General features: G+C 45.6%; 2 protein-coding genes and 1 long non-coding RNA gene across 5 annotated transcripts; 1 reads left to right on the top strand and 2 right to left on the bottom strand.

The window, feature by feature from the left end:
• Positions 1-35,378: 35,378 nt before the first annotated feature.
• On the bottom strand, positions 35,379-38,356 carry LOC109944021 (BCL-6 corepressor-like protein 1). 2 transcript variants are annotated; one of them, XR_002267267.2, is made up of 2 exons: positions 37,366-38,356; positions 35,379-35,534 (listed from the first exon to the last, which is right to left on the bottom strand). XR_002267267.2 is itself a non-coding variant. In XM_020548403.2 (2 exons), the coding sequence occupies exons 1-2, from the start codon at positions 38,297-38,299 to the stop codon at positions 35,526-35,528; spliced, it is 729 nt and encodes a 242-aa protein (XP_020403992.1). In that variant the 5' UTR covers positions 38,300-38,352; the 3' UTR covers positions 35,379-35,525. The 2 variants fall into 2 exon arrangements, 1 of the variants encoding a protein (XP_020403992.1); XM_020548403.2 differs by having other exon boundaries at positions 37,580-38,352.
• A 6,364-nt stretch (positions 38,357-44,720) lies between these two features.
• Positions 44,721-46,411, bottom strand: LOC109944547 (copper-transporting ATPase PAA2, chloroplastic). Its single transcript, XM_020549319.1, has 3 exons — positions 45,991-46,411; positions 45,806-45,884; positions 44,721-45,052 (listed from the first exon to the last, which is right to left on the bottom strand). The coding sequence occupies exons 1-2, from the start codon at positions 46,289-46,291 to the stop codon at positions 45,859-45,861; spliced, it is 327 nt and encodes a 108-aa protein (XP_020404908.1). The 5' UTR covers positions 46,292-46,411; the 3' UTR covers positions 44,721-45,052; positions 45,806-45,858.
• A 1,359-nt stretch (positions 46,412-47,770) lies between these two features.
• LOC100278259 (uncharacterized) lies at positions 47,771-51,146 on the top strand. Of its 2 annotated transcripts, none has more exons than NR_159983.1 (3): positions 47,771-48,132; positions 49,399-49,454; positions 50,422-50,600. It is a non-coding gene; the product is annotated as an uncharacterized lncRNA (long non-coding RNA). The 2 variants fall into 2 exon arrangements; NR_159984.1 differs by lacking the exon at positions 49,399-49,454 and adding an exon at positions 50,902-51,146 and having other exon boundaries at positions 47,890-48,132; positions 50,422-50,833.
• The last annotated feature ends 20,943 nt before the right edge of the window (positions 51,147-72,089 follow it).

The raw sequence follows: 72,089 nt of genomic DNA, 5'->3' as shown, positions 1-72,089 counted from the left end.
TGCTTGATAACTATTGTTATACAAAAATTCTGCATAAGGCAAACTCTTATCCCAGCTTCTACCATGCTTTAAAGCGCAAGCTCTTAGCATATCTTCCAACACTTGGTTTGTTCTTTCCGTTTGCCCATCCGTTTGCGGATGATAAGCTGAACTAAAGTTTAGCTTGGTATCCATGGACTCATGTAGTCTTTTCCAAAAGTGCGAGGTAAACTGGGTTCCTCGATCTGATACGATCTTCTTTGGTAATCCATGTAGACAAACAATCCTCGACATGTATAACTCTGCTAACTGGGCTCCCGAATAAGTTGTCTTCATAGGTATAAAGTGTGCCACTTTAGTCAACCTGTCTACTATGACCCATATTGAATCATAGCCATTCCGAGTACGGGGTAGTCCAACTATGAAATCCCTACCGATTTCTTCCTATTTCCATTCCGGTACCTTGAGAGGTTGTAGTAATCCTGCTGGTCTTTGGTGTTCGGCTTTAACTCGCTGACACACGTCACACAATGCAACATGAGTAGCAAAATCTCTTTTCAAACCGTACCACCAATACTTTTCCTTTAGATCCTGGTACATCTTTGTACTTGCAGGGTGAATAGAGTAAGCCAAATAATGAGCTTCTCTCAAAATAAGTTGGCGTAGGTGTTCGATTTTCGGTAAACAGATTCTCTTTTTAAACCATACTGTGCCTTGATCATATTCTGTGAAATCTGGGGCTTTACCCAAACCAATTTGTGTCTTAATTTCTTTGATTTTCTCATCAAACTCTTGTCCTTTACGAATCTCTTCTTCCAAAGTAGACTCAACTTCCATAACCATTGCTTCCATATTATTGAGCATACCAAGGTTGAGTTGTTCCATTTCCCAGCACAGTTCCAGTGACATCAAATGAGTAGTGATGTTGTTTACTTGACCCTTACGGCTCAAAGCATCACCCACTACATTTGCTTTTCCTGGATGATATTGTATTTCCAAATCGTAGTCTTTGATCAACTCAAGCCATCTTATCTGTCTTAGATTGAGTTCTTTCTGAGTGAATATATATTTCAAGCTTTTGTGATCCGTGAAGATTTTGCACTTGTTTCCAATCATATAGTGCCTCCAAATCTTCAAAGCATGCACTACGGCAGCTAGTTCCAAGTCATGCGTAGGATAATTCTTCTCATGTTTCCTCAACTGTCTTGAGGCATAAGCTATTACTTTTCCTTCTTGCATTAGCACACATCCAAGTCCAAGGTGTGATGCATCGCAATACACATCAAACCCTTTGTGAATGTCTGCATTACCAATATTGGTGCAGTAGTTAACCTTTTCTTGAGTTCCTCAAAACAATTCTGGCATGCTTCATCCCACTTGAACTCTTTACCTTTCTCCAATAGTGAGGTAAGAGGTTTCACTAACTTGGAAAAACCTTCAATAAATCTTCTATAGTATCCTGCCAATCCAAGAAAACTTCTGATCTTGGATGCATCCTTTGGTTGCTTCCAATTTAGTATTTCGCTTATCTTTCCTGGGTCCACTTTAATTCCACCAGCAGTAACAATATGTCCTAAGAAAGCAACTTCCTTCAACCAAAAATCACACTTCGAGAACTTTGCATATAATTGGTTGTCACAAAGCTTTTGTAGGACTAGCCTTAGATGATCTTCATGTGTTTCTTCATTCGGAGAGTATATCAGTATGTCGTCAATGAATACGACCACAAACTGATCTAGATATTCCATGAATACTTTATTCATCAAGTTCGTAAAATATGCTGGTGCATTAGTCAGTCCAAACGACATGACCAAAAACTCGTATAATCCATATCTCGTAGTGAAGGATGTCTTGGGTACAACTTCTTCTCGAATCTTTAACTGATGATATCCTCGAGAATATCTTAGCTTCCTTCATCTGATCAAATAAATCTTCAATCCGAGGTAATGGGTATTTATTCTTGATGGTTACTTCATTCAAACTTCTATAATCAACACACATTCTCCTCGAACCATCTTTCTTGCTCACAAATAGAAATGGAGCTCCCCAAGGGGATGAACTTGGGCGAATGAAACCTTTTTCTATTAATTCTTCTATTTGTTTCTTCAGTTCTACTAAATCTTTGACATCCATTCTATAAGGTCTTTTCGAGATAGGTGCAGTTCCGAGTAATAATTCAATAGAAAACTCTATATCACAGTCAGGTGGCATACCTGGTAATTCCTCCGGAAATACGTCTGGGTATTCACACACTACCTTGATATTTTCCAGGGGCTTTTCGTCCAAGTGATTTACCACTGTCTTTCCTTTTGCATTTGTTGGCTTGTTTGTGCTAACTTGGATTCTTTCGCCTTGAGGACTTGTCAACATAATTATTCCATTGGCACATTGTATCACTCCATCACAACTTTTCAACCAGTCGCATCTAAGAATCACATCAATACCGTTGGATCCTAGGACCACTAGGTTGACTGGTGTTGGGGACTTGTTCTCAAATGCTAAGAGTTAATAACAAGGCAACATAGAAAGTGTTAAATGTTAAAGTCCTTCGTCCTTCGAAGCATTATCTCCCTTCGGATATAATGAATTTCGGACGAAGGTTATGAAGGACAAAACTTCATAAACGCAATAAATGATGAAGAAGGATTCATAAACAAGATATGAAAAATAATACAAATTATCAACTTATTTTTATTTACATTACTGTATCAACAATAACAAATTATAAATGTACCTTCGGCTCGAAGGAAAGCAGGGGTACAAGCGTGACGCAAAAACAACTGCCAAGTCAGCCTGAACAGTACGGGAGCACTGTTCATCTATTTATAGGTACGGGACACAGCCCATGTAAAATTACACCCATGCCCTTTACATTTGCTAATAACTCTATAGCAATCCATCGGGGTCTAAATAGCCTTTTTCCTTTTAAGTCGGTTTCTTTTTCTGCTATCACGATGAAGCTCCCCTACGCATAGCTTCGGCTCTGCGCCATCCTTCATATTCTTTGTGCATCTTCACGCTGTGGTTTTGTTTTAAGTCCGAAGGTACCTGTTTACATATTATACTCTAGAGACATTGTTAAATCATGTTTTTGAGGACCTTCGGAAGCCGAAGGCCCCCAACAACTGGAAAATCTATTCCTTGAATCTTGAGATTAACATGGAGGCATGAATGTGTGGCCTTAATGTCACCTCCTGGTAAACTAATGTATAACGTCTTCTTAAGAGGGTGCTTTGGTATGTTATGTTTTTCCACGAATGGCTCAGTTATAAATGAATGCGATGCTCCAGAGTCAAATAAAACTGGTGCAGGTATGGAGTTGATAAGAAACATACCATACACCACGTCGGCATCCTCAGGAAGTGATTCAGCTGTGACGTGATTGACTCTTCCTCTACTCTTGTTCTGCGGAGTCCTATTCTGTGCAAATCCACGAGCAGGGGTGTTCTGGTCATTCCTCTGTTTGTTGCTCTTTTGAGGTGTCTGCTGGTTGCGCCTAGGGCAGTTGTTAGCATAATGGCCATGCTCACTGCACTTGAAACAACCATTGGGTTGGACTGGTGCGTTGTCGTTTCTGGCCTGCGTGTTCACGGCGCCACCTTGATGATTCTGCGAACTACCACCAGACCTTTGGTTGGTCTGAGAGTTGTTCCTCTGCTGGTTCTAACTTTGATTGTTTCTCTGGCCTTGTTGTCCAGAGCGTTGCACTTGATAATTATTTCCACCCTAATTTCCAGAGCGGAACTGAGAACCTTGCGAGTTGTTCGGGCGGTTGTTCCTGCTAGACTGACCTTGGAACTTCCTTTTGTGGTCAGACAGTTCCCTTCTTTTTCTTTCAAGGCCAATTGCCTTGTTCAACAGAGTTTGGAAATTGGGGAAGGTATGACTATGCAGTTGATAATTCAGTGGTCCAATCAATCCTTCCAAGAAACGCTCTTGGCGCTTCTCATCCGTATCCACTTCCTCCGGGGTGTAGCGTGAAAGCTGAGTGAAGCGATCACAGTACTCACTGATAGTCATATTCCCTTGAGTAAGGGAAAAAACTCCTTCTTCTTCAATTTCATAATTCCTGAGGGAATATGATGAGCGTGGAAGTTCACTTGGAACTCCTGCCAGGTTATAGTATCCGCATTGGGGTGTGCCGCTGTGAAGGCATCCCACCAATCGGACGTGAAACCCTCGAGTCTTCTCGAGGCATACAATACCTTCTCCCGGAGCATTGCACTGGGTGATATCCAACTTCTTCCCAATGACCTTGAGCCAGTCATCGGCATCCAAAGGATCAACCGTGTGAGAGAAAGTTGGCAGATGATGGCTCATAAAGTCTCGATGCTTATCTCTAGCCGGGGGTGCATACTGCTATTGCTGCTGGTGTTGCTGATTCTGCTGGTTTTACTGAATTTGCTACACAGATGTAGTGAGACCCTGCAGAAGCTGCATCTGAGCGGCAATAAACTGTTCCATGTTAGGGTTCGGTGGAGGTGGTGGTATCTGTTGACCACGCTGGTTCCTGTTGTTGTTGGGTCCTGAACGAGCGTCCACCGTCGGATTGGTTAGAAAGTGAACTACTTAGAGGAGTGAGGAGTAATAAAGATTCTAGAGGGGAATAGCTTAAGTTTATTTTTTTATATGCTCTTATGGCCATCATTCCATAAGACCATTGCACTCAAACAAAAATCCAACTCAAACATAGCAACCAACACCATCACATGGTTGTTATTATTATAAAGATAACTTTAAACAAGAGTATTCATCATCTGACGCGAGAACTATCTTATTACAATTAATAACTTAAACTTCAAAGTAGCCTAGTGATGGATCCGGGTTCCCCATAGCGAATCCTCTTGCGGGGAGGGGACAACGCCATGGCGGGGACCTAGGCTTCAGGCGGATCCCGTCCTTGAAGTCGGGCTTCCAGGGCTGCAATCCTAGCGTGGGCATTCTCCAATTCCAAATGCACCCTAGAGAGATCCAGGGTGGCACTGTCTAGGTCGGTGTTGAGACCGGCCATTACACCAGCTAGGGTGTTGAGGCGATCCTCACCAGCTCCACCTGGAACGATGCTGGTCTGGCTTCCTCCACTCAGACGCAGAGGAAAATGCCTGAACATCATGTCATGCAGCTGCTGCCAGTAGGTGTGGCTCACAGACCACAAAGTTCGTCTGGCAGCATCGCTGACTGAAGCAGCATAGGTGGATAGCAGTGTCAGGGACTCATGAGCTGGTAGAGTCCTGAATCCCCTATCCCCTGCATCCATCACCCTGACGTGAATGCGAGTGATGTAGTAGCAAGCCCGGGGAGGCTCGCACACTCGCCTTGTCTCGTACAAGGGTCGGACGTAGGTTCCTAACGCGTGCAGCATGTCTTGCAACAGGTTGGGGAAGTGCCCCATCTCGAACATTGATGTGTAATGTTCGGTGACAGGCCCAAACCCCATGAAGTAGTCCTGCTGGGCATAGTTGGCCTCTTCGTTGACTTGTTCGTCTTCGTCCTCGTCGTCGTCGTCATCCTCATCATCATCGTCCCCAGAGTCATCTGGGTCGTCGCCTCCGGGTGTAGGAGCTTGAACGGCTGGTGTAGGCGGTGCCGATGTTGATGACCTAGCTGCAAAGGCCAGTGACTGTGCCAACGGGGTGGGCATCGGCAGAAGTTCCTCCGAGCTGTCTTCCAGGATAACTCCATGCTCCACTCGAATGCGAGGGAGATCCACCGGAACTTCCTCAACTACCACTGGGTAGACAAGGATTTCCCGTGGCAGAGGGGCGTAACTGGTGTTAACTCGGGTGGTTTGGAGAGTACGAACCATCTACAAGAGAAATGTCAACTCAGTTGAATTTTAAAGAGGTAAGGCTGATAAAATAATTTTATAAGGATGAAATTAGCAAGTTTTGAATAAACTAGGCTTTCCATTTCTAACTAGTCTAACGACCTAGGGTCAGCATGGCTTTGATACGACTTCTGTCACACCCGGTTCCGGTGGCAGAGCCGGGTGCATCGCATATGTGTGCCAAGATCCATTTCCACACATATGTTGACGTCACAAGTGTAATATATTAAAAGACAATGCAATAAAGGCGTAAAGAGAGTAGAGTACTTTATTACATCATCTGAATCATTGTATCTTTAACAAGTATCAACATCAAAGTAAGGTGGAATTAAATAACATGGGTAATCTCCCATAGGAAGATGATTGGCGCATCGTTAGACTTAAAACTCATCATCGTCATCAGCGAAGTCTCCTGCATCACCCTCTGATCAAAATATTATCAAGGGTGAGCTCACTTATGGTCGGGGCTCAGCAAGTGGGGGGGAAATTAATGCAAGTTAACAAGGTGAGGCTAAGGTTGAGCAGTAAGCATTTTAGTTGATCAATATTTTATTAACAACACCTGTCTTACTAATAAGTGTGTATCCCAAGTATTCCCATTAAACAAAGGTATAAGAGTATATCAAAAACACTTAAGTGAAACCACTTAAGCAAACCATTGGCAGATCATCGGATCTCGATTTATTGTCTATCTTTAAGTTCAATTATCATGTGAGGGTCCAGGCTGCTCTTAACCATGAGCATGGCTGACATATCAGTTTTTACACTCTACGGAGGTGGCACATCTTTACCCATGAGTCGCGATTCCCTTCTAGCCTAGGTTGATCAGACACGTATTCACTTCCGAGGTGAACGGCTAGGGTCTCACTACAAGGCTTTTCCCTAGAGTCCTCACTATGCAAATGCTGGAAATGGTCAAACTGCATAGAGCACATCTAACGTAACCAACTTATAGTCCAGACTGCAGGGTAAAGCTTTGGGAACTATGCCCGTATCCAATCTGTCTGAGCCAGAAATATAAGTGCTTGCCAGATGCCCCCGTTCCGGTCGACCACGACCAACACCCAACATAAGACTTCCCTAGTTTTTAAGCCAAGGGCGTCCCATACCACCCTCATGGTAGCACTATTTTCCTGGGTGGTCACTCCATGTCCCAATTAATATGCAATAATCTTGTTTAACCATCGGGTTAACATCATAATACCAATTTCATTTACGGAACATTAATATCATAAATAGGAGTGACAATTATTAAGTTGAGCGGTAGCATCAATTTGCAAAGCATAGTATTTTCCCAGGCTAATCAAAGAATACAGTTGGTAAATCTAGGAAATCCTTAATTAGGTAAATCCCATCAAATTATGCAGTATATCCAAAAAGTAAACATTATTATATGCATTAATTGGGTACAAATAGAATATGCAGAGGGAGAATCCACTTGCCTTGCTCGAACATGTCCTGCGGGTCGTCCTTGAACGTGTTAGGCTCGTCTAACTCACAGTCCACTTCTAGCATCGATTTGCGTATCGCACATACAAAAGAATACATACGCCAAATAAATAAACATACACCAGTACAGGGATAATCATTCACCATTACATTCAAATTTATACATCACACTTATCACACTCATAAATACATCCTAAAGCATAAATATTTATTAATTCATTATGACTATTAATGCGAGTCATTATTGATGAAATTATGAGTAGGTGCTATAATAATAGTTTTAACTAGTATTAATACGTATTAACATCCTTTATAAAAATAAATGCAAATTATTACTAATAAATAGACCAATAGATTTTATTCCTTTTATTTCTAACTAGAATTTATGTGTATAGCTAAAAATGGTTTATTCATGATTCTTCTAACATTAATATTCTAAGAATCAATATAACTCACTAATTGGACTTTTATAACATAAACAGTGTTATTTTGACATAAACAAGTATTTTATTAATTCTAAAAAGTTAAGTGCTATCCTTATGCACATCTTTAATTTGGCTAGTAAAAACCTATTTTTATTACGACCAGTGGTATTCTTTTTGTCGACGTTTCGACCCCAGGGGGTCCCTGGACCAACGAGTAAAATTGTCGCTACATGTCCCAGCCCAGATGGGTCGGCGCGAGATGGAACACAAGGGGGGAGAAGAACCGCGGCTCGTGTTATCCTGCGCCCAGGGCGGATGCGCTTGCAGTAGGGGGTTACAAGCGTTCGCGAGGGAGAGAGAGAGAGAGAGAGAGAGAGAGAGAGAGAGAGAGAGAGCCTGTTCGTCGGCCCGTCCTCCCGCGCGACCACCCTCTCGTATGAGGGCCCTGGACCTTCCTTTTATAGATGCAAGGAGGGGGTCCAGGTGTACAATGGGGGTGTAGCTATATGCTAACGTGTCCGGCAGAGAGAAGCCAGAGCCCTATGTACATGCCAACGTGGCTGTCGGAGAGGTGCTAGAGCCCTGTGCATGCGATGTCGTGGCCATCGGAGGAGCGCTTGAGCCCTGTAGAAGCACAGCTGTCGGGGCTGCCGGGACCTTGCTGACGTCTCCTTGCTTCCGTAGGGGGCTGAGAACCGCCGTCGTCATGGACGCACGCGGGGTGCCATCATTGCTTGTTTACCGGGGCGAGCCAGATGGGACGTCGGTCTTGTTCCCCGTAGCCTGAGCTAGCTAGGGGTAGGGCAATGATGTACCCCCTGTGGTGTGGTCGGTCCGAGCCCAAGGTCGGGCGAGGCGGAGACTCCTCCTGAGGCCGAGGCCGGGGTTGGGTGAGGACGCGATTCCTTCTGAGGTCGGGGCCGAGGCTGAGCCCTGGGGTCAGGCGAGGTGGAGGCCTTCTTCCGAGGTCGAGGTTGAGGCCAAGCCCTGGGGTCGGGCGAGGCGGAGACCACCTTCCAAGGCCGAGGTGGGGGCCGAGCCCTGAAGTCAGGTGAGGCGGAGACCTCCTTCTGAGACCGAGGCCCAAGGTCGGGCGAGGCGGAGCTTCCTGTTGCGCCTGAGGCTGGACTTAGCTGTTGTCAGCCTTACCCTGGCGGGTGGCACAGCAGTCGGAGCGGGGCAGGCGGCGCTGTTTTCCTGTCAGGTCGGTCAGTGGAAGGGCGAAGTGACTGCGGTCACTTCGGCCCTGCCGACTGAGGAACGTGCGTCAGGATAAGGTGTCAGGCGATCCTTGCATTGAATGCTCCTGCGATACGGTCTGTTGGCGAGGCGATCTGGCCAAGGTTGCTTCAATGCGAAGCCTGCCCGAGCTGGGCCTCGGGCGAGTCGAGGGTGCGCCCATTGCTTGGGGAGGCCCTCGGGCGAGGCGTGAATTCGTCTGGGACTACTGTTCCTGCCCGAGGCTGGGCTCGGGCGAGGCGAGGTCGCGTCCCTTGAGTAGACGGAGCCTTGACTTGAATTGCGCCCATCAGTCTCTGCAGCTTGTGCTGATGGTGATTACCAGCCGAGTTTAGGAGTGTTGGGGGTACCCCTAATTATGGTACCCAACAGTAGCCCCCGAGCCTCAAAGAGAGTGTTGGTACTCGCTTGGAGGCTTTGTCGCACTTTTTTGCAAGGGGACCGGCCTTTCTCGGTTACATTTTGTTCCGGTGGGTGCGCGCGAGCGCACCTGCCGGATGTAGCCCTCGAGGCCTCGGAGGAGTGGTTTGACTCCTCTGAGGTCTTAATGCCTTTCGCGATGCCTTGGCCGGTCTGGTTGTTCCCTCATGCGATCTGATGGTAGCCCGGGTGCATGGTCGGGTTCCGAGTTTTCAGGCTGGTTTGTTGACGCTATCAACGGTTTGGTCGTGGCCGGGTTTGCGAGATCAGCCCCTGAGCCTCTGCACGGAGCGAGAGGACGATCAAGGACTGACTCGACTTTTATCATACGCCCCTTCGTCGCCTTTCCACAAGGAGGAGGGGGGAAATCGCCATGTTGCCCTCGGAGGGCGCCGAACATGGTGCCTCCAGTGAGTTGCTAACGGGAGATCCGAGTGGACGCCCGTGCCCCGTTCGATAAGGGTCGGCTAGTGGCCTAGAGGCGCGCTCCAAAAGTACCTGCAGGTGATTTGCCGGACCCGGTCCCGTTTTATAGGGTCCGAGGGCTCGATGCCTCCCTCTGGTGGGATTCTGTTACAAAACCGCTCCTGCTGGTCTCGGAAATGTCCTAGGGTACCTCGGGAGCATAGCCCGAGCCTCGGCCATGTATCGGACGTACCTAGAGTCATCCCTCGCTCTGCATGCTCTGGGGCGACTGTCGAACCCTTTGAGGGGCCAGCCTTCGAACCCCTGATCAGTAGTGGGCGCGGAGCCCGAGTGCTCTGAGGTGGCTGTCGAACCCTTGCGAGGGGCCAGCCTTCGAACCTCTGATCAGTAGTGGGCACGGAGCCCGAGTGCACTGAGGCAGATGTCGAACCCTTCCAAGGGGCCAGCCTTCGAACCTCTGATCAGTAATGAGCCTGAAGCCCGAGTGCTCTGGGGCGGCTGTCGAACCCTTCCGAGGGGCCAGCCTTCGAACCCCTGATCAGTAGGAGGGCTCGGAGCCCGCTTCCTTCGCGGAGAAGGATCCCTTTTGGAGTATCCCCTTTCCCGGTCCCTGTAGCAAGAGAGAGAAAGGGGAAGAGGAAAAGGATATGAATTTGAATGGTGTGGTGCACCTTTTTTGACGCTGTCATCATGGCGGAGGTGAAACGTCGCCCGCTTTGCCTGCCAAAGGCGTCGCTTGCCATGCCGCGAAGTTAATGCGACGGGACGGGTGGTTCGTGGGGCGGTCGTTGCGCGAGCCGTTCGAGGGATGGAACACGGGCGCGTCGTCTTCACGTCGTGGGAGAGGGCTCCCCTGCTGCTCCAGAAGGGGACGTGAGCCTGCAAACGATTTGACTGCTGCTTCCGCTCGCCTGCTGCTGCCATTACTGCTGGCCCACTTTTGGCCATATCGACCGTCGCACCTTCTCTCGCGGCTGACTGACTTGTGACTGATGTGCTCGGCTGGCACTGTTGGGCCACGCGCAGGGTTGCCTCGAGTCACAGCACTGGTTCCACAGTCGAGAAGGCGCGGGATTGGCGCAAGTAGCGGTGCAATTTCTCGCACGTAGTAACCCGCGCGCCGGTTACATGACGTGTGGGCCTGGGCCTCCATGCTGGATACGTCGAAGTCGAAGGGGTGCGTCCCCGTGGTGCAGTTGCACGCCACCTGCATGGCGGTCCGCCCTTTCAACCGCTGGTTTCGGCGAGGATGGAGGAGTGCTTGTAACCGCGAGGCGGTTACACGCTCCGCGCGCGGCGGTTTGGCTTCTTCTATTCCGGGCCAGCTTGCATGACGTGTGGGACCCAGCCCCTGTGTCGTAGGGGGAGGGCCCTGGAGCACGTCGGTGAAGACTTAGGCCGCGACGCCTAAGGACGCGAGTGGGGAGAGCCTCCTTTAAAAAGGGATCGATCCCCCGGGCGGTAGCCATGCCTTCGGACTCCCCTCATGCATTGCGTCCCTCCTCCTTCCGAGCCCCCGGATGGGGAGCACCCGCGTTGCTTTCGTCTTGCTACTGTTGGAGGAGCGCAACTTCGCGGAGGTTGGAACCCTTCAGTCATCGCTTGGCTTCAAGGATTTTCATCAGGTAGCCCGGCTGCATTCCCTCATCAATGGTCACGCAGGATGGTGACCACCGGTTCGATGGTGGGGAGAAGCAAGCCGGGCTGCGGCCTCAGCCCCGCCCTCAGCTTCAAGGATCTTCACCATCCTTGCTGGGGCGGGGGGCGAGGCGAGTTGGAGTTCTACCTCCCGCATGGGCCAGCGGGCCAGGATTGTCTTGTCCTCGCTCCGGCACAATGCCTCCGCACGGAGGTCGGTGCCTGCCCGTCCGCGAGGACTTGAGTGGGGATCTGCCGGTGCAGGCTGGGGGGCCACTCGCGGACAGACCTCCGTCTCTTTGGCTTTGACGGCTTGTCCTCGCCCCTCGTGTGGGGACGTGGGCGAGGGCCTTCCCACAGCAGCATTTGCCCTGAGGTCATCGCTGCTGCTGTTTAGCCACCTGAGACGGAGGTCGTTGTCGCTGCTGCTGCAGAGGTCGCCGGCGAGCCACCCGGAGTTTGTCGTCCCGCAGGCCCTCCGATGTGGAGGTTGTTCATACCCACGGGAGTGGAACCGGAGTTCTGTTTGTAATGGCACCTTGAGTGCCGGTGTATGTTCATTACGGTTGTCGGGGCCTGAACATCTGTGTATTTGGGCGTGAAGCCGTGTTTTCCCTCATTTCGAGCATTGGGACTCGCCTATCGACTAGCTGAACCGCTTAACCGAGTGTGAGTTGCTTTGCGCGGAAGGTGACGAGTGAGGTATCTGTATCCCGGAGGCGTAGGAGTCCCTCGGCTCGGTCGGCCTTGCCACTCAAGGCTTCTCTTGCTCAGTTACGGAACCCTCGGCTGCTCTGTGATGAGCTGGAGCCGGGGGCAGCGGTGTCAGCATGGACAGAGGCGGAGTCGGCATGAAAAGGGGCTTCGTTGACCCAGGAGCAGGTGGCTTCCCAGGCCGAGGAGGTGCAGCGGCGGCGGCCAGAGCCTAGCCGGGTCATCCGTGAGCGAGACCATCTTCAGAGTCACGCTGCCGAGGCCGTGAGCCGGGCTGATGTCCTCGGGGGACAGCTGTCTGAGGCTATAGAGCGGCCAGCCGAGCCGTCTGCTCGAGCCGGGATCCTGGAGGAGACCCTGGCTGCGATGGCCTAGGCACGGTGCCGACATCTTCCTTCGAGGTGGAGATCCTTCCGCCCGTGTCGCCGTCCGAGGCCGGGCCAGATCTCGCCGAAGGTGGAAACAACGCCGAGGGTGCTGTTGTTCCCTCTGTTGATGTCTGAACCTACAAGAACAGTTTGTCTGTAGTATGCGTATGTTTTTTGCGGCCACCGAGGCCCAAACATATTATTGTCGTGTTATAAAGTTGCGTTTCTTTTCCTCTTGTTTCGAGTATCAGGACTTGTTCATCGGTAATAGAATCACTTATCCGAGCGGGAGCTACTTATCGCGGAAGGTGATGAGTGAGGTATCCATATCCCAGAGGCGTAGGAGTCCCTCGGCTCGGTCGGCCTTGCCGCTTACGTGTACTCTTACTCGTTCGTAGGATTCTGTTATCGATATAGTCGAGAAGGCACGAAAAATCGTTCTACCAGAAAAGTTTTTGAGCGTTAAGACTTGTTCGGCAGCGGAATCGCTTATCCGAGCGAGAGTTACTTATCACGGAAGGTGATGAGTGAGGTATCCGTATCCTGGAGGCGTAGGAGTCCCTCGGCTCGGTCGGCCTCGCCGCTTACGTGTACTCCATCATTTTCAGGACCCTGCTATCGAAGCAATCGAAAAGCGTGAAAGATGTTCTGGCAGAAAGACTTTTTCCGAGGAAAATTTTGACGCAGAGGGGGTTCCTCCCTTCTAGCCCTCGAGGGAGGGTCGGGCTTTGCCGAGGCAAGGCTGACCCTTCCGTGACGGTTAGACTCTATATGTGTATGTAAAGAGAACGAGGTATATGAACGACTTGAAAACATCTTAAGGGTATAAGCGACGTAGCTGTCGGATGTTCCAAGCGTTGTTGTAGACCTCGCCTTGACTGTTGGCCAGCTTGTATGTTCTGGGCTTCAAAATCTTGGCGATGATGAACGGCCCTTCCCAGGGAGGAGTGAGCTTGTGGCGCCCTCGGGCGTCTTGCCGTAACCGAAGTACCAAGTCTCCCACCTGGAGGTCTCGGGGCCGAATTCCTTGGGCGTGGTAGCGTCGCAGAGACTGCTGATACCGTGCCGAGTGTAGTAAGGCCACATCCCAAGCCTCTTCCAGCTGGTCCAGTGAGTCTTCTCGGCTGGTCTGGTTGCTTTGGTCGTCGTACGCCCTCGTCCTCGGGGAACCGTATTCTAAGTCTGTGGTCAAGATACCTCGGCCCCATAGACTAGAAAGAACGGCGAGAAGCCCGTGGCTCAGCTTGGCGTCGTCCTCGGACTCCAGACCACCGAGGGTAGTTCCTTCATCCATCGCCTGCCGAACTTGTTGAGGTCGTTGTAGATCCTTGGTTTTAGTCCCTGCAGAAGCATACCGTTGGCACGCTCTACCTGCCCATTCATCATGGGGTGAGCTACGGCGGCCCAGTCCACACGGATGTGGTGGTCCTCGCAGAAGTCCAGGAACTTCCTGCCAGTGAACTGGGTGCCGTTGTTGGTGATGATGGAGTTCGGGACCCCAAAGCGATGGATGATGTTGGTGAAGAACGCCACCGCCTGCTCGGACCTGATGCTGTTTAGGGGTCGGACCTCGATCCACTTGGAGAATTTGTCGATGGCGACCAGCAGGTGCGAGAAGCCCCCGGGTTCCTTTTGCAAGGGACCGACGAGGTCCAGACCCCACACAACAAACGACCAGGTGATGGGTGTTGTTTGCAAGGCCTGAGCGGGCAGGTGCGTCTGCCTTGCGTAGAATTGACACCCTTGGCAGGAGCGTACAATCCTAATGGCGTCAGCCACCGCGGTCGGCCAGTACAAACCTTGTCGGAAGGCGTTTCCAACGAGGGCTCGAGGTGCTGCGTGGTGACCGCAAGCCCCCGAGTGTATTTCTTGCAATAGCTCCTGAGCTTCAGCGATAGATATGCATCGTGGAGGATGCCTGAGGGGCTGCGGTGGTAGAGCTCGTTTTCGTCACCCAGTAAGTCGAACGTCTTGGTGCGTCGTGCCAGTCGCCGAGCTTCGGCTTTGTCGGGGGGTAGCTCTCCTTGGTGGAGATATTGCAGGTACGGGGTCTGCCAGTTTCGATTAGGCGTGACCCCATTCCGCTCTCCCTCGACGCGCAGTGCCTTACCCTCGGCGGTCGAGGATGCCTCGGGCTGGGCCGAGGCCTCCTCGGGCTCGGGCGTGTCGTCGGTCTTGACGGAGGGTTGATGTATGTCTCGGGAGAAGACGTCTGGGGGTACCGTTGTCCGCCCCGAGGCTATTTTAACCAGCTCATCCGCAGTCTCGTTGTACCGTCGAGTGACGTGGTTGAGCTCGAGCCCGTAGAACTTGTCTTCCAGGCGCCGAACCTCGTCGCACTAGGCTTCCATCTTTGGGTCGCGACAGTGGGAGTTCTTCATGACTTGGTCAATGACAAGCTGCGAATCGCCACGAGCGTCGAGGCGCCGAACCCCTAGCTCGATGGTGATGCGCAACCCGTTAACCAGAGCCTCGTACTCGGCCACGTTGTTTGACGCTGGGAAATGGAGGCGCAGCACGTAGCGGAGGTGCTTCCCGAGGGGTGAGATGAAGAGCAGGCCCGCACCTGCTCCTGTTTTCATCAGCGACCCATCGAAATACATGGTCCAGAGTTCCGATTGGATCTGAGCTGTTGGTAGCTGGGTGTCGACCCATTCAGCCACGAAGTTCGCTAAGACTTGGGACTTGATGGCCTTCCGAGGAGCGAACGAGATTGTCTCGCCCATGATCTCCACTGCCCACTTTGCTATCCTACCCGAGGCCTCTCGGCACTGGATGATCTCCCCCAGGGGGAAGGATGACACCACAGTCACCGGATGAGACTCGAAGTAGTGTCGCAACTTTCGCCGCGTCAGAATTACCGTGTACAGTAGCTTCTGAATTTGCGGGTAGCGGATCTTGGTCTCGGATAGCACTTCACTGATGAAGTAGACCGGCCTCTGGACGAGCAATGCATGCCCTTCTTCTCGTCTCTCGACCACGATCGTGGCGCTGACCACCTGAGTGGTTGCAGCTACGTAGATCAAGAGGGCTTCTCCCGCACTGGGGGCACCAAGATGGGCGTGCTTGTAAGGAGCGCCTTTAAGTTCCCGAGGGCTTCCTCGGCCCCGGGGTCCAAGTGAAGCGCTCGGTCTTCCTTAAGAGGTGGTACAAGGGTAGGCCTCTTTCGCTGAGGCGCGAGATGAAGCAGCTCAGAGCCGCAAGGCATCCCATGACCCTCTGTACTCCTTTCAAGTCCTTGATAGGCCCCATGTTGGTGATGGCCGCGATTTTCTCCGGGTTGGCCTCGATGCCCCGCTCGGAGACGATGAACCCCAGGAGCATGCCTCGGGGGACTCTGAAGACACACTTCTCGGGATTGAGTTTTACGCCTTTCGCCTTCAGACACTTGAATGTCGTTTCAAGGTCAGAGAGGAGGTCAGGGGCTTTCCTCGTCTTGACTACGATGTCATCGACGTAAGCCTCGACCGTTCGACCGATGTGCTCTCCAAACACGTGGTTCATGCACCTTTGGTATGTCGCACATGCATTCCTTAAACCAAATGGCATAGTAATATAGCAGTACATTCCAAAGGGTGTGATGAAAGAAGTCGCGAGCTAGTCGGACTCTTTCATCCTGATTTGGTGATAACCCGAGTAGGCATCGAGGAATGACAGGGTTTCGCACCCAGTAGTGGAATCCAAGATTTGATCGATGCGAGGCAGAGGGTAGGGAACCTTCGGACATGCTTTGTTTAGACCAGTGTAGTCTACACACATCCTCCATTTCCCACCTTTCTTTTTCACAAGCACAGGGTTGGCCATTCGGGATGGAATACCTCTTTGATGAACCCTACAGCCATCAGCTTGTGGATCTCCTCGCCTATGGCTCTACGCTTTTCTTCATCGAATCGGCGCAGAGGCTGCTTCACGGGTCGGGCTCCAGCTCAGATATCCAGCGAGTGCTCGGCGACATCCCTCGGTATGCCGGGCATGTCCGAGGGACTCCTTGCAAACACCTCGGCGTTCGCGCGGAGAAAGTCGACGAGCACTGCTTCCTATTTGGGGTCGAGCTCGGAGCCGATCCGGACATGCTTGCAGGCGTCGTTGCTGGGGTCGAGGGGGACGGACTTAACCGCCTCCGCTGGTTCGAAGTTGCCGGCGTGGCGCTTCGCATCAGGCACTTCCTTGGAGAGGCACTCCAGGTCGGCGATGAGGGCCTCGGATTCGGCGAGGGCCTCAGCGTACTCCACGCACTCCACATCGCATTCGTACGCGTGTTGGTACGTGGATCCGACGGTGATGACCCCGTTGGGGCCCGGCATCTTGAGCTTGAGGTAGGTGTAGTTGGGGACGGCCATGAACTTGGCGTAGCATGGTCTCCCCAGCACTGCATGGTAGGTTCCTCAGAAACCGACCACCTCGAACGTGAGGGTTTCTTTTCGGAAGTTGGAGGGAGTCCCGAAGCAGATGGGCAGATCGAGTTGTCCAAGGGGCTGGACGCGCTTTCTGGGGATGATCCCGTGAAAGGGCGCCGCACCGGCCCGGATTGTGGACAGATTGATTTGCAAGAGCCCGAGGGTCTCGGCGTAGATGATGTTGAGGCTGCTGCCTCCGTCCATGAGGACCTTGGTGAGCCTGACGTTGCCGATGACGGGGTCGACGACGAGCGGGTACTTTCCTGGGCTCGGCACGCGGTCGGGGTGGTCACCTTGGTCGAAGGTGATGGGCTTGTCGGACCAGTCTACGTAGACTGGCGCCGCCACCTTCACCGAGCAGACCTCCCGGTGCTCCTGCTTGTGGTGCCGAGCCGAGGCGTTTGCCACTTGCCCACCGTAGATCATGAAACAGTCATGGACCTCGGGGAACTCTTCTGCCTTGTCGCCCTCCTTCTTGTCGTTGTCTTGGCCTTTGCCACCTTCTACCGGGGGCCCGGCCTTATGGAAGTAGCGCCAAAGCATGACACATTCCTCAAGGGTGTGCTTGATGGGACCCTGGTGATAGGGACACGACTCCTTGAGCATCTTGTCGAACAGGTTCCTGTGCTCGGTGGCAGCGACAAGATCTGTGTCGGCGGCGTCGCGTTTCGCTTGCGACTTCTTCTTGGCCTTCTTCTTTGTGCCGCGCTGGGCGGACGCCTTGGGGACGTCTTCCTGCTGGCGTCCCTGAGGCTGCTTGTCCTTACGGAAGATGGCTTCGACCGCCTCCTGACCAGAGGCGAATTTGGTGGCGATGTCCATCAGTTCGCTTGCCTTGGTGGGGGTCTTGCGACCCAGCTTGCTCACCAGGTCACGGCAAGTGGTGCCGGCGAGGAACGCCCCGATGACATCTGAGTCGGTGATGTTGGGCAGCTCGGTGCGCTGCTTCGAAAATCGCCGGATGTAGTCTCGCAGGGATTCCCCTGGCTGCTGGCGGCAGCTTCGGAGATCCCAAGAGTTCCCAGGGCGCACGTATGTGCCCTGGAAGTTTCCGGCGAAGGCCTTGACCAGGTCGTCCCAGTTGGAGATCTGCGCAGGAGGCAGATGCTCCAGCCAGGCTCGGGCGGCATCGGAGAGGAACAGGGGGAGGTTGCGAATGATGAGGTTGCCATCGTCCGTTCCACCCAGCTGGCAAGCCAGCCGGTAGTCCGCAAGCCACAGTTCCGGCCTCGTTTCCCCCGAGTACTTAGTGATGGTAGTCGGGGCTCGGAACCGGGTTGGGAACGGTGCCCGTCGTATGGCCCGGCTGAAAGCTTGCGGACCGGGTGGTTCGGGCAAGGGGCTCCGATCCTCCCCGCTGTCGTAGCATCCCCTACGCCTGGGGTGGTAGCCTCGGCGCACCTTCTCATCGAGGCGGGCTCGACGATCGCAGTGGTGGTGCTCGTTGCCGAGGCGACTCGGGGCCGCAGGCGTCGCGTCCCGCGTGCGCCCGGTGTGGACCGCGGCTTCCCGCATGAATCGGGAAGTCGCTACGCGATGCTCCGGGGGGCACCCTTGCCTTCGGGAGGCAGAGCTCTCGGCCCGTCGTACCGCGGCATCCTCCAGGAGATTCTTGAGTTCTCCCTGGATACGCCGCCCCTCGGAGGTGGATGGCTCCGGCATCGCTCGGAGTAGTATTGCCGCTGCAGCCAGATTCTGGCCGACCCCGCTGGAGGCCGGGGGCAGCCTTGCCTTGGCATCGTCGGCGATGCGGTGCTAGACGTCCTGGGCCTGTCGACGCGCTTCTCCGGCACGTGCTCGGCCTGCCCACTCCTGCTCGATGTTTTGCCGGAGCTGCACAAGTTGTCCTGCTTCTTCGTCGAGCTTGGCCTGCATCTCGCGGATTTGCTCGAGCTGTGTGTCCTGACCCCCCGCAGGGACTAGGACCACAGCTAGCTCCCACAGGATGTCAATGCGAGGCGCAGGCCTAGGGGGATCGTCGTCCTCGGGCATACCAAGGTGGTTGCCTTCGTCGAGACCCCCTAGATCAACGTGGAAACATTCGTGACTTGGGCCACAGCCCTCGTTGTCAAGGATGTGGCCATCATCGGAGCAATCGGAGAGGCAGTAGTCACATGCGGCCATGAAGTCTCGCAAGGCACTAGGAGCACGGAGCCCGGAGAAATCCCAACCAGAGTCGGGCTCGTCTTCTTCCTCGGAACCCGGGGGCTCGTAGGTCGAGACGGCCGTCAGTTAGTCCCAGGTTGACCACATATGGTACCCCGGAAGGTTAGGATATGCCTTTATGAAAGCGCTCATCGAAGCGGGGTCACTTGGTGGATCAAAGCTGAATCTAAAAGGAACAAGGTGGAAAATGGACGGTACCTCTTGATCGACGGACGGTGACGAAGTCGCGTAGGGGACGAACTGCACCGTCGTCTCGGGCGCGAGGTTACCGCCTGACACGTCCCCGGCTAGGGTGCCGGCGCCGTCGACTCGCTCGACAGCCGACGAGGTGCCGCCTCCTGCTTGGCCACGGCTGCCCTGCCTCCTCCTCCTGCGGCGGGGAAGGTGGCGGGACAGACCCAGATGCTGCTCTTCCGCCACGGGGGGAAGACGTCATCGAGTCCGCCGCCGCCGGGCGGGCTGACGGCCGCCATTGTCGTTGTCGCGCGGTGGACAAAGGAGTACCATGTCGTAGCTACCGTCGAGGGACATGAACTCGAGACTCCTGAAACGGAGCAGCGTCCCGGGCTGAAGAGGTTGCTAGAGACTACCCATCTGGAGCTTGACGGGAAGTTGTTCGTCAACACGCAGCAGGCCCCTACCTGGCGCGCCAACTGCCGGTGTTTCGACCACGGGGGGTCCCTGGACCGACGAGTAAAATTGTCGCTGCGTGTCCCAGCCCAGATGGGTCGGCGCGAGATGGAACACAAGGGGGAGAAGAACCGCGGCTCGTGTTATCCTGCGCCCAGGGCGGATGCCCTTGCAGTAGGGGGTTACAAGCGTTCGCGAGGGAGAGAGAGAGAGAGAGAGCCTGTTCGTCGGCCCGTCCTCCCGCGCAACCACCCTCTCATATGAGGGCCCTGGACCTTCCTTTTATAGATGCAAGGAGGGGGTCCAGGTGTACAATGGGGGTGTAGCTATATGCTAACGTGTCCGGCAGAGAGGAGCCAGAGCCCTATGTACATGCCAATGTGGCTGTCGGAGAGGTGCTAGAGCCTAGTGCATGCGATGTCGTGGTCGTCGGAGGAGCGCTTGAGCCCTATAGAAGCACAGCTGTCGGGGCTACCAGGACCTTGCTGACGTCTCCTTGCTTCCGTAGGGAGCTGAGAACCGCCGTCGTCATGGACGCACGCGGGGTGCCATCATTGCTTGTTTACCGGGGCGAGCCAGATGGGACGCCGGTCTTGTTCCCCATAGCCTGAGCTAGCTATGGGTAGGGCAATGATGTACCCCCTGTGGCGTGGTCGGTCCAAGCCCAAGGTCGGGCGAGGCGGAGACTCCTCCTGAGGCCGAGGCCGGGGTTGGGTGAGGACGCGATTCCTTCTGTGGTCGGGACCGAGGCCGAGCCCTGGGGTCGGGCGAGGCGGAGACCGTCTTCCGAGGTCGAGGTTGAGGCCGAGCCCTGGGGTCGGGCAAGGCGGAGACCACCTTTCGAGGCCGAGGCGGGGGCCGAGCCCTAAGGTCGGGCGAGGCAGAGACCTCCTTCTGAGACCGAGGCCCAAGGTCGGGTGAGGCGGAGCTTCCTATTGCGCCTGAGGCTGGACTTAGCTGTTGTCAGCCTTACCCTAGCGGGTGGCACAGCAGTCGGAGCGGGGCAGGCGGCGCTGTTTTCCTGTCAGGTCGGTCAGTGGAAGGGCAAAGTGACTGCGGTCACTTCGGCCCTGCCGACTGAGGAACGTGTGTCAGGATAAGGTGTCAGGCGATCATTGCATTGAATGCTCCTGCGATACGGTCGGTTGGCGAGGCAATCTGGCCAAGGTTGCTTCACTGCGAAGCCTGCCCGAGCTGGGCCTCGGGCGAGTCGAGGGTGCGCCTGTTGCTTGGGGAGGTTCTCGGGCGAGGCGTGAATTCATCTGGGACTACTGTTCCTGCCCGCGGCTGGGCTCGGGCGAGGCGAGGTCGCGTCCCTTGAGTAGACGGAGCCTTGACCTGAATTGCGCCCATCAGTCTTTGCAGCTTATGCTGATGGTGATTACTAGCCGAGTTTAGGAGTGTTGGGGGTACCCCTTATTATGGTACCCGACACTTTTAGTTTTCTCCTTTCTTTCTAAAAGAAAGTACCACTAAAAATAATTGGAGATAAATCATCTATTAACTTATAATATTTATATTGCCATGAATTATATACCATTTACTAATTCCATGTTAAGAAAAACTTCTATCATCTATTAAAATGAACTTGTGATTGTAATATTCCATATAATTTCTAAAATTCCTTGTGAACAAAATTAACTATAAAATTACCTATCTAGCGTTTTTATCACCAACATGTGTATACTAATTTTCGTCATACTTCTCTCTAATCCATCATTCTAAAAGTCCTCGTAAACAAATACATGAATTATCACGGTGCACTACTTATCGCATATATATCTACCAAAAATCCATAGCGCACATACGCATGAATTCCGATTCACAACATGCTCATATTACAACACAATAATTATAGAATTCACAAACTGAATAAAAAATGATTTCAAAAATACATAAATTATTTTGGGTCTTCTTCAACCTCGCGACGAATGATGGCTTGGGCGTGCGTCTAGGCGAAGGCTTGGTACGATGGGTGCGTAGCTCCGGCGAGCTCCACGGGCTCCGGCGACGGCATGGCAAACTCCAGCGACGGCGGCGGTGGCTCTAACGGCGAGGAGAGTGAGAGAGAAGGTGGCGAGCTTGGGTAGGAAGGAAAAGAGAGGAGCTCGGTGTCGGTTTTATAGAGGAGAGGGAGGGAGAGGAGAGGGCGGCCGGGGTTCTTCATGGCCATCAATGGTGTCGGTTTCATGGAGGAGAGTAATGGGGGAGGGAGAAATGAACGCGTTCCAGCTCATAACGCTAAGGGACGGCGGACGCCGCGTGGTCAGCTCGGGGCTCGGACGAGGCGGCTGCGCAGCGCGGGTGTAGGGCCGGTCCTGGCGTGTGCTCGGGCGTCGGGGCACGGTGCTCGGGGCGAGGTCGCCGGGTCGCGCGGGAATGGGCATCGGCTGGGGCGCACGTCGGGGCTTCTGGCGGCGCGCGGGGTTGGGAAGGGAATCAGAGGGAGAGAGAGAAGTGGAGTGGGGCCGAGTGGGGCCCACTTGCAAGAGAGGGAAGGGGAGGGAGAAAGGAGTGGCGGTGGCGGCTGCCTGGGAGGAGCCAAGGGGGAGCGGTTGGGAGTTTCATGGGCCCCTAGTGGGCCTTAGGGTTAGGGTTAGGGTTTTTTTCTTTTTTCTTTTTTTTATTTCTGTTCTAAATTCGAAATATATTTTTAAATAACCCTAAAATTCATAATAATTATATCAAAATTATTTATAAATAAAATATTTATTTTTGGACTAATAGTTATTATATTATTTATTTGGATTTTCATTTAAGAAGAAATGCTATTAAATATCCAATAATCAATCATGCGCAATCAAAAATTATTCAAAATGCAAATAAATAACAAACACTTGAATGAAAAATGTATTACCATTAATAAGTAAATACATTATTTTTAGTTGATGGTTTTTATAGTGTTACACCGACCTTTCAACCCAAATCGTTCTTCTCCTCGCCCACCCACATATCCATTTAGACAACCCGTGTTCATTCGTTCCACTTCTGCCCCCGTCCACAACAATCAGCCGAGTGCCCTGGTACTCGTTTCTCTGCCCTTCCCAGTTCCTCGAGTGGCTGCTTTAATTGTAGCAAGTCTGGACATTTCATCAAACACTGCCCCTATCCGAAGCAGAACAAATCAAACTTTCAATAGACTTCTGGGAACACAAATCAAGGAAAGGGAAACATGGCCAACCCTCCAGTGGGCAAAACTATGAAGAAAACTGGGCGAGTTTATTATACCCAGGTGGCGACTACACCGGAAGGAGAACCAGTGATGATGGGTACGTTTCTTGTTGCCAACCACCCAGCAGCTATCCTTTTTTATTCTGGTGCATCACATACTTTTATAAGCAAGACTTTTGTGGAGAAGCATTACATACGTAGCACTGAATCAAGGGAGGGATTTGTTATTCACTCACCTGTGGGTCAGATATTTACTAAGGAAGTAGTCTTCCACGTACCCGTAACCTTGGTCGGACATGAGTTCCCTACAAACATGATTCTTATAAAGGGACAAGATATAGATGTAATTCTGGGTATGAACTGGTTAGCCCAGAATAAGGCCATTATCAATGAGGATCAAAGGACCATTAAATTGAGTTATGGTCATGAAGAAGTCCAATTGTCCATCCCTGTAGCTGTCCCAGTAAAAGCATCCGGAGATGTTTTTGAGGCCATAGTACAAGAAATCCAAGATATTTCGGTGGTGTGTGAATTTCCGGATGTATTTCCCGAAGACTTGCCCGGGTTGCCTCTGGAAAGGGACGTGGAATTTGTGATCGAATTGAAGCCCGGTATGGCTCCTATTTCCGGAAGGTCGTATCATATGCCACCTAATGAACTGGCGGAAGTCAAGACACAACTACAAGACTTGTTGGAGAAAGGGTTCATTAGACCATGTTCATCACCGTGGGGATGTCCAGCAATCTTCATCAAGAATAAGGATCAGACTCTTCGAATGTGCATGGACTATAGACCCCTCAATGAAGTTACTATTAAGAACAAGTATCCTCTCCCTCAGATCGATATTTTATTCGATCAACTCAGTGGAGCCTGGGTGTTTTCTAAAATTGATCTCAGATCGAGCTATCATCAGATCCATATTCGAATACTTGGTTATGTCTTTTGGATTAACAAATGCTCCAGCCCACTTCACATACGTGATGAATTCGGTATTCATGCCCGAGTTAGACAAGTTTATGGTGGTCTTCATTAACGATATTCTGATCTATTCTAAGAATGAGTAGGAGCATGCAAAACACCAGTGGATCGTGTTAACGCGCTTAAGGGAACATCAGCTATATGCTAAATTCAGTAAATGTGCGTTCTGGTTGGAAGAAATCCAATTTCTTGGACATGTTTTGTCTGCAAAAGGAATTGCGGTTGATCCTAGCAAAGTCAAGGATATTTTGGAATGGAACTCACCTACTACAATGCATCAATTTTGGAGTTTCCTTGGATTGGCTGGTTATTACTGCAGATTTATTCTGGATTTCTCCAAAATTGTTAAACCCATTACTCGGTTGTTGAAGAATGATACTAAGTTTGATTGGTCCTCTAAATGCAACGAGGCCTTTGAGCAGCTAAAAGTGTTGTTGACCACTGCACCAGTTTTGGCCCAACCGGATATTGGAAAGCCTTTTGATGTGTATTGTGACGTGTCAGGCAGTGGACTTGGATGTGTCCTGATGCAAGAAGGACGAGTAATAGCCTATGCTTCAAGGCAGCTGCGTTGGCATGAAGAACATTATCCAACCCATGATCTGTAATTGGCTGCAGTAGTTCATGCCCTTAAGATTTGGCGTCATTATCTGCTGGGGAATATATGCCATTTGTATACGGATCACAAAAGTTTGAAGTATATTTTCACCAGTCCGAGCTAAACATGAGACAAAAAAGGTGGCTCGAGCTAATCAAAGATTATGACTTGGAAATTCATTATCACCCAGGAAAAGCTAATGTGGTGGCAGATGCTTTAGGTCGTAAGACTTTTTGTCATTGTCTTACAATAAGAACACCTGACACCACTTTATGTCAAGAAATGGAAAAGTTGAACCTAGGGATAGTACAACAAGGAGCTTTGGCGCAATTGAAGCTTGAGTCAGTTCTTCTAAAAAGAACTAGTCGGTTGCCCGTGCGTTGCGACGGCTTACAACAATACCCAGGTAAACTATCCATCAAAATTTTTTCAAGATTTTTTATTAATTGTCTTCGCTCTCTATATAATATATTTTTTGATTTGGCTAACTGATGTTATTGTTTACTCTATACAAATATGTCTTGGTACAATATGGCCAATAAAGTGAGCGATTAGAAGAGAGTTCACAACGATTGACTGAATGAACAGAGATTATAAAATGACATAATTCCATCATACAGAGACCAAATAAGAGAAAGTTTGTGAGATCAAGTTTATAAAATAAGTCCCATGAAGTCAAGCTTATAAAAAAAGATAGATCAAAATATGGAGTGATTGCTAAAGTCGGGCATCAATAAAAACTGGACGTGCTCCATATAAATTACGCTACTTCATAGCAATTACTAACGTTTAAAACCAAAAAATAATCTTTCATTTTGCTCTTAGTGTAAAAAATCATTGCTGCTCCATCCAATTCAGCAACCTCAAACACCATGTAGTCCATTGCGCCAATGTGGTCTCAGAAACGACCTAATGCTTGCAAGAGCAAAGAACGTCGTGTCGTGCTTGGGCTGTAGCCTCGGCCCGTAGTGCTAACCCGGCCCGACACGATTATTTTTTTATTTTACAAAAAAACGTATATACCTATATACAATTTATATTCAATATTAAAAACATCTTAGTGCGATGTTCTACTGGTTAGACAGTTTTACCCAGTGTCTCTCTCCCTTCTTCCACCAGGGCATGGGTTCGAACCCCACCTCTTGCACCATTTTTTAACATTTTACGCTGATTTAATTAAATGGATCGACGGGCTAACGGACTGGCCCGACACAGTTAGCAGGTTGGCATGACGTGTTTGTGCCATAGTTGTGGCCTGTGTGCATCTAGCCCGTGTCGGGCGTCATTACGCTGATTTAATTAAATGGATCGACAGGCTAACGGGCTGGCCCGACACAGTTAGCAGGCCGGCATGACGTGCATGTGCCATAGTTGTGGCCCACGTGTATTTAGCCCGTGTCGGGCGTCATTTGGCATCTATAGACGTGTAGCGGATTAATCTGAATTAGCTGTGAGGGGTTATTTGTAAAAAAATGATGCAAGACGACCGTTGAAACTGGTGCTTTAAGTATAGTATAGATTATTGATGCTCAAAGAACAAATAAGGGTATAAAATATATTCATGAGAAAATGGAGGCCAGCAATGCAAATTGTTTCAGGAAAGATAATCAAGGGGTAATCTGGTTTAAAGATCGCATAGTAGTGCCAAAGGATTTTGAAGTCCGCTAACAAATCTTGGACGAAGCTCATCTTAGTCGATATTCCATTCATCCTGGAAGCACTAAGATATATCAAGACTTTAAACAACATTATTGGTGGACTAAAATGAAGATTGAAAAGGCACACTATGTGGCAAAGTGTGACACTTGCAGACGTGTCAAGGCAGTACATATGAAGGCTACTGGGCCATTACAATCTTTGCCCATCCTAACCTAGAAATGGGAAGATATTAGTATGGATTTTTTTGTGGGATTACCCAGGACAGCTAAACGATTTGACTCTATCTGGGTCATAATTGACCGGCTCACAAAGATAGCACATTTTCTTCCTGTTAAAACAGATCAACCAGTTGTTGTTTATGCTCAGTTATACATTGCTCGTATTCTCAGTTTGCATGGAGTTTCGAAGACGATAGTGTCGGACCGGGGACCGCAATTTGTATCCAAGTTTTGGGAGGAGTTGCACAAATCCTTGGGTACTAAATTACTCCACATTTCGGCTTTTCATCCTCAGACAAGTGGGCAAACTGAGAGGGTAAATCAGATAATTGAAGATATGCTATGGGCATGTGTCCTGGAGTTCCCATAGAAATGGGATGATTATCTGCCATTGGCAGAATTTTCCTATAATAATAGTTACCAAAAAGTATTAAGATGGCACCGTTTGAAGCACTGTACGGACGACGATGCCGAACACCCTTAAATTGGTCTGAACAGGGAGAACGGTGGGTTTTCAGGCCTGACTTGGTTAAAGAAACAGAGGAAAAAGTTCAACGGATAAGACATAACCTGAAAGAAGCCCAAGCTCGGTAGAAAAACTATGGGGATAAGCGATGCCGACCTTTGGTCTTTCAAGCTGAGGATTATGTATACCTGAAAGTTTCACCAATGAAGGGTGTTAACCGGTTCGGGGTAAAAGGAAAATTGGCACCCCGATATATTGGTCTGTTTCCCATTCTTGAGCGATGTGGGCCAGTGGCGTGTAGACTTCAATTACCAGAATCATTATTTGTGGTGCATAACGTGTTCCATGTATCTCAGTTAAAGAAATGCCTTTAGATTCCTGATGAACCATAGATGTGGTGGATGTTACTTTGGAACCAGACTTGACTTATTCAGAACATCCCATTCAAGTTCTGGATCAAAAGGATAGAATCACTCAAAAAAGGACTCTCAAGTTCTAGAAGGTACAATGGAACCAACACACTTAAGATGAAGCTACCTGGGAGACTCAAGATTTCTTAGAGAAAAATTTTCCCATGTTTGTAGCTTCATGTAACCTGTAAGATTTGTATACCTTAGTGTATAGTTGGAACAAGCCCCGTACCACCCCCTGCTCTATAAGATAAATAAGGAAATAAAGTTATGACGTGTTTCCTTTTCCATTACTTACCCTAGGACCTTAAATCTCGGGATGAGATTCTTTTATGGGTGGAAGGATGTAACACCTCTGGTGTTACTAGAACTAAAATTTGAGCATGGTATCATATGCATTGACATGTCATTATGTTTGTTACACCTAGAATGCATCCACTAGGCTAAAACTTCAAAACAAGTGTGATGTGGTGTCTTGAAGTGCTTCTTAACCCTAGAGTAGGGTACTTAACCATGGATTGGGGTATATGGGTGTATGTGAGGCCAAATTGAACATTACCTCAAAAGTTATTAGAAATGTTCATAAGAGACTAAATTTTATGGATTTGAGTGGCACACAAACCCTAGAGCACTCAAAACCCTAAAGAGAACCCTGGAAACCCTAATTTGTACCCAGTTGGGGGCCTTCCTGTTCCGAAGGTCCTCAAAAACGTGACTAACTATATGTTTTCAGTACGACATGGATCATTACATGAGGTTTCGGCTCCTAGATGAAGATCTTCTCTAATGGCGAAAGTATACTCGGTGTAAAGGAGCAACCCTAAGGTGATAAGAGTAAGCGCTGAAGCTATTGCTGGAGAGCTTCGGCTTGTTATGGTAACGAGGACCAAGGATGATACCGACTTAAAGATGGAAAAGACCACTTAGTCCATGATAATTTGTGTTATAATCACGAGTAAATGTCAAGGACATGAATGTAATTTTGTCCGGGCTGTGTCCCGTGCCTATAAATAGATAAGCAGTAGCACCGTACTGTTTAGGCTGGATTGTAATCACTCTCGCGTTATCCTCACTTTTCCACCTTTTGGCAAGCCGAAGGTATAATTGTAATACAAATATTGACAATGTCTATTCATGCTCAATAAAGATAATAATAATGATAGATCATTGATATGTGACAATTATTATCTTTATCCCTCTGTATCCTTATGTATTCCATCATTTTTCTATTTATAGTTACGCTTATATGATAAAAATGATGAAGGTATGTCCTTCATGACCTTCGTCTAAAGATCATATTGGTCACTTGTTCTCAAATGCTATGAATTAAGAATAAGGCAACACAAACGTTAATGGTTAAAGACCTTCGTCCTTCAAAGCATTATCTCCCTTAGGATATAATGATCTTCGGACAAAGGTTATGAAGGATGGAGTTCCATCATTTTAATAAATAATAATATAAGCAGAAGCATATAAAAACACAAAGGGAATATGAATAATCATTTGGAATTATTAGAATATTTATACTTTGTATTATATAAACATGAATAAATATCAATGATATTAAAATGACATTGTACCTTCGGCTTTACAGAAGGTGATAAAACAAGAGTGACGTGCGAGGGATTCCCATTCAACATGAACAGTACGGTGTTACTGTTCATCTATTTATAGGCACTGGACGCAGCCTGAGCAAAATTACATTCATGTCCCTAACATTTACTGTTAGGCAAAAGGTAAGTTGTCGAGGATTAGGTAGTCTTTTCTCTTTTAGGTCGGTTTCATTTTCCACCACCGTCCTTGTGCTAAGACGAAGCTTCTCCAGCCACAGCTTCGGAGCTGATTCATCCTTCTTCCCGATCACGCTTTGCATACCATATACACCTTCATCTTAAGGTCGAAGCTTCCTGTGACAGTATATTATACTAGAAAACATGTTAGTTGTGTTTTTGAGGACCTTCGGAAGACGAAGGCCACCAACAGTAGCCCCTCGCAGTATTAATTTGTTCTCGTATCTAACAAATTCAGACTGCGACGTGAACGAAGGCCTTTAGCCGATGGTCCAAAAAACACCTTCCCTTCGCTAGAATAGTGAAAGTCATTGACAAATGGGGTCCGCCAAGTTGCAATGCACTAGGCATATAAATAGAAACCCACAGCGACAGCATCTTCTGCGCCATTTCAATTGCTTGTGCTATTTTCTCAAGTTTTAATTTCCTTGCTGTCAGATTTCACTTGTTTTGTGAGCTTCGGCATTTGTTCAATTTCCAACCAAATGGCCGATGAGAAGAAGGTTGCTGATCTTGCCCTGGCTGTTCTTTACGAGGTCATGGAAAAAACAAACACAGAGAAGATTACAAACGAGATACTAGCTGATTTGTCTGAAGATTTTGACGATAGTGGGAGCTTTGATATGGAAAGTGAAGACGAAGATGCAGAAAATTGTCCCTGGCGACCAAGTCACAGTATCTTCGGAAAATCATCCATTAAGGAGAGTCAAATTGATGCTATGAAAGGGAGATATTTCCGAGATATTTCAATTGTGAGAGCTGGATGAGATAGCGTTGCACCTGCTCCCGAAGAGGATGAGGTGGTTGTTTACAAGAGTTTTATGAAGGCAGGGCTTCAGTTCCCATTAAGCAAAATCCTGGTTGAAGTGCTGAAGACCATTGAAATTTTCCAGCATCAAATTACCCTCGAAGCCATTATTAGGATGGGGTTTTTTATTTGGGCCGTGGGAAGCCAGGGGCTGGAGCCAAGCGCAAAATGCTTCTGCAACATGCACGAGCTGTTGTACGAGATGAAGGCTACTGGCAAGGAGCAGTATCACTACAACTTTGGTTGTTATGGCTTCATGCCCTGTCCCGATGTAAGTTACCCGGTTCCGACATTCCAAAAAAGGTGGCCCAGGGCCTGGATGGAGGAGTGGTTCTATGTTAAGAATAATTTAATTGAAAGGGAAGATATAAAAGGAATTATTCAAAGCCCCATCTGGTCTTGCTTCGACATCTAGAGGCCCGCCACCGCTCTTGGGAACGATATAGAGGCATGCCAGAGAAGCTTCAACATCATGTGTACTTTTATTGGCACTAGAGACCTGGTTCAAGAACACATCACCTACAGAGTATGGCCGCTTGTGAATGAATGGGAGATGCCGAAGGAGGCTGCTGCCGGGTCTAGTCAGGGCGGCTTGGTCTATTTAAAATATACTTTCAGATATAGAGGCGAGTTTGATGAGCCAAACGATGAATGGTTAAGCAGTATTGAGGCAACAAGTGACGAATTGCTTGGGGCCTACACAAGGGCCACAGATGATGCAATGGCATCGGCCTTTGAAGGCCGAGGCAAGAAAACATTGAATAGAGTTTTTGACGTCAATGGTTTCGTATACCCTGATTATTGCTATCCCTCGCGAAAGCAGGGAAAGAAAAGGAAAACTGTCGCTTCGGCCATCTCTGTTGTGCCAAAGGGCAAAAAGATTAAGGTCTTAACACACCGGCCGAGATACATTGAGACGGCCACAGTGCTGAAGCTTGGTGAAGGGACATCTTCCGCTGCCGAAGCAGAGCAACCTACTCCCACCATCCCTAGGGATGACGTAACTAAATTGCCGAAGGTTACTGTAGCCGGTCCAGCCACGCCAGAACATGATGCCGAAACTAAAGAGAAGGCGATCAAAGAGCCAGAACTAAAGCTGCCAAAATCTTGAGCCCGCCAGTAGAGGAAGAATTGCCGAAGGGTGCAAAGGCTCCGCAACAACTCCCAAGTGGAGAAGAATCGCTAGCGTGCTAGACGCTGTCATGGAGAAGACAAGGGCATTGACTCCTGCTCCTGCGAAAAAGGTTGTCGAAACTGTTACGGCTCGTGCTAAAACCGAAGCCGGGTCCTCAGTGCCCGCCGAGGCAGAGCCTGGTGTAACTGAGCAGAGAGCTGAGCAAGAATCTCGAGATACTGGCATGGCTCTAGAGAAGGATGCGCCTGAAAAAGCTAGATCTCCTATTCCCGAAGCACCGTCCGAAGATCTTGATTTTATTATTCGACATGCTTCGGGAAAAAAGTTATCTGAAAAAGAAATCGTGGAAGCCAAACACTACGCCCGAGAACTGAAATACCTGAAGGGGGCATTGGTGTACAATGGCACGGATGAAGATGATTTCCTATACTGTCTCCTAGACAACAAGGAAATATCCGTCTGTCGGGAGATGGCCAAAAATATGGGATTTCCGAAGCTTGAAGCTGGCCTCTCCGCCATGTCAAAAGATGATCTCGCAGACAGCCTTGCGTACAACAGTCTGAAGGTACGGAAGTGATGAACTTAAAAATAGATTATCTTGTCTTGTATTCTCGTGCTGATTCTATATTTTTGCAGGGCTTAATTCTTAGCAACGCTTTGAGGGCACAGAAGAATGCTGAAGATGAAAGCTGTCGGATAGCCCTCGGCAACCTTCGGTCAGAAGTTATCAAGTTGAGAAATGAAGCCGTGGAAAAAGATAAAATCCTGCTTTCATTGGTGGACAAAGTGAAGCAAGGCGAAGCAAAATTTAACGCTCAATCTGAAGCTCATAAAGCCGAAGTTGACGACCTTCGGAAAAAACTTGCCGAAGCTAATGAAAATTTTGAACTGGCAAAAGCGAAATAGGAAATAAGTGAATGGTCGAACACTAGGCTAGAGAAAATGTTGAGGAGTTTCGCGAATCCAAGGAGAGTTGCTTTGAAAAATCCTTGGATTGCGTAAGGAAATTGAAAACTAGCTTTGCCAAGGTGGGTGCATATTCTTTTGAAGAGAATTTCATTCGAGGTGACCCCGAGGGTGTTATTGATTGGATAAGCGGAAAAGCAGAAGCTTTTGAAGAGATCATCAGTGATCGCGGGGACATTTGTGCCTTCGCCAGCGCTCGGGGGGTTGTGGCAATTCTGGAGAAGGCTGGTTGTGACCATGTTAAGGCTGCAGCCCAGACCAAAGCCGCCTTCTCCACAGACGACACAAAAGACCCTTCGACCGAAGCTACTTTAGTGTAAGGCCCAAAAATGTGTATAAGAAAATAATAATAATAATAAAATAAATATGTGAAGAAAGAAAATAGTAAATTCAGATATCTCAAAGTATACATGAGTGTTGAAATTTGAGGACTGAATTTTGAAATCCAAGAATTATTTCAGAAGAGAAGTAATAGAAAAGATTTTTGTTCAACTAGATGATTATGCATATCAGTAGATGATGTACCATAAGCATTTATTTACATGAATACTTAATTCTAAAGTAACTTTTACTTCTTATCCCACCGTCAAAATATTATTTTCCTAAGAAGCAAGAAAAAAAATGAGTGTGTGCATGGCACATTTTGAACCTTTAACTAAACAAGGAATAAAATAATTAATATATAGAAAAGTGTACTCTGCATTCATGCCAATATTTTGAATTATAGCATTTGAACATAAAAATTCAAAGTTGTATTTTTTTATGTGAATTAGAAAACTGAAAACAAAGCAAATAGAAAGAAAACAGGAAAATAACAAAAGAAAAAGAAGAACTAGAACCCTCTGGGCCGGCTACCTCACTTTCGGCCCATTCTCCACCTTGGCCCACTTCGCTCGCGGCACTCAGCCCACACTGTCAGCCATTATTCCGCGCCAGCCCAACCGCCGTGCCTACCCACCCAATTTAGTTTCCACCGGGCGCCCTAGTCGCGTGCATCGCGCCGCGGCACTGGCAGATCGGGCTTGCGTGGCATACTCTCCGCCTGGGTGCTCGGGGTTCTGCGGGTGCCGTCTGGTGGGGTCGGCTCGTCAGATCTATCCGCATCCCCATCTCCCCGAAGAACTCTCAACAGCGCCGTAACAAATCGACTGGATTTGGCGCAAGCTACCAAGTCTGCGGGGATTATTGCGAATCGGTCTCCGGCCTTGCTCGGGTATAAAACCTCAACACCGCACCTAGCTTCTCCACGCCGCGCCAGGGTCCGCCATTTACTGCGAGAGTGGGAGAACAGAGTGCCGCCATTGTTGAGGGTTGGTCCTCTTCGCCATTGGCCTAGGAAAATGGGTCTGGAAGGATCAGCATCGAATGTAGGACGTCTTCGGGGGCTCGGCCATGTGAGAAATCATGTGGGCGACTGGTAATTCGTCGCCGGATTCCAACTCTTGCGGCCAAGCCGCCGCGTGGCGAGAACAAGCCTCCTCGGGATCTAATCACCGGTATGGTACCCATCCCTATCCTTGGAATTCACTCAGCCTTGCGTAGCACTAGCGGGGATTAAGAATGAAGCACTAGAACCCTAGGTCTCTGCGCTCCGATGAACCGCCACCGCGGGGAGCAGGGCGGCGCTGCTGTGCATGACCGGAACGAGGAAGAAGTTACGCCAGCCTTTAGATGTTGAGCATATGGCTCGGATTAGGTCCGGGTAATGGTTTGACTAGATCCGATACCCGCCGTTGATCCCTGTGTAGTCTGTCAAGATTAGAATCGCGTACGCCTTCGATTTATGAAAGCGATCCGGCCGTTGATCATGAATCGTGCGGGTCAGGATGGATCGGGATAGTTTTAAATCCACGTCGCTGATCGTTGATCAAATGGCTATAGTATTGTACCTCTTCGCTATTGATAGGATCTAATCTAGGCCCTCGGTTTTGGATCGAGCGGCCGAGGGTTAGGGATACCCCTTCGTCCTGGGTCTTTTGCATAAGAGCCCTCGGACTCCTTTCAAATGAACCCACGTGTCACAGAACCTCCCAAGTTATCAGGCCCACATGCACTTGTCCTTGTCTCAAAGACCTCATACGGCTATGCATGTGCACCAAACAACTTAACAGGATCTGTCCGAGTTCCGCGAGGACCCCGGATAAACGACTTACCGCCAAGATCGCAGGATTAAGTAAACACAACTCACATACAAACATTTGCAGTGGAAATAAATTCTTTATTACAAAATGATTACAAGTTACATCAAGATTTCGTTATACATCATCGAAGTGATTACAAAAGAAATTGATTCAAAAAGATTACAATTTGAATGTATAAAGCATTTATAAGTTTTAAAATACATGCTCGCTTAAGTGACAATCCTCAATAAAGAAGCTAATGATGGGATACACCTAAATAAGAAGGCCGAGCTCACCAGCACTTAGCAGCATCCACAACAGAACAAAATTATAACCTGAAAAACAACAGGGAATAAAGCCCTGAGTACGTAATTACTCAGCAAGACTTACCCGACTAAAGAAAAGACTCTCAAGGGTATGCTGGTTTGTTGGGAATCAAGGTAAAGCTCATCAAATTTCAAAGACTCGTTTTTGCAGAAAAGCTTACTAGTAGTGGATCCTTATGCCAAACTTTTACTTCACAAATTAAGTACTTTTCTTGAATCTAGATTTTCCTTATCTAGAGCATTCACTTGTCCTACACTAGTTTCATTTTAGCATCTTTAGTTTCACTTGTTATCTACGATGAGGGTCGAAGATCCAGTCTTCATATCCGAGAAGTTCGGCGATCCGAATCGATTAATACCCAGTTGGGGATCTCCAACCACACGACATATGTAGCACTTAACCCTTGCATATGTTAACTCGCCACCAGGTTTCTCAAGACCAGAACGGGTTCACGTGACCCGAGAGCACAACACCCCACCATCTAGCCACTTGCCAGGTGGGCACACGTTACTCTCGCCATCTCTCCACTCCCAGTGCGTGCGAGCTGTTCTGGTATTGGTCTGGCCGAGGCTAAGCTTACCCATGATGAGGCATGTGGCCAGTTAAAGGGTCCTAGATTAGTAGGCCAACAATCGGAACGGTCCTTAATCGACACTAACAGACGACCTTTCCTGCTCAGCGCCTGGTCTAGATTTATTCCAACCATTTTCCCATTTTTGGTACCCGACAGGGGTACTCTTTTTCGAATGATGAACCCACTCCAGCCGAAGGCGAATCATCACCATAAGTTTGCTTTGATTTTTGAAACAAAAAGCCCATAACAGTGTTCCACATCATTCTTTTTTTAAAAGAAACAACTTTTAGTTTTTCTAAGTAGGGCTAAGCCTCATTAGTTCGCTTTATAAAACAGGTATCAAGGAATAGTAATCGAATTCCAAGGAATGGTAATGCATCAACTGTTTATTCACACAACTCCTATCACCTAATGCAACATATAAGTGATAAAAGTTTTATAACAACAAGAGGGTGACAAATGCACCGGGGCTTGCCTGGAATAACACTAAGTCAGTGTTGTTAGATGACGTCCGCTTGGGGAGCATCTCTCATCCTGGTATTTGACCAGATCATCCAAGCTTCGGGTTCGTTCACCAGCATCATTTTGGGATCAACTCGGTTCTTGTCGTCCGCATCATGTGATCAATTAACGAACCTGAATGATATGCATAATGCACATGAATGATTATACAGGGAAATAACAAGACTAAATAATGTCACATTAAAGGAGACGTAATGGCAAAATCTCACAAATGTTCATAATCAAGCACTAAATAGGTCTATAGAATCAGACACAATAATCATGTTCTCTAGCTTAACTCAATCTAACTCAATCATTATATATTTTTTTATCACAAGATCTATGCTTTACTTAGTTAAAGCATAATGTCGAAGGGTAACAATACTTAGACACAACAACCATGGATACCTATAACTTAAAGTGACGAATAGAAATACTTTAACTATATTTTAGAGTTACTAATCTAGATTATCAGGCATAGCACATCGACTAAATCAAGCACCACACCACTTAATCTAACAAGTAGAGCCTTATCAAATAACAGAGTTTTGACAAGTCCACATTTTTTAAATCTAAAGAACTAAAATACTAATGGATGATGACCACTAAATAGCTTTTGGATTTTAACTAAAGCGGACCAACCGATGCTGCTTACCTTCAACTGATTTGGACGACGATAAATAGCTATTCAGGATTATTAATCTAAACGATCGATATTCATCTACGGGATTTAACCGATCACTCAATATAGAACACGACAACTAGAGCAAAGCATCGACTTCTCTAAACAACCATTTGCAACTACCATACTTCATTAATCAAGCCAAGGACTAACCCAATCTAGTTACCTACACAAAAGAAATTTCAAGCAAATCATTTTAATGTCTGCTGATTTTGGACAGCAGCACAATGGTTAATTGTTTTATTCATAACTCACAAAATATGCATCTAAAAATAGTAAACTAGGACTTTCTCGAAAGCTTATAAAGTCCTCTACACCTTTGGTATTATCATCACAATAAGATTCGACCTTTAGAAAGGTCAAACAGAACTAAACATAAACTCTGTCCAGATTTGTACAGAATTCGACTACTTACTTCAAAAATTCATAACTGGAGTTTCAGACATCCAAATCAGGTGATCCTAGACTTTTTAGAAAGCTAATAGAATTCTCTACAATTCATTTATGAACATCCCAAGTTAATTTAATATATATCAAGGTCAGAAAACATGAGAAAGGCTCTGCTGTCCAAATAGGGACAGATTCAGAGATCCTAACTCAAACAGTTGTAACTTAATTTATAGATCACTAAAAAAGGTGATCCAAAATTTGTTGGAAAGGCTAAGGAAAGTACTACAATTCTCCTATAATTTCTAATGACTGATTCTCATTTTAACTTAGCCAAACAACCCAATTTTCGAAACCTGTATAAAATTTGGACAGATTCTGAAACTGGACTTGGAAAAATCATAACTTCTAAACTACAAGACCTATGGTCATGAAATTTTAGCACAAGCAAGATAAAGAAGTTATCTACGACTTTTATATATAACACTTTCACAGAAAACATGATTTACTTCACTAAACTACCTGCATACTAAAACTGAACACAGTCCAAACAACAAGTCCAAACAGCAAAAATTCAATTTAGTTCCTATTTTGGTTAACCACAGCTTACCAACGCATCAATCAAAGCATTCCTTGCCTAAACAGAACCATACTCTGTGTTTTATAACATCCATTTAATTATACTTAACATATGTACTCTCTAAAGCACTCCTCGTAAAATCTGCACCTAATACCTAAACTTCCCCTCAAACAATACTTCTACTATCCAATCATGACGTCAAAAAAAATCATGGCACACAACCAAATTATTTCATCATACATCAAATACCATTACAACAATAATTATATAACCAAATCATTCATTAACTAAGTAGTCGGAGAAACGACTTGGCTCACCACATCATGCTCCGACTCGATTTCAGCAAGAACGAAGACGACCACCAGTTCGAGCATATCATCGAACACCTAAGGAGCGTTAAACTTAACCTTATTCTCCACCTAATTCTCCAAGGATTTTACTCCATATCGCACACATCAACACACATAAAACATCACATCAGCGGGGTATTAACAAAGAACTAGTAAAACAACAAAGGTATTTAGAGATCACCATGGGAGCAGCAGAGGTTGCGTGGTTCCACAAGGCCGCAACCATGGAGAAAACTGGAGCAGGGAGGGAACGGCGTCCATGGGAGGAGTTGGGGTCGGCCATGGGAGATGGCTGGAAATGGCCATAGGAACAAGGGAGGGGCTGGGAGCATCCACTTGCTGCAGAAAGGGGAGGGCACTGCTTGCTGCTAGCGTGGGGAGGGCGATAGCATCCACGCTGTAGGGACAAGCTCGGCCATGGGCAAGGTGCTGTTGTGGGGGAGGCAGCCTTGGTTGGGGCGTCAGCTTGGAGAGGGGGCAGCGAGCAGCATCGGCTTGGAGAGCTAGAGCCAGGGAGGGACAACGGCAGCTGCTGTTTCATAACTGCAACCAGAGAAGGAGACGCTATGGGGAGGAGCAAAGGACGTGGCCTTGGGCGACCAGGGGAAGGAGTGCGCCATAGGAGGGAGAAATGGATGGAGCGGGGAACAAGACGGATGCCGCGGCCAGAGGAAGTCGAGGCTGACAGCGTCCATGGCTGGGGCAAGGGCGAGCGCCAGGGAATAGGAACCGCGAGCAGGGAGGGCGGGCGGTGCTGTTGCCAGGAGCTGGAAGCGCCGCCATGGAAAGCAAGGGCGGCGGCTAGAGGATGAGAACGAGCGTCGGCTTGTGCAGGTGATGAGGACGTACGGGAGGTTCCAAAAATTGAGTACGTGGAAGAATTTCGAAAATTTCTAGGCATGGGGCGGATGAGATCGGCACCAGGAATGGTGGCTTCACGAAGGGGATAAGTTAGAGGGTTTAGGCGGTGGAAGGGAGAAAAGAAATTCAGATTTTTGCTCTTTTCTCCAATTTTTGTTACAAAAGACTTACACAGATAATCTAGTTCTCAGATTTGGTCTGCGCGAGATGTAACCGGAAGAAACAAAAGATACTAGTCAAACTAGTACAAACTGCGCTTGATTTAATTTAGAGCAGATAATTTACTGGACGAATAAATCTCAATTATAAATCCTCAGACGCGATTTCTCAGTTGACAAGCGGAGACGAAATTATTTTGCACCAAAAACTTTAGTTGTCGAGATCCACTTAATTTATCTGGGATAAGATAGTATTGTTCCATTGATTTATCTCGGATCGAATAAATTCGCCCGCAACCAAATACTTGGATTTCTCTACCATAATTAGCGTGCAGGATGAAACCAACCTTGGTTATCGACTTTGCGTGTGTTTTCCTCGAATAGCACGCGCAGTCCAGATTTATGAAATTAGTCGATTCCCAAATTTTACACTCGCTAGCATGTCGAACATGCGACAACGGAGTGACGGAAGGCGCGGCACGTAGTGAAGAGTTGAATCGGTGGCCGATTCGGATAAACGAAAGGGATAGCGGTAGGGAGATAAGGTGCACACGGGGACCTCCACGGAGACGATACGTGTCTTTCACGTAAGTGAGAAGCTGTGCGTTGTCACACACAGGGTTGCGCCCGCCACACGTGTCACAATGTCAGGCCACAGAGAGACACGTGCAACGTAAGCGTGAAAGAATTTCAAACGAAATAAGGAACCAGATTCGATTTCAAGGATTAGAGTTTGGGCAAGACGTCGATGGCTCAACCCAAACGATACTGGATTCGATGTTTCGAAAATTACTAAAGTCTGAATTTTGCAAAATAAATTAGTACAATATAGACAGATGGAGACAGATACGATATCAAAATCGTGATAAATAAGGATGATTAAAATTTAGTGACCTTTACATTCACCGCTATCACGTGTTAATGTTCGCACTCGTGGTCGAGCAGACGATAAACACCTAGGGTGTTACACCTCGGTCCTGGGCAAGCGCGGTCTGAGTCTGCTGAAGTAAGATGCCTCTGGAACTTATTGGTTATTTTGGGGGGCGATATGGAAGCAGCTAGCTTCCTTTCCCTTATTACATTACCAGCCCACCACTATTCCAAAAACCTTAGCTTCATATGGCTCCTCTATGATCAGGTTCTCAAAAGAATTTCCTTTCCTTGGAAAAACCAAGGACAACCCCTATCTCAGTCTCCTTTCTCTTTTGGGAGCAGAGCTGAGCTTCAAAGTTTAGAGTAACTATGAGATTTAGTAGAATCGATATGAAGAAAAGAAAAATGCTCTTTTCCTTCTTTATCTTTTTTATCATCTCTTCTATTTTTGTCTTACTAGGGGGGACGCACGGGTCTTACGACTTGCTTACTCACTGAGCAAGGAAGCCTTAGTCAGGCTCTTACTTCGGAATGGCTGCTCCTCTGTGACTCTCATCATGGCCGTTGGGTAAAGTATCTACTCTCTAGTCGTATGTATCCTGAGAAGGGAGTGACCCAAAACGGAGGAATGCTTGTTCGTCTCATTCGGATATGTATGGCCGGTGTCTGGTAGCTCCCTATGACTATTCCTATTGGGATGGCAATCTCATCTCGAATCATATATCGTGTGTTCGATGTTCCTTTCGTTCGCATATCTTTGAATCGAATCAGCTTCTACGGGCGGGGGATAACCGAAATAGAAGTGCTGCCGGGGTGATTGATAGTTTCGCCCCTGTCTTCTCTAGAAATTGAGGTGCAGTCCAGGGAATTAAGAAATCAGAGAAATGAATTTAGAAATGGATTTTAATATGAAAATAATGGCTATAATTTATTTAATTCATAGAAAATCCATTCTAGCTCCAAATTAATTCATTTCAGTTCCTATAATTTTGTAATATTATTGTTTATCAATTAGTGCCACTGTTTCGACATGAAAGCCACTTTAAAATTTATTTTCTAATTAATCTTATATAAAATACATAAAACCTTAGGAAATTCATAACTCCTTCGTTTTAACTCCGATTTGATCCGTTCAAATTGCGCTAGTCTCATATAAATATTTACTATGCAATAACAACACTTATTATACCATGTCTCATTATTTTATAATTAGATCTGTATTTAACTTATGTTGGTTAGTCTTGTTAATCTGCTCATCTACTAAAATATGATCTATGGTCAATTAATAATTTAGATTAAAGTTATATTAATTACTACTATAGGTTACCTTTTCTCTGGGATTACAAAATAAACATAGAACCTGGTGTTAATCATTTAATCACATCATAACTTGATGACCACGACTCCAATCTTAGTAGTTCTCGATCCCACGATCTCGTAGCTTCGCGTAGATCATTATTATGCAGTTTGTTCTTATGTATAGTGTGATGTTAATTTTGTCTATACCATGTTTGTTTGTATTGCTACGACTAGCGCGAGGTTTTGAGGATCTGAAGAATCATCCTAGTAATTGGAATCTCGAGTGCCACGCAAATTGTGCCCTTGATCACTTCTTTTTACCTAGTCATGTTCTGATTAATCATAATGATCTGCATAGGTTAATTTTGATGGGATCCAATAGGTTACCCTAATTTGACTATCTTTATACCTTGTTTACCACTGAATGTTTGGGTAGTACCTGCTATTGCTTTATGTGGTTTTGGGTATAGAGATACACATTATTATTCATGATTATACTTTTATTATTAGTTGTTATTTACTGTTCATGTTAAGATCATTATGTTAATTGGAACATGGAGCGACCACCCGGGAAAACAGTGTACCACAAGGGTGGTATGGGACGCCCTTGGCTGACTAATTAGGAAAGCTAGTGGAGGACTACCTTACCCGAAACGGGCAAGGGTAGTAGGGGAGTGGTCAGTGTAGGGAGGCCCTTGGGTTGATTTTGCTGCGATGGCGGTCAGGCGAGGGGTCCCTGCATTGGAGCTTCCTAGAAACTGTAGCGGGTTTTCTGAAGCTAGTGGAACTTTGTAAAGGCCTCGTAGTGTTACCCTGCCTCGCCTCCTAGGTAGAGGTGTATGGGAGTCGCTATCCCTTGGCAGATGGGTAACATGACTGGTGGGTAAAGATGTGCAACCATTGCAGAGTGTAAAACTGGTATGCTAGCCGTGCTCACGGTCATGAGCAGCTCGGACCCTCACATGATTAATTTATGGAACTTAAATTCAAGTTGTCGTTTGCATTGCATGGGATTATTTATTAATTTTGTTCTATTATTCTTATTATGGTTTGGTATTCACTTATATTTAGTAACTGCTAATAAAACTTTGACCAACTTATAAAAGCAATGCTCAGCTTCAACCTTTATTTTATTGATCCGCCTTGCACATCACATGAACTCCCACCTTTGGTGAGTTCATGCCACATTATTCCCCACAACTTGTTGAACTATGAACATGTGTGAGCTCACCCTTGCTGTCTCACACCCCCGATAGGAGAAGAACAGGTGGTTCAAGTGGAGCCACACATCGAGGAGTTCGATTCGATCTAGGTGGCATCTCCTAATTAACTTGCGCCAAGGATGATCCATAGTTCGTTTTATATTTATCTTTTATTTTTGTAAGACTTCCGCTATGTAATAAGTACTTTGATTTTATTGTGACATTTATCTCTATACACTCTGTTATTATATATGTTGTCTTCTTTGGCGCATGTATGAGATGCACCCAGCTTTGTCCTTTAAAATCGGGTGTGACAGAAGTGGTATCAGAGAAATGTTGACTGTAGCACGAAACCTAGATGGAAATGGACATACCCTTACCTTCTTACCTTACTCTGATTCTTTTCTAAACTTATCTTAATATTTTCTCATCTATTTTCGCTATACTCTGATTATTCTTACCTTTTCTTTCTAAAGACAAACTTGGATTTCACACTTTGAAATCTTGTGCCTAAAGTGACCTTTAGGAATAGGAGACCTACTCCTAGGAACAAAAAAACTATTTTTATAGGCAACTATACACTTGAGTGCTGGTTCTTATGATATTTGTTTGATTTGGATCTTTGATTGAGTGTGATAAGTCGTGGAGTAACGTCCACAACTACATCTACATATACGTATAGGCATAAATATGAATAAATAAAATTCATAAGATAACTAAACAACCTGGATTATCCTCCATTAAAGTATATCTATTTGAGATAGAATCCTTTAAGTTGGAGAGAAAAAAATCTATCTTATCCTAATAAGTTCATCTTATGTTAAAAAAATTCTTACCCTCTTAAATTGTTTATATGATAAGCTAGACCAACTAGAATATATCAAATAGATCCATCTTATCTTAAAAGATTCCCTCTTATTTTAATGGATCCCTCTTATCCTAAAAGACTCTCTCTTATCTTAATAGATCCATCTTATCTTAAAAGATACTCTCTTACCTTAATAGATTCATCTCATCTCGAAAAGATTTTTATCTTACCCTAATAGATCTAACTAATCACAAAGGATTCTATCTTATTCTTAAAAACTCATCTTGTCCTAATAAGCATACTTATCCCCATTACTTTGCTTATCTCATAATAGTGTAACAAACATGATCTATTCCAAAATAAAATAAGTAGATCATATCTAGTCTAATCTGATTACACCTATTTAATTCTGATCCCATCTAATCTGATCAGACATAGTCTAATGGACAAACATGTTAGATAATACTGGTAAAATAAGAATTGGATCCTACTCTTATAAACATGTTTTAATCTAAATTGGAGTCTTAGTCCAACCTGGCCATATGCAACTACCTTAACCACCTAGAGTAAAAGTCTTCCTTACTTAACTTTCTTCCACCCCAAATCTGCTCTACACTCACCAAATAGCTAAAACATGATGTACCCTTGTTTCTATACCACCCCTGCTAACGGCATAAAAAAATTCAGGTGTATAAAAAAATGCTAGAATTTGATAAAGCTAAAGCCAACTTGTTATGCTTAACTAAGTGGTATTCTTAAATGGGATTATAGAATCTAATGTGATCTAAGCTAATATGACCTAATCTAATGTGATCTACTTAAACAGATTATTGATACTGGTAGAAGAGATTAAACCCTACTAGCCAGGTGTTAACTTAACTTAGCACATTAGACCAACTCAACCATGAGCATAAGAGCTAACCCAAACCATAGAGTCATGATGAATGGTATAATCTATCTATCCCCACCTAACATCAAACAAACTTTTGACCTAGATCAGGTAGACTATCTCATCTTGACAAAATTCTATTCTACCTTTGGATATTCACCATATACGACTAGTTACCCCAATCTGGACATAAAACAAAGATTAAGCCCTGTTAAAGGATCTTCAAATCATAACCAGCTACTAGCCTATTCATTCTGCTTACCAAATACATTTCCTTGCAAAACTATAGTTGCATATGCTTCTAACTTTCATGGTCAATACTAGGAAGGTAAGGTTATCAAGCAAGAACAAACATAAATGAATCCTCCAAATCCTCCACCGGTTGGAATTGATCAAGTGATTGCAACCCAAATGATGGTAATACAACAAATGGCCAACATGATTACCGAATTGCAAAATTAGATAAGACAAGAACGCGAGGAAATACGTCAGGACCGGCTGGAGATACATCAAGAAATAAGGCAAGCACGGTTGGAAAGACAACGACAACAACAACAACAACCTCCACCACCACCACGAGCTCCACCAAGATACATAAACACACACACACACACACACACATATATATATATATATATATATATAGGGAAGAGGTAATGGAAGCCCTGGGCTTCCGTTAGTGGGGGAAGCCCCAGCCAGGTCGTGGTCGGCCCACTGGCCGCTAGCTTGCGTCAGCCATGCATATGATAGCCACGAATCTCGGATGAGACGCGACATGCGATATACGCACGCATAAATATATGTAGTAATGTGCGTAAATCATGCATAGAAGGAATCTTTTTTGCCACGAATCACGGGAACGAATATTACCATGTGCACACCGTTTACGACTGCATAATGCTGTGTAACATGATAGCGTAAAACATGAACCAAAACAGCGTAAATGAGTACGAAATTTAGCGTAAATCGTATATCTGTTTCGTAACCGTAAATGGGTCCCGAAATTACGGCATAATAATCGCGTGCGTCCGATCGTACGCGGGTTTTGGCTCAAATAGATTTTAGCGTAAAACGTGAGCTAAAACAGCGTAAATGAGTACACAATTTAGCGTAAATCGTATGCCTGTTTCGTATACCAAATTTACGGCGCGAAAATCACGCGCCATCGGTCGTGCGCGGGTTCTGGCTCGGACGGATTTAAACGTAAATCGTGAACCAAAACAACGTAAATGAGTATGAATTGTAGCGTAAATCGTCCATCTGTTTCATAATAACGAATGTAGACCGAATGTATCTCTCAGCGCATGAGGTTGTCATAAAACACATCAAGAAATTTCGTAAATTGGTGTAAGATACAACAAGAAGTGATCTGAGGTAATTGTAGCGTAAAATGCAAGCTAACCATCTACATGAGAACTGTTTCAGATTTTACAATATGATATAAGAGATAATTATTCCTGTTCATGTTGCCCTTATATTTTGTGTAGAGTTCCTTCAAGTCCGTTTTCTCAGAATCTGACCCTCTATATTTAGCTTCAAATTCTTCAATGTCAGCCTCCGTGACCTGGGAATAAAGATTAAATTAAGTACCATTATATATAAAAATATACAACCTGTCCCCAAAATAATGTCACTCTGGCTATACATCTGAACAAGCCAAAAGGGTATTCTTTTAGAGACAGAGCAACAGAGGTAGTTTTATGCCACAACAGAGTTCTCGCTACTGTATTTCCCTAAAAAATATCATTGTAAATTAATAGACAACATTAGCCTACAATTAATATAGAAGCAACCATACTTTATTGTACATTGTTCTGAAGTACTCCTGAAGTTGTTCAATTTTCTATTTTCTTTTCTTCTTTTCTGTTATTAGTTGAAGGCACACTTGCACACCCTTACTTGCATCACTTCATTACATAACTGATGAGCCAGTTTGCTCGATGCCCTTCAGGACAAGTCTGTTAATCCCTGGACAAAAAAATCAAGAATGATGATGGTATTGAGCTGATGATACCTGCACAAAATCCTGATTTGGTTCCAAACATCGTTTATCCATGGATCAAAAGTAAAGAAGTTGGCATTAGAGTTAGTATGTTTCACATATTTATCTTTATCCCATTCTTTAAAATAAAATCTAACGTTTTCCCAATAGATGTCACTGCTCAAAGTCGCCAACTCTAATTCTTAGAAATTGATTGAACATTAAAAACATATACAGCAGTGGCTATCCATCGGCACACCACTGAACAAAACAACATGTAAACTGCAAACGGTACACTAATGCACAATATAAGGAAACATTGAGAGCCGATTATACCTCTTCCAAACCCAAACAAAGCAGTTGTAGCAATGCCACATTTCACATAAGGATTATGCAACAGATCCAAAAAACGTTCCTGAACCATAGGTAGACTGATCAGAGGGCCCTTCACGCCAATATTAAACATCACTCTGTTATTCCAGAAAATCAGATCACGCTATGAATGTCTCGTGGTAACTCACCGTGGTCGACATGGATACCGAGCGAGTGCAGGATGTGGGACGCATGCGAGCCACAGCAAAGCGCGACGATCGTCCATGCGACTCGGCCCCGGCTCCGCAGCAGGAATTCCTCCTTCCTGGCCGCCATCTCCCTCCACTTGCGCGCGCTCTCCCCAGCCCCCGCGACCGCTCCCCCTCGACGCGCCGTGGCGGGGAACCTGCACTCCGTGAGCCTGGCCGCGAGCTCCTCCCCCGCGCCCGGCGGCGCCGACGCCCTCAAGCGCACCGCGGCAGACTCAGCGAGGAGGTTGACCGCCGCCATCTCCACCCGCGGGAACAACAGCCGTGCAGTCGCGCTGGAGAGTGGGTCCGCACGGAGCAGGGGCAGTCTGGAGATGTAGCACCGGCGCTACGAGGAAGATGAAGATGGGGGAAGAAGAAACTGGCGGCGGCTACGTGCCTTCCGGAGATAAAGATGGGAGCAGTTAGGGTAAAGAAATGCGTGGGTAAAATGGGCCATCAAATAAAAGTTCTCGTGGGCCCAGAAAGCTAAATCATGCACAAACTATATTTGCATAAATGGCAACACACATCATCGTAACTCATATGTTAATTTGGCGTAAGTAGTCGTGGACAGTAAACCAAAAATGGTCTGGTGCGGTCTGCACACCTGGTTGGTCGGCCCGGTCGGTAGGTGGCCGGGGCTCCCTGCAGTAATGGAAGCCCAGGGCTCCTAATACTATATATATATATATATATATATATATATATATATATATATATTACTACTATTTGTAAGATCTAAGTGTTACTTTAGTTAGTAGTTGGTATGATACTATGTTGGAGGAATAATAAGGTCTAATTGACCCCATGTGCTGCTAATAAATTGTGCATCATGCTGAGATTTTTGTTTGTGCATACGTGTTGAGATAATATGAGTATACACCCTTTCCTTACAAATCTCGACGATTAGATTTCTGTTAAGGGGGTAGGATTTGTAATGCCCAAAAATCTGTATAAAATAATAATAATAATAATAATAAAATAAATATATGAAGAAAGAAAATAGTAAATTCAGATATCTCAAAGTATACACTTTGAGGACTGAATTTTGAAATCCAAGAATTATTTCAGAAGAGAAGTAATAGAAAAGATTTCTATTCAACTAGATGATTATGCATATCAGTAAATGATGTACCATAAGCATTTATTTACATGAATACTTAATTCTAAAGTAACTTTTACTTCTTATCCCACTTTCAAAATATTATTTTCCTAAGAAGAAAGAAAACAAAATGAGTGTGTGCATGGCACATTTTGAATCTTTAACTAAACAAATAATAAAATAATTAATATATAGAAAAGTGTACTCTGCATTCATGCCAATATTTTGAATTATAGCATTTGACCATAAAAATTCAAAGTTGTATTTTTTCTGTGAATTAGAAAACTGAAAACAAAGCAAATAGAAAGAAAACAGGAAAATAACAAAAGAAAAAAGAAGAACTAGAACCCTCTGGGCCGGCTACCTCACTTTCGGACAATTCTCCACCTTGGCCCACTTTGCTCGTGGCACTCAGCCCACACCGCCAGACATTATACCGCGCCAGCCCAACCTCTGCACCTAACCACCCAATTTAGTTTCCACCGGGCGGCCTAGTCGCTCGCGTCGCTCTGCGGCACTGGCAGATCGGGCCCGCGTGGCATACTCTCTACCTGGGTGCTCGGGGTTCTACGGGCGTCGTCTGGTGGGGTCGGCTCGTTAGATCTATCCGCATCCCCATCTCCCGGAAGAACTCTCAACAGCGCCGTAACAAATCGGCCGGATTTGGCGCAGGCTACCGGGTCTGCGGGAATTATTGCGAATCGGTCTCCGGCCTTGCTCGGGTATAAAACCTCGACACAGCTCCCAGCTTCTCCATGCCATGCCATGGTCCGCCATTTACTTTGAGAGTGGGAGAACAGCCATTGTTGAGGGTTGGTCCTCTTCGCCATTGGCCCGAGAAAATTGGTCTAGGAAGATCAGCATCGAATGTAGGACGTCTTCGGGGGCTCAGCCATGTGAGAAATCATGTGGGCGACTGGTAATTCATTGCCGGATTCCGACTCTTGCGGCCAAATCGCCGCGCGACGAGAACAAGCCTCCTCGGGATCTAATCACCGGTATGGTACCCATCCCTATCCTTGGAATTCACTCAGCCTTGCGTAGCACTAGCGGGGATTAAGAATGAAGTACTAGAACCCTGGGTCTCTGCGCTCCAGCGAACCGCCACCATGGGGAGCAGGGCGGCGCCGCTGTGCGCGACCGAAACGAGGAAGAAGTTGCCAGTCGTTAGATGCTGAGCATATGGCTCAGATTAGGTCGGGGTAATGGTTTGACTAGATCCGATACCCGCCGTCGATCCCTGTGTAGGCGGTCAAGATTAGAATCGCGTACCCCTTCGATTTATGAAAGCGATCGGGCCGTTGATCAAGAATCGTGCGGGTCAGGATGGATCGGGAGAGTTTTAAATCCGCGCCGCTGATCGCTGATCAAACGGCTATAGTATCGTACCTCTTCGCTAATGATAGGATCTAATCTAGGCCCTCGGTTTGCATCGAGCGGGCGAGGGTTAGGAATACCCCTTCGTCCTGGGTCTTTTGCAGAAGAGCCCTTGGACTCCTTTCAAATGAACCCGCGGTCTTGGGCAAGCACGGTCTGAGTCTCCTGAAGTTTTATAGTTTCACCCCTGTCTTCTCTAGAAATTGAGGCGCAATCCAGGGAATTAAGAAATTAGAGAAATGGATTTAGAAATGGATTTTAATATGAAAATAATGGCTAGCATTTATTTAATTCATAGAAAATCCATTCTAGCTCCAAATTAATTCATTTCAGTTCCTATAATTTTGTAATATTATTGTTTATCAATTAGTGCAATCGTTTCGACATGAAAGTCGCATTAAAATTTATTTCCTAATTAATCTTATATCAAATACATAAAACTTTAGGAAATTCATAACTCCTCCGTTTTAACTCTGATTTAATCCGTTCAAGTTGCGTTAGTCTCGTATAAATATTTACTATGCAATAACAACACTTATATACCATGTCTCATTATTTTATAATTAGATTTGTATTTAACTTATGTTGGTTAGTCTTGTTAATCTGCTCATCTACTAAAATATGATCTATGGTCAATTAATAATTTAGATTAAAGTTGAATTAATTACTACTATAGGTTACCTTTTCTCTGGGATTATAAAATAAACATAGAACCTGATGTTAATCATTTAATCACATCATAACTTGATGACCACGACTCCGATCTTAGTAGTTCTCGATCCCACGATCTCGTAGCTTCGCTTAGATCATTATTATGTAGTTTGTTCTTATGTATGGTGTGATGTTAATTTTGTCTATATCATGTTTGTTTGTATTGCTACGACTAGCGCGAGGTTTCGAGGATCTCAAGAATCATCCTGGTAACTGGAATCTTGAGTGCCAGGCAAGTTATGCCCTTGATCACTTCTTTTTACCCAGTCATGTTCCGATTAATCATAATGATCTACATAGGTTAATTTTGATGGGACCCAATAGGTTACCCTAATTTGACTATCTTTATACCTTGTTTACCACTCCATTTTTTGGTAGTACCTGTTATTGCTTTATGTGGTTTTGGGTATAGAGATACACATTATTATTCATGATTAGACTTTTATTATCAGTTGTTATTTACTGTTCATGTTAAGATCATTATGTTAATTGGAACATGGAGCGACCACCCGGGAAAACAGTGCTACCACAAGGGTGGTATGGGACGCCCTTGGATGACTAATTAGAAAAGCTAGTGGAGTACTACCTTACCCAAAAGGGGCAAGGGCAGTAGGGGAGTGGTCAGTGTAGGGAGGCCCTTGGGTTGATTTTGCTGCGATGGCGCTCAGGCGAGGGGTCCCTGCATTGGAGGTTCCTAGAAACTATAGCAGGTTTTCTGAAGCTAGTGGAACTTTGTAAAGGCCTCGTAGTGTTACCCTACCTCGCCTCCTAGGTAGAGGTGTATGGGAGTCGCTATCCCTTGGCAGATGGGTAACATGACTTGTGAGTAAAGATGCGCAACCTCTGCAGAGTGTAAAACTGGTATACTAGCCGTGCTCACGGTCATGAGCAGCTCAGACCCTCACATGATTAATTTATGGAACTTAAATTCAAGTTGTCATTTGCATTGCATGGGATTATTTATTAATTTTGTTCTATTATTCTTTTTATGGTTTGGTATTCACTTATATTTAGTAACTGCTAATAAAAGTTTGACCAACTTTTAAAAGCAATGCTCAGCTTCAACCTTTATTTTATTGATCTGCCTTGCACATCACATGAACTCCCACCTTTGGTGAGTTCATGCCACACTATTCCCCACAACTTGTTGAGCGATGAACATGTGTGAGCTCACCCTTGCTGTCTCACACCCCCCACAGGAGAAGAACATATGGTTCAAGTGGAGCCACACATCGAGGATTTCGATTCAATCTAGGTGGCGTCTCCTAGTTAACTTGCGCCAAGGATGATCCATAGTTCGTTTTCTATTTACCTTTTACTTTTGTAAGACTTCCGCTATATAATAAGTACTCTGATTTTATTGTGACATTTATCTCTATACACTCTGTTATTATATATGTTGTCTTCTTTGGCATGTATGAGATGCACCCGGCTTTGTCCCTTAAAACCCGGTGTGTCATTTAGTGGGCGGAAAGTTTTACTCCGATGTTTGGGTGAACGGTGGCCGAGAATTGGCCAACAAAATCATAAAGAAAAATGAAAAAGAAACCCACGATGCTCAAGAAGAAGCTAAACAAGCCGAAGAAGCTGCCGAGCGCGCAAGGCGTATAGGTATTATTTTTGAATTTTAGCTTCGGTGTTTATTTTCTGGCTTCGAACTAACAGTTTGTCTGCTACAGCTGAACTCTCACCGCTGCTCGAGCCGTACGACCCCCTGGCCGATCCCATCATGAAAGAAGCGCTGGATGTAATGAGCGTCGCTAACTCCATCGTCGACGAAGTCGTCGATAGGCTGCTGAATGAAGCCGCCGAGAAGATTCTTAAAGAAGATTAAGCTTTTATTGTAATGATACAATGTAACATTTGGTGTATGAAACAATTAATCAGACATGTAAATTAATGTAATATATTTCCTTGCAATGCATGAAATTTACGCACATACCGTTTTAGAGCCTTCGGCAAAAAAACACCTTTCCTTCTTTTCATGCTTCGAAAAGAAAGAAGCCCCTTTTTATGGCGAATCTGTTGTGTGATAAAATTGTATTGGCCGAAGGTTTGCTTCGTGCCTCAGCACATTTTCATGCGACAAATTATTGCCGAAGATCTGCTTCGTACCCAATCTTTGTTGTTGATGCGATATGATAAATGATGTAATGTTATGCAGAATGGTGCGATGATATGATGCAATATGATGGTTATGCCGAACACACACACATGCCCACACTAGAATACCCAAGACTCTGCATCCCTTTAGGGACGTCTTTGGAGTCTTTAAGCTCTGCATCCCCTTAGGAACGACTTTGGAGCTTCTTCACCTTCTATTTCGGTGGTATCTAAGCTCTGCATCCCCTTAGGAACGACTTTGGAGCTTCTTCACCTTATATTTTGGTGGTATTGAAGCTCTGCATCCCCTTAGGAACGACTTTGGAGCTTCTTCACCTTATATTTCAGTGGTATTTAAGCTCTGCATCCCCTTAGGAATGACTTTGAAGCTTCTTCACCTTTTATTTTGGTGGTATTTTGGCTCTGCATTCCCTTAGGAACGACTTTGGAGCCTCGAAACTTACTCTACACTCATTTAGGAATGACTTTTTGTAGCTTCAAAACTTACTCTGCGCTCCCTTAGGAATGACTTTTTGTGTCTTCGAAACTTACTCCGCTCCCTTAGGAATGGCTTTTGTAGCTTCGGAAGTCTGTTAGGAAGAAGCATTTTACTTAATGATATGAGCACAATTATTACATGAGACCAAAATTAAGTCCTTCGTGACTTGTTTTTCGTACAAGAAAAATAAGATGACAGAAAAGATAAAGATACATCAAGGGTATTAGGGTATGATATTCTTTAGTAGATGTGCTTGGATTTAGGTACAATGCTATTGACTGTGTGAGCTTCGAACTCCTCCCAAAAATCGTGCTGCTATTGTGCGTGCTGGTGCCCTTCTGGCTGCTGGCTTTGGGTCAGAGTAGGTGGTAGTGGTGATGGTAGTGGGAGCTGGGCCCAGGAAGCCTCAGAGTGACTTGCCGAAGCGACAGAGGTCGTAGGCTGTTGATTACCTACGTACTCTGGGACATAGGGAGAGTAGCATGAAGCAGTATGTAGGACCTGATTCGGCTGATTCTACTGCGCCTCAGCTTCGGCAATCTCATTTTGCTTCTAAATCGTGACTTGGCATGTTCTTGTGGTGTGGCCCTTGTCTTCACCACAGAATAAGCAATATAGCCTTCTGGGCTGATCTCCGTATCTTCCTCTGAAGCCTCTACCTCCTCTGCCCCTTGGAGCTGGTGACCTGAAGGAGCTTTGTTGTGGCCATGAAGACTGGGAGCTGTGTTGTTGTCTTTGAGGATGACTTCCTCTATCGTCACATGGGCTGGAATTATGGATCGATCTGACATGCCTGGGGTGAATTCTTCCTCCGAAGCCCCTGATCATTTCAGAAAACATGTATGCTTCTTCCCTTCTTTGGCGAAAATCATTATCAGCCCGGATGTACTCATCCATCTTCTGAAGAAGCTTATCCAGGGTTTGTGGGGGTTTCCTGGCAAAATACTGAGCCGTAGGTCCTAGCCGAAGCCCCTTCATCATGGCTTTAATGACAATTTCATTGGGCACTGTAGGCGCTTGTGCTCTTAAACGCAGGAACCTTCGGACATACGCCTGAAGGTACTCCTCATGGTCTTGTGTGCACTAAAACAAAGCCTGAGCAGTTACTGGCTTCGTCTGAAAGCCTTGGAAACTAGTGATTAACATATGCCTAAGCTTCTGCCATGATGTGATTGTCCCTGACCGAAGAGAAGAGTACCAGGTTTGTGCAACACTTTTGACTGCCATGATGAAGGATTTCGCCATGATTGTCGTATTGCCCCCATATGAAGATATGGTAGCCTCGTAGCTCATTAGGAACTGCATCGGGTCTGAGTGCCCATCATACATAGGAAGCTGAGGTGGCTTGTATGATGGGGGCCATGGGGTGGCCTGCAACTCTGCTGCCAGAGGAGAAGCATCATCAAAAGAAAAATTGCCATGATGGAAATCATCATACCATTCATCATCGTTGTATGAATTGTCTTGACGAAGCTCTCTATGTTGGGGCCTCCGGTCTTGGTCATCCTGGGTGAGATGACGCATTTCCTCAGCGGCCTCATCAATCTTCCTCTGGAGATCGGTGAGACGAAGCATATTTTCTTTCTTCTTCTGAACCTGTTGATGGATGGCTTCGAGGTCCATGATTTCTTGGTCCAACTCCTCCTCCTGTGTTGGGCTGGTAGCCTTCCTCTTCTGGCTCATAGCTTCACATAGCGTTTCCTGATTAACTGTCACACCCGGCTTTAAGGAACAAAGCCAGGTGCATCTCATACATGCGCCAAGAAGACAACATATATAATAACAGAGTGTATAGAGATAAATGTCACAAAACATCAGGGTACTTATTACATAGCGGAAGACTTATTACAAAATAAAAGAATAAACATAAAACGAACTAAGGATCATTGGCGCCAATGTCAACTGAGAAACGCCACCTAGATCAGATCATACTCCTCACCTTGTGGCTCCTCCTGAACCACCTGCTCTTCTCCTGTGGGGGGGGGTGTGAGACAGCAAGGGTGAGCTCACACATGATCCTCGCTCAACAAGTTGTGGGGAATAATGTGACATGAACTCACCAAAGGTGGGAGCTCATGGAGTGTAAGGCTTATCAAAGAGAATGGTTAAAGCTGAGCATTGCTTTTAATGTTGGTCAAACTTTTATTAGCAATTACTAGATGTAAGTAAATACCAAACCTTAATAAATAATAGAACAAAATTAATAATAAACCCATGCATATGCAAATGACAAAATTGAATTTAAGTTCCATAATTTAATCATCAGAGAGTCCTGAGCTGCTCATGACCGTGAGCTCGGCTAGTATACCAGTTTTACACTTTGCAGAGGTTGTACCCTTTACCCACAAGTCATGCTACCCATCTGCCAAGGGGTCGCGAATCCCATACACCTCTACCTAGGAAGCGCAGCAGGGCAACACTACGAGGTCTTTACAAAGTTCCACTAGCTTCTGAAAACCCGCTACAGTTTATAGGAAGTTCCAATGCAGGGTTCTTGTCTGACCGCCATCGCAGCAAAATCAACCAAGGACCTCCCTACACTGACCACTCCCCTACTGCCCTTGCCCCTTTCGGGTAAGGTAGTCTTCCACTAGCTTTCCTAATTAGTCAGCCAAGGGCGTCCCATTAAACCCTTGTGGTGGCACGTGGTTCTCAAGTTAAGCTCTATGTTCCAATTAACATTAATGAACTTGACATGAACATAAATAGAATAACATGAATAATTGGAACATAGATATAATAAATGATTATCCCCAAAACCATGTAAAGCAATAGCAAACTACCCAAGTGATTCCGGGGTAAACAAGGTAATGAGATAAACAATCTAGGGTGACCTATTGGGTCCCATCAAAATTAACCTATGCATGGTTAAATGATATTAAAGAACATTATTGGGTAAAAAGTGGTCAAGGGCACAACTTGCCTTCAATGAGCTCCTGCTCAGCTACTTCAATCTGCTGCTCACCAAGATTCTCGGTCACGGGCTCTTCTACTCGCCACAATACAAACAAGCACAGTATATAGAAGAAATTAACATCACACCAGACATGAAAGCAAAATACACAGTAATATTCTACATACTAAAATAGAATTCTAGGAACAGGAATCATAATTTTTGGAGTTATAGATTTTAAGTTATGGATTTTCAAAGGTTTTATGTGTTTTAAATAGGATTAAGTGTGAGATTAATTTTCTTACTGTTGTCATAAAAAAACAGGGGCTCTAAGTGGTAGAGAATAAAATTATAAAATTTTAGAAACTTGAATGGGTCAATTTGGACTAAAAATGGATTTTCTATGAATTATTGAAGTTCTAGCAATTATTTTCCTATTAAAAATCTATTTTCTACTTCATTTATTTAATTTAAACGATCTCTGGACTGGGCCTCAAATTCATAAAAGGCCAGGGGCTATTCCACAACTAATCCCGAGACTCAGAGCGCTGTGCTCTGGACGGCGGGTTCTATTTCCAAAAGGTCCAGGGTCTCTTATGCTAAAAAGCCAGAGCGAAAGGGTATCGGATGGCACTGGCCTTCCGATCAGAATTGGACGCGCAAGATTAGATCTATATTACATCGAACCGGTACGGAACAGGAACCATTCGATCCAAGATCGACGATTCGGATTTAATGAATCGCAGATCTGATTCTGCACCACTGGATCTCACATCTACAGTCGTAGTTCGATCGGATGAAGGAGTATGTTTGATCTAATCTCGACCGCACGCCAACAGATCAACGACCAAAATCGTTTGTGGCGAAAGGGTACGCGAGATCTAATCTAGTCCGTTCTTTAAGAATCCGACGGTAGAAACCCAGCCCCCCATACTCAGGCGAAACTCCGGTGGCCGAGCAGGGCCATACGGCGGCGCGCCATGGCCGGCGACTCCGCAACCCCCAACGGTACACGGTTCTCTAGGGTATAGAACGCTAAACGAAATTGAGAAGGTGACGAATCCGGATAGGGGTTTCTTACAATGGTTCTAGTCGAGCCTTTGGCTGTCCACGGCGCTCCGCGGATCCGTGACGGGGGTGGAGCACCGGCGAGCGATTGTCGGCATCCCGAGCTCCAATCGCGCCAAGTGAGGCCACGCACGCACACCGACAACCGTGCCGGAGCACCGAGGCCTGCAATCGCGACCACGCACGTCGAGAACCCGGACGTTCACCTCCCCGACACTCAAATTTTGTTTTCTCTCTCCCTCGGCTACCGCACGGTTGTAGGAGCAGATTGAACCCTATAAACCCCGTGATGGAGTCCAGATGAGGCGGCGTTGGCGGAGGGAGACCGATTCCATGGGTTTGTTGCGCCAAACGGGGAGTCCGCGGCTGGTAAATCACGGCGCTCGGTTGAAGCCGGTCCGCGTTTCGCGCGAGGAAGAAGAACGTGTGGTAGAGCGCACGAGGGAATGACAGGCGGGCCCATATACAAGTGAAACGGAGGGAAAAGCGGTCGTGAAACATGGCTGTCCGGTAGACCCCGCAAGCCAGTGGCACACGCACGCGAAGACGCGCCTGGTAAGGCTGTCCCACCTGTCGGCGCAGATTTTCTCCCGCCAGCGCAAGTATGGCTAGGTGGGCCGCGCGGTTGGGCTGGTCAGGGTGGAGTCGGCCCGCATGGCTCTTTTTATTCTTTTCTTATTTTTTTCTAATTTCAATTTGAATTCAAATTCAAATTCAAACTTGGTGGCTTAGTGATTACAAATTATATTTATGCCATCAAAAGTATTAATTTGGAGATATTTTTAGATATATTATTTATATTTTTATATCCTTTCTTCTTTTTTTTCTCTTCTCTCCTTTTTCTTATTTTCAAACCCTAATTTCAATTTAGGGTTTAATTCTACATCTCCAGTCATTATTTTATTCCTACTATTATTGCTAATATGATTTGAATGCACAAGCAAACAAGATATCCAACATGATGCATAGCTTATTGGGTTGCCTTTATTTATTCATTTACTTTAAATATGGTTATTCTCATGATATAATGAGTAGATGGCCAAACATGTATATAAAGGAATATAATTTCTCTTTTTTTTCTTACAAAGTGGGTATTACAAATCCTACCCCCCTTAAAAATAATCTCGTCCTCGAGATTTAAGGAGATTTAGGGAAAAGATGGGGAAAATCTATACGAAGCTCTTCTTCTCTTTCCCAAGTTGCTTCATCTTCGCCATGGTGACTCCATTGCACTTTGCACATCTTTATCACCTTATTTCTTGTAACTCGAGTCAAAGTATCCAAAATCTTGATCGGGTACTCCGTGTAAGTCAAATCACCTTGAACACTAAGCTCTTCCATGGGTAACTGTTCCCCGGGGACACGGAGACACTTCTTCAGTTGAGATACATGGAACACATTATGCACATCCGATAGAGTAGCAGGTAACTCGAGTTGGTATGCCATCTCCCCAACTCGCCTAAAGATCAAGAATGGTCCAATATAACGAGGGGACAATTTGCCCTTAACTTTGAATCTCCTCATTCCACGAAGTGGTGACACCTTGAGGTATACGTAATCTCCTTCTTCAAATTCCAGTGGTCTCCTTCTATTATCAGCATAGCTCTTTTGTCTGGTTTGAGCTACCCTCAAATTTTCTCGAATTATACGGACTTGTTCTTCTGCTTCTTGAATCAGTTCAGGCCCAAAGAATTGTCTTTCCCCAGTCTGATCCCAATACAAAGGAGTCCTGCACTTCCTCCCATATAAAGCTTCAAAAGGTGACATATTCAGACTGGCCTGGTAACTATTATTATATGAGAACTCAGCATAAGGTAGACTTTTATCCCAACTTCCTCCATGCTGAAGTGCACAAGCTCTCAACATATCCTCCAAAACTTGATTGGTCCTTTCAGTCTGTCCATCAGTCTGAGGGTGATAAGCCGTACTGAAATTCAACTTCGTACTCATGTTCTCATGAAAGCTTCTCCAAAATCGTGAGGTAAACTGCGAGCCTCGATCAGACACGATCTTCTTTGGTACTCCATGCAAACACACAATCCGAGCCATATATAACTTTGCTAGCTGAGAACCTTTATAAGTAGTCTTGACAGGAATAAAGTGAGCCACTTTAGTCAACCTATCCACAATCACCCATATAGCATCATATCCTTTCTGGGTGCGAGGCAATCCAGTAATAAAATCCATACCAATCTCTTCCCACTTCCACTCGGGTATCTTCAGTGGGTGTAGTAGTCCAGCTGGCCTCTGGTGTTCAGCCTTAACTCTTTGACATACATCGCACATAGCCACATGTGCAGCCACATCTCTCTTCAAACCATACCACCAATATTTCCGCTTCAAATCCTGATACATCTTGGTACTACAAGGATGAATAGAGTAATCCGAATCATGGGCCTCCTTTAAAATAGTCTCTCGAAGGCTTTCAATATCAGGAACACACATCCTGTCCTTGAACCATACGGTGCCTTGCTCATCTTCCGTAAATTCCGGACCTCGTCCTTCAGTAATCAGATCCTTAATCTCTTTTATTTTAGCATCACCAATTTGACCTTTGCGGATTTCTTGCTCCAAAGTAGGTTCCACATCAATAGTAACTCCTTCAGTATGAGCAACTATCCCCAGGTTAAGTCTCCTGAAATCCTCAACAATCTCGTCGGGTAGCTGGGCAACAATAGCTGAATGAACATGCTCCTTGCGACTCAAGGCATCTGCAACCAAATTTGCCTTGCCCGGGTGATAGTGAATCTCCAAATCATAATCCTTAATAAGCTCCAACCAACGGCGTTGCCTAAGGTTGAGATCCTTCTGAGTGAATATATACTTCAGACTCTTATGATCCATATATACTTGGCACTTGGTCCCCATGATATAATGTCTCCAAATCTTAAGCGCATGCACAACGGCTGCCAATTCCAAGTCATGAGTGGGGTAGTTCAATTCATGTTTCCGTAACTGACGAGAAGCATAAGCGATCACATGTCCTTCTTGCATGAGCGCACATCCTAAGCCTTGGCCACATGCATCACAATAGATATCAAATCCTTTCTGTAGGTCTGGCATAACCAATACTGGTGGCGACATCAATCTTTTCTTCAATTGATCAAAGCTGTCTTGGCACTTCTCGTCCCATTTAAATTCTCTTCCTTTCTCCAAAAGTGAAGTCATAGGCTTAGCAATCTTAGAAAATCCTTCAATAAATCTCCGATAATATCCTGCTAGTCCCAAGAAACTCTGAATCTCAGTAACTGTAGTGGGTACTCTCCACTCCATTATCTCCTTAACCTTAGCAGGATCCACTGATATTCCTCCATTAGAAATAATATGAACAAGAAATGGCACCTCGCCAATCCAAAACTCGCACTTGCTGAACTTGGCGTATAGCTGGTTATCTCGTAGCTTCTATAGCACCAACCTCAGATGTTCCTCATGATCGCTATCACTCTGGGAATAAATAAGAATGTCGTCGATGAACACCACGACGAATCTATCCAAGTACTCCATAAACACGACCGTAGATGTGAGATCCAGTGGTGCAGAATCAGATCTGCGATTCATTAAATCCGAATCGTCGATCTTGGATCGAACGGTTCCTGTTCCGTACCGGTTCGATGTAATATAGATCTAATCTTGCGCGTCCAATTCTGATCGGACGGCCAGTGCCATCCGATACCCTTTCGCTCTGGCTTTTTAGCATAAGAGACCCTGGACCTTTTGGAAATAGAACCCGCCGTCCAGAGCACAGTGCTCTGAGTCTCGGGATTAGTTGTGGAATAGCCCCTGGCCTTTTATGAATTTGAGGCCCAGTCCAGAGATCGTTTAAATTAAATAAATGAAGTAGAAAATAGATTTTTAATAGGAAAATAATTGCTAGAACTTCAATAATTCATAGAAAATCCATTTTTAGTCCAAATTGACCCATTCAAGTTTCTAAAATTTTATAATTTTATTCTCTACCACTTAGAGCCCCTGTTTTTTTATGACAACAGTAAGAAAATTAATCTCACACTTAATCCTATTTAAAACACATAAAACCTTTGAAAATCCATAACTTAAAATCTATAACTCCAAAAATTATGATTCCTGTTCCTATGATTCTATTTTAGTATGTAGAATATTACTGTGTATTTTGCTTTCATGTTTGGTGTGATGTTAATTTCCTCTATATACTGTGCTTGTTTGTATTGTGGCGAGTAGAAGAGCCCGTGACCGAGGATCTTGGTGAGCAGCAGATTGAAGTAGCTGAGCAGGAGCTCATTGAAGGCAAGTTGTGCCCTTGACCACTTTTTACCCAATAATGTTCTTTAATATCATTTATCCATGCATAGGTTAATTTTGATGGGACCCAATAGGTCACCCTAGATTGTTTATCTCATTACCTTGTTTACCCCGGAATCACTTGGGTAGTTTGCTATTGCTTTACATGGTTTTGGGGATAATCATTTGTTATATCTATGTTCCAATTATTCTTGTTATTCTATTTATGTTCATGTCAAGTTCGTTAATGTTAATTGGAACATAGAGCTTAACTTGAGAACCATGTGCCACCACAAGGGTTTAATGGGACGCCCTTGGCTGACTAATTAGGAAAGCTAGTGGAAGACTACCTTACCCGAAAGGGGCAAGGGCAGTAGGGGAGTGGTCAGTGTAGGGAGGTCCTTGGTTGATTTTGCTGCGATGGCGGTCAGACAAGAACCCTGCATTGGAACTTCCTATAAACTGTAGCGGGTTTTCGGAAGCTAGTGGAACTTTGTAAAGGCCTCGTAGTGTTGCCCTGCTGCGCTTCCTAGGTAGAGGTGTATGGGATTCGCGACCCCTTGGCAGATGGGTAGCATGACTTGTGGGTAAAGGGTACAACCTCTGCAAAGTGTAAAACTAGTATACTAGCCGAGCTCACGGTCATGAGCAGCTCAGGACTCTCTGATGATTAAATTATGGAACTTAAATTCAATTTTGTCATTTGCATATGCATGGGTTTATTATTAATTTTGTTCTATTATTTATTAAGGTTTGGTATTTACTTACATCTAGTAATTGCTAATAAAAGTTTGACCAACATTAAAAGCAATGCTCAGCTTTAACCATTCTCTTTGATAAGCCTTACACTCCGTGAGCTCCCACCTTTGGTGAGTTCATGTCACATTATTCCCCACAACTTGTTGAGCGAGGATCATGTGTGAGCTCACCCTTGCTGTCTCACACCCCCCACAGGAGAAGAGCAGGTGGTTCAGGAGGAGCCACAAGGTGAGGAGTATGATCTGATCTAGGTGGCGTTTCTCAGTTGACATTGGCGCCAACGATCCTTAGTTCGTTTTATGTTTATTCTTTTATTTTGTAATAAGTCTTCCGCTATGTAATAAGTACCCTGATGTTTTGTGACATTTATCTCTATACACTCTGTTATTATATATGTTGTCTTCTTGGCGCATGTATGAGATGCACCTGGCTTTGTTCCTTAAAGTCGGGTGTGACAGAAGTGGTATCAGAGGAAATGTTGACTGTAGGACGAAACCTAGATAGAAATGGACAGACCCTTCACTACTTACCTTATTCTGATTCATTCTATACTCATCTCATCTTGATCTCGTCTCACCTTTTGCTATGCTACTCTGATTAGTCTTATCTCTTCTACTCTAAGACAAGATGGATTTCACACCTTGGAATCCTACCACTATGATCTTTTTAGAGATAGGGGACCCAAGAAAAAAATTTAAAACTATTTTCTTAAAAAAATGTTGGTTGATTGTGCTGATGCTAAATGCTTGATTTGCTTCTTTGATTGGTTGAATTATTATAGATGGACATCTTAGCATGTACCAACATAAGGTATTGAATTAGCTTTAGTAGGTGAAATATTAATCTGCTTAGCTAATAAATCCCCCAAAGTAACCTGATTTGTAAATAACTGCCTTGTCTACTATTCTCTTACCATATGTATCTAACTCAGATGGTCAATTCCAGGCGGGGTGGTGGAATTGATTTGCCTCCTAATCGACATACTCGGTGGATATATAGACAACCCCAGCCATAGCTTGCAGAGATGAATCCTCCTAATCCTCTACCAGGAAGAGTTGACCCACTGGTTGCTGCTCAGATGAATATGATGCAGCAAATGGCGGACACCATGGTAGATATGCGTGCACAGATGCAGCAAGAACGCCAGGAGATGCGTCAAGAAAGATAAGAGATACGACAGGAGTTGCGCCAGGAGCGAGAGGAGATACGCCAGGAAAGGAGGGCGCAACAACAGCAGCTGCAACAGCAAATGCAACAACAACAGCAACAACAACAAGTACCACTGCCTCCACCTCCACCACCAGTTCCACCCCGTGATAAGCATAGGGAATTCATGAGCCATAAGCCACCAACGTTTGCAAGTTCTCCTGATCCACTAGACACGGATGATTGGCTGAAGTCCGTTGAGAAGATGCTGAATATTGCACAATGCACTGACCGAGAGAAGGTTTTATATGCATCTGGACGTCTGACAGGTCCTGCTGCTGACTGGTGGGATTCATATACTGCTGCCCACGATGCTGCTGATACTATCACTTGGGCAGAGTTCAGTACACGGTTCAGGAATTATCATATACCAGCTGGATTAATGAAGATTAAGAAGAAGGAATTTCTATCGCTAAAGCAAGGAAGTATGTCAGTCAGCGAGTACCGCGACAAGTTTATCCAGTTATCTAGATATGCCCCTGATGAAGTTGTTGAAGATGAGAGGAAGCAGGAGCATTTTATTGAAGGACTTAATGGACCCCTGCAGTATGCTCTAGTGGCACATACATTTCCATCATTTCAGAGGCTGCTTGATAAGGCCCTAGCTATTGAACACAAGCGTGTTCAGCTGGGAGATTTGAAGAGAAGGGCTATATCTCAAGGACAAGGAAGCAGCAGTGTTTGTCCTCGCTACAGTTCACCCCAGGGTACACCAGTTCACACTGGCGGAGGCCAGCGCCCAGTTCAGCAATCACCACTGAGGACTCCACCTCCTCAACAGGCTACCCCCACTAGCACCCCGACGAAGTTTTCAGGACAGAGTCCAGGCACTACTTGTTTCAAGTGTGGGAAGACTGGTCATTATGCAAATGTCTGCCCACAGAGGATTGCTACTACTCCAGTTCAGAACAGGCATCAAACTCCAGGTTCTAGCAAGGGATATTCTATTGCCAAGGTTAATCAAGTCAGCGTTGATGCTACTCCGGATGATGGGGACATCGTACTTGGTATGTTTTATGTTAATGCAATTCCTGCAACCATATTATTTGATTCTGGTGCTACACATTCATTCATGTCTGCTAGATATGCCAACACAAATGAAATACCACTGCTAAATATGAGAAAACCAATGATAGTAATTACACCTAAAGGGCCTGTTGAGGCGAATCAAATGACCCGTAGATTGACATTAACCATTATGGGTAGAGAATTGGAGCTACTGCTATAATATTAGAGTCAAGCAGTATAGATCTGATCCTTGGTATGTCATGGCTAAGAAAGGCAAAGGCCGTTATAGCATGTGGTAGAGGTACCGTAGAACTCACTACCACTAAAGGAGAAAGATTTCAAGTTAATATTGCAGTAACCTCCTCATCCATGCGTGCAATGTTCTTTATACCTGAGGAGTTTGTTGGTGACAACATCCGGGTGGTTAGAGATTTTCCGGATGTCTTTCCAGAGGAGTTACCAGGGATGCCACCCGATAGAGAAGTTGAGTTTGTTATTGATCTCCTACCTGGAACCGCCCCTATTTCTAAACGGCCATATAGGATGTCCGTGGAGGAGTTGAAGGAACTTAAGAAGCAGTTAACTGAGTTACAAGAGGCTGGGTACATTCGTCCGAGTTCCTCACCTTGGGGAGCGCCGGTTCTGTTTGTACAGAAGAAGGATGGATCACAGCGGATGTGTGTGGATTACAGATCTCTTAATAATGTTACTGTGAAGAACAAGTATCCGTTGCCCCGTATTGAGGATTTATTTGATCAGATGAGAGGTGCTAGAGTATTCTCGAAGATTGATCTCCGATCCGGTTACCATCAGATGAGGATTAGACCATCGGATATTCCCAAGACGGCTTTCTCGACTCGATATGGATTATATGAGTTTACAGTTATGTCGTTTGGATTAACCAATGCACCAGCTTATTTTATGAACTTGATGAATAAGGTGTTTATGGAGTACTTGGATAGATTCGTCGTGGTGTTCATCGACGACATTCTTATTTATTCCCAGAGTGATAGCGATCATGAGGAACATCTGAGGTTGGTGCTACAGAAGCTACGAGATAACCAGCTATATGCCAAGTTCAGCAAGTGCGAGTTTTGGATTGGCGAGGTGCCATTTCTTGGTCATATTATTTCTTATGGAGGAATATCAGTGGATCCTGCTAAGGTTAAGGAGATAATGGAGTGGAGAGTACCCACTACAGTTACTGAGATTCGGAGTTTCTTGGGACTAGCAGGATATTATCAGAGATTTATTGAAGGATTTTCTAAGATTGCTAAGCCTATGACTTCACTTTTGGAGAAAGGAAGAGAATTTAAATGGGACGAGAAGTGCCAAGACAGCTTTGACCAATTGAAGAAAAGATTGATGTCGCCACCAGTATTGGTTATGCCAGACCTATAGAAAGGATTTGATATCTATTGTGATGCATGTGGCCAAGGCTTAGGATGTGCGCTCATGCAAGAAGGACATGTGATCGCTTATGCTTCTCGTCAGTTACGAAAACATGAATTGAACTACCCCACTCATGACTTGGAATTGGCAGCCGTTGATATTACATCGAACCGGTACAGAACAGGAACTGTTCGATCCAAGATCGACGATTCGGATTTAATGAATCGCAAATCTGATTCTGCACCACTGGATCTCACATCTACGGTCGTAGTTCGATCGGATGAAGGGGTATGTTTGATCTAATCTCGACCGCACGCCAACAGATCAACGACCAAAATCGTTTGTGGCGAAAGGGTACGCGAGATCTAATCTAGTCCGTTATTTAAGAATCCGATGGTAGAAACCCAGCCCCCCTACTCAGGCCAAACTCCAGTGGCCGAGCAGGGCCATACGGTGGCGCGCCATGGCCGGCGACTCCGCAACCCCCAATGGTACACGGTTCTCTAGGGTATCGAATGCTAAACGAAATTGAGAAGGTGACGGATCCGGATAGGGGTTACTTACAATGGTTCTAGTCGAGCCTTTGGCTGTCCACGGCGCTCCGCGGATCCGTGACGGGGGTGGAGCACCGGCGAGCGATTGCTGGCATCCCGAGCTCCAATCGCGCCAAGTGAGGCCACGCACGCACACCGACAACCGTGCCGGAGCACCGAGGCCTGCAATCGCGACCACGCACATCGAGAACCCGGACGTTCACCTCCCCGGCACTCAAATTTTGTTTTATCTCTCCCTCGGCTACCGCACGGTTGTAGGAGCAGATTGAACCCTATAAACCCCGTGACGGAGTCCAGATGAGGCGGCGTTGGCGGAGGGAGACCGATTCCATGGGTTTGTTGCGCCAAACGGGGAGTCCGCGGCTGGTAAATCGCGGCTCTCGGTTGAAGCCGGTCCGCGTTTCGCGCGAGGAAGAAGAACGTGCGGTAGCGCGCACGAGGGAATGACAGGCGGGCCCGTGTACCAGTGAAACGGAGGGAAAAGCGGTCGCGAGAGATGGCTGTCCGGTAGACCCCGCAAGCCAGTGGCACACGCACGCGAAGACGCGCCTGGCAAAGTTGTCCCACCTGTCGGCCCAGATTTTCTCCCGCTAGCGCAAGTATGGCTAGGTGGGCCGCGCGGTTGGGCTGGTCAGGGTGGAGTCGGCCCGCATGGCTCTTTTTATTCTGTTCTTATTTTTTTTATTTCCAATTTCAAGTTGAATTCAAATTCAAATTCAAACTTGGTGGCTTAGTGATTACAAATTATATTTATGCCATCAAAAATATTAATTTGGAGATATTTTTAGATATATTATTTATATTTTTATATCCTTTCTTCTTTTTTTTCTCTTCTCTCCTTTTTCTTATTTTCAAACCCTAATTTCAATTTAGGGTTTAATTCTACATCTCCAGTCATTATTTTATTCCTACTATTATTGCTAATATGATTTGAATGCACAAGCAAACAAGATATCCAACATGATGCATAGCTTATTGGGTTGCCTTTATTTATTCATTTACTTTAAATATGGTTATTCTCATGATATAATGAGTAGATGGCCAAACATGTATATAAAGGAATATAATTTCTCTTTTTTTCTTACAAAGTGGGTATTACATTAACGTCCAGCCACAGCTTCAGAGCTGATTCATCCTTCTTCCCGATCACGCTTTGCATACCATGTACACCTTCATCTTAAGGTCAAAGCTTCTTGTGACAGTATATTATACTGGAAAACATGTTAGTCGTGTTTTTGAGGACCTTTGGAAGATGAAGGCCCCCAACAGATCATTATATCCGAGGGGAAATAATGCTTCGAAGGACGAAGGTCTTTAACCATAAACAATTGTGTTGCCTTGTTCTTAATTTATAGCATTTGAGAACAAGTGACCAACATTTGGCGCCCACCTCCGGTGAACTCACTTCCACAACCTTCGGAAGATCATCCATCTTCGACACGCCGCCGATGAAAACAACGGTCCAAGGGGCTGCTCTGCAACCACTAGACACAAATCAAGATGCCCTCTCTCTGCAAGAGGCCATGAACCAAAAGAGGAAGGCCACCCGCCCAACTCTATAGGAGGAGCAAATTGATCAGGAAATCTGGGACTTAGAGGTCATCCATCAGCAAGTGCAAAGGAAAAAGGAGAAGATAGCCCCACTGGCCGACCTTCAGAAGAAGATTGACGAAGCCGCTGAAGAAATGTGTCATCTTACTCAAGATGACCAGGACCAAAGGCCTCAGCACAAGGAGCTTCGTCAAGAGAGCTCATTCAACGAAGATGAATGGTATGATGTCTTTCATCATGGTAACTTTACTTTTGATGATGCTTCTCCCCTGGCAGCAGAACTGCAGGCTATCCCATGGCCACAATCCTACAAACCACCCCAGTTGCCCATGTACGATGGGCACTCGGACCCAAAGCAATTCTTGATGAGCTACGAGGCAACAATATCCTCGTATGACTTGGTAATGGTCTCCTTCGGCATGTCCCAGTTTTCTACAAGCGGCCATACTCTGAATGCTATATGCTCTTGAATTAAGTCTCTTGTACCAATAAAGGAGCAGACTGTACTAAAGGCCTTTTGACATGCTTCCGCAGCATCATCAATTTCAACCTTCGGCCTTCGTAGGCCGAAGCGGGACCAAATGGGGCGCATAATGACTTCCTTAATATCTTCCCTTGCCTTCAAATCATTCTTCACGTAAAACCATTCCTCCATCCAAGCTCTGGACCACCTTTTCTGAAATGTTGGCACTAGGTGGCTTGCGTTGGGGCGAGCGATAAATCTGTAACAGCCAAAATTGTTATGATATTGTTCTTTGCCCATGGCCTTCGTCTCATATACAAGCTCGTGCATACTGCAAAAGCATTTCGCGCTTGGCTCCAGCCCTTGGCTTCTTACAGCCCAGACAAAAATCCCCATTCTAATAATAGCTTCGGGGGTTATCTGATGAAGGTAAATCTGATATATTTTTAGCACTTCAACCACAAACTTACTCAAAGGGAACCGAAGTCCAGCTTTGAAGAAGCTTCGGTAGACCACAACTTCATTTTCTTCATGGGCAGGGACGTTGTTGTCTCCTCCAGCTCTCACAATAGACATATCTCGGAAATAGCTTCCTCTCATGTTCTCAAGATGACTTTGTTTGATGGTTGATTTTCCAAAGATTGAGTGACTTGGCCTCCAGGGCCGATCCTCAGAAACTTCATCCCCACTTTCTACATCATAGCTATCGCTGTCACCAGTATCTCCAGATAGGCCCTCCAGTATCTCCTTAGTAATCTTCTCTGTATTTGTTTTTGCCATTTACTCAATAAATCTAGCAATATAAGGATTCACAGCCTTCTTCTCCTCAAAAATCTTCTCCTCTTCAGTCAGCTTCGTCTCAGCAGGAACTTTCTTGTCTTGAGACATTTCTTCTTCAGAAATGGCGAAAATGCGTCTTTTTAACCGAAGCTCAGAAAGCTTGAAAAACTAGCAAGCGTTAGTGAGTAGGAGCTATGAAATTGAGGAAGTAAAGCAAATGGCACAAGCAGCGTATCAAATATAGCTAGTGTGAGTTCTTATTTATACGCTCAACACGCTCCAAATTGGGGGCCACGTTTGTCAATGACTGTTGCTATTCTAGCAAAGGGAAGGTGTTTTTTCGGACCTTCGGCTTAAGGCCTTCGTCCATGTCGCAGTCTAAATTCGTTATCTTAAACAAATTAATACTGCGAGGGGCTACTATTGGGGGCCTTCGTCCTCCGAAGGTCCTCAAAAACGTGATTTAACAATATCTTTCAAGTGTGACATATGAACAGGTACCTTCGGACTCGGGTTAAAAGCATGTACAATGTAAAAAGTATGATCGTGACGAAGGTTGGAGTTGCTCTGAAGCTACGCGCAAGGGAGCTTCGGCTAAATAGCGAAAAAAGGAACCGACTTAAAAGAGGAAAGGGCTATCTACTCCTCATAGATTTTTCTATAAATCAATAGTAAATATAAAGGGCGTGAATGTAATTTCTCAGAAGTTGTGTTTTGTGCCTATAAATAGATGAACAGTAACCCCGTACTATTCACGCTGACTTGTATTCACTTGTGTGTCACTCTTGTACTCTTACCTTCTATCAAGCCGAAGGTACATTTGTAATTCAATATTGTTTCTGTCTTTCCAGGATAATATGATGAGAATGAATTAATAATGTTATATGATTGTTTATGCCGTTTCTTATATTTTATATGTTTCTTCTTTTATTAACATATACCGCGTTTATGAAGGCATGTCCTTCATAACCTTCGTCTGAAGATCATTATATCCTAAGAGAAATAATGCTTCGAAGGACGAAGGGCATTAACATTTAACATTTTGTGTTGCCTTATTCTTAACTCTAAGCATTTGAGAACAAGTGACCAATAGGCTCCAAGGGGTAGGGGAGGAAGAAGTTTCGGAGGAGGACGATTTGGCAATCAACCTAGAAAGTTCCACTGTCTTTTTTGTGGCGAAGACAAGGGCCATACAACAAGGACATGCCAGGTCACAATTCAGAAAGAGAAGGAAATTGCCGAAGCTGAGGCGCGGCAGAGTTAGCCGAAGCATGTCCTCCACACTGCTTCGTGTTACTCCCCATACATCCCAAAATACATGGGCAATCAACAACCCACGACTTCTATTGCTTCGTCAAGCCATTCCCAAGCTTCATGGCCCCAGATACCACCACCACCACCACTGATCCACAACCAACAACCAGAAGGGCGCAATCATACTCTGTAGCAGCGCGACCTTCGCGAGGAATCCGAAGCTCGCACAGTCAACAGCACTGTGCCAGAGGCGAAGCATATTTACTGAAAGAGCTAAAGTGGTTTGGCCAAGGAATATGATGATCTGATGTATCTTAATATTTTCTGCCTTTTATATTTTTTGAAAGAAAAACAATACAGCAGAGATGATTTTTTCAACTTAATATAATGATATTGTCATTACACCATCGAGTGTGAAAGAATTAAGTTCTGAAGCTACAAAGCCGTTCCTAAGGGAGCGCAGAGTAAGTTCCGAAGCTACAAAGCCGTTCCAAAGGGAGCGCAGAGTAAGTTCCGAAGCTACAAAGCCGTTCCTATGGGAGCGTAGTGTAAGTTTTGAAGCTCAAAAGCCGTCCTGAGGGGATGCAGAGCCAAAATGCCACCTAAATTAAAGGTGAAGAAGCTCCAAAGTCGTTGCTAAGGGGATGCAGAGCTTAAATACCACCTAAATCAGAGGTGAAGTAGCTCCAAAGTCGTTCCTAAGGGGATGCAGAGCTTAGCTCCAAAGTCGTTCCTAGGGGGTTGCAGAGCTAAAATTCCACCTAAGTAAAAGGTGAAGAGACTCCAAAGTCGTTCCTAAGGGAATGCACAGTCTGGGTGTGTTTTCGTGTGGGTGATTATCTTCGACATAAACATCATATTGCATCATATCATCACATCATTTCGCATAGCATTACATCATATCGCATCAGCAACAAAACCGTGGAGAGGGAAAGATGCTCCTCCCAAAATATTTGATGGATTATGAAACAATGTGTTGAAGCACAAAGTATACCTTCGGCAGATATAATTTTACACACCAAGGAAATCTTCGTCGGCAATGATATTATACAACAACTGTGGCATAGAAGGGGTGATTTTTTCTTTGCGAAGCATGAAAAGAAGGGAAGGTGTTTTTTAGCCAAAGGCTAAAAAATGGTATGTACACAAATTTCATGCATCACAAATAAACATATTACATTAATATACAAATAAATACTTGATGTTTGACTCATACACAAATATTATAATTCCTAGTAAAACAAGAATCTAGTCTTTCTTCAGAATTCTTTTAGCGGCTTCATGTAAAAGTTTGTCGACGACTTCGTCAACAACTTTGTTAGCAATTTGCATAACATCTAAAGCCTCTTTCATAACCGGATCAACTTTGGGGTTGTATGGCTCCGGTGGGGGAGAGAGGCCGGCTGTAACAAATATATGATGGTGAATTTCGAAGGTAAAAATGTACAAGGCAAAAAAAATTCAAATAAAAGTACCTATAATCATGGCGCATTCGGTAGCTTCCTCAGCTTGCTTAGCTTCCTCATGGGCGTCATGAGATTCCTTCATTCTTTCTAATGGCTTCATCAGCCATCTCACGACCACCCTTCATCCACACATCGGAGTAGAATTTGCCGCCCAATGTAGAAGCCTCAACAGAAGGATCCTTAGTATTGTCAACTAAGAGAATAGATTCTGGCTGGGCCACGGCCTTGACATGTTCACACCCAGCCTTTTCTAGAATTTCCTCAACCCCTCGGGCACCAGAAAAAGCACAAAAATCTCCGCGATTGCTAAGGATCTCATCGAAAGCTTCGACTTCTTCACCTATCCATTGGATAACTCCCTCGGGGTCGCCACGAATAAATATTTGTTTTGAGGAATACGCTCACACCTTCGCAAAGCTATCTTTTAGCTTCTTCGCGCAATCCAAGGATCTATCATAGCACCTCTCCCTAGAATCACGAAGCTCTTCAACATTCTTTTGTAGCCTTGAACTTGTCCACTCACTTATTTCTTGCTTTGGCTTTGCAACTTCAAAATTTTCATTGATGTCGGCAAGTTTCTTCTTTAGCTCCTCAACTTCGGCTTTGTGAGTTTCAGCTTGGGCATTAAGCCTGGCTTCGCTAATTTTCAACCTATCCACTAAGGAGAGGAGAATCTTATCATTTGCAAGGGCTTCATTCCTCAGTGTGATGACCTCTGACCGAAGATTTCCAAGTGCTATTTGACAACTTTCATCTTCGGCTTCTTTTTGAGCCCTTATAGCTTTACTAAGAATTAAGCCCTAATAACAAAAATATATGTGTGAGATCATAAAAACAGTAAGAAAACCAACAAACATAACTTATGTTATGAGCAAAAGTGTATATACCTTCAAGCTATTATAAGCAAGGCTGTCTGCAAGTTCATCCTTCGACATCGCAGATAAGCCAAGCTCTAGCTTCGAGAATCCCATATTCTTTGCCATTTCTCGGCAAACAGATACCTCCTTGTTGTCTGGTAGGCAACATAGAAAGTCATCTTCATCAGTGCCGCTGTATACCAAGGATCCTGACGGATACTTAAGATCCTTGGCATATTGCCTAGCTTCGGCAATTTGCTCCTCCGATAGTTTTTTCCCTGCAGCGTGGTGCACTATAAATTCTAATTCCTCAATAGATGCTTCAGGAGCAGGGAATTCAGATTCTTTGGTAGCCTTCTCTTTTTCTAACAGTAACAGAACTTTTGAAGCATCCGAAGGTCTTTATTCAGTATCCTTTTCAACAATCTCCGTAGTCCCTACTTCTACGGGAGCTGAAGGCCCAACTTTAGTTTCAACCTATGTCATGACGGCTTCAGCAGATTTCTTTGTATTCTTGTCTTCCACGCTAGGTGCTTTTGTAGAGGCAGGAGTTAGCGCCTTTGAGGATTCCATAACAACATCCAATACACTGGCCATTCTCCTTCTCTTTGGAGTTATTGAAGCAATCTTTTGAACCTTCGGCAGTTCTGCTTCTTGCAATGAACTCGAATTTTTTGGCTGCTCCGCTGCTATCTTCGAGGTTGGCTCTTCGGTCGGTTCCACCCTGGCTTCAGCAGTAGCGTGGTGACTTGACTTA

The sequence above is a fragment of the Zea mays genome, chromosome 2 (assembly GCF_902167145.1).
Source record: "Zea mays cultivar B73 chromosome 2, Zm-B73-REFERENCE-NAM-5.0, whole genome shotgun sequence".
In the NCBI taxonomy this organism is placed as follows: domain Eukaryota; kingdom Viridiplantae; phylum Streptophyta; class Magnoliopsida; order Poales; family Poaceae; genus Zea; species Zea mays.
This window is presented reverse-complemented; position numbering and strand designations above follow the sequence as displayed.

Bases quoted from the DNA above. Each gene is read 5' to 3' on its own strand.
- LOC109944021 (XM_020548403.2), bottom strand. From the start codon at position 38,299: ATGCCTAGAAATTTTCGAAATTCTTCCACGTACTCAATTTTTGGAACC.
- LOC109944547 (XM_020549319.1), bottom strand. From the start codon at position 46,291: ATGGCGGCGGTCAACCTCCTCGCTGAGTCTGCCGCGGTGCGCTTGAGG. The intron at 45,885-45,990 runs GTGAGTTACCAC...CCTATGGTTCAG, and splicing joins CGGTATCCATGTCGACCACG to GAACGTTTTTTGGATCTGTT.